The sequence below is a fragment of the Phaethon aethereus genome, assembly GCF_964289735.1.
Source record: "Phaethon aethereus genome assembly, chromosome: 1".
NCBI classification, from domain to species: Eukaryota; Metazoa; Chordata; class Aves; order Phaethontiformes; family Phaethontidae; genus Phaethon; species Phaethon aethereus.
In genome coordinates, this window is record NC_138575.1 from 42,945,067 (window position 1) to 43,017,155 (window position 72,089).

Genomic DNA, 72,089 nt, shown 5'->3' on the forward strand with positions numbered 1-72,089 from the left:
GGTACATGCTCAGCCCCATCAGAGAAAGCTATAAAAAAAAAAATTATATTTTTCTCTGTGTTTGTCCTCATGATTACCTTTACAGTGACTTTCAGCCTAGCCTTTAGGGCCAATCCTTCATGTGGATGTAGTATTTCACCTCTGGTTCAGTCCTGGACATCACCCACAATAGTCCCTTCAGGAAAGATCTGAAGCATCTATCTATATAATTATTTGTTAGGCAATCAAATGAGATTTGAATGCATTTGGGTTACAAAATTAGGGTTGCGCACTGCTGAATATATGAAGTCAACAAGACTCAAGACATTCTCCAGTATTTTCAAAAAAGCCTAGAAGAAATTATTAATTTAATATAGTGAAAAATCAGTTCACTCCTTTAAAAAAGATTTCAATTCCTATTTCAACATAACATTGTAACTTTAACTTTTTGGAGTAATACTCAGTTGTATGATTCCACTATGAAACATAAGATGTTATTTTGGTCTTTCTGATCTTTATATAGAAGATGTGAAAGAACAAAAATTGCAAAAACCTAGGGTAAACTCATTACCACCAAAACCATATTTGCTGCCCTCTGCTCATCGATGCCCTTCCCTGCAATACATTGACATTCCAAAGCTTTGACTGATTTGTTATCATATTTAAAATATAAAGTTGTTTCCCACTTTTTTCATGAACCATGTTGAAGTTTCCCTGAACCATTACACTGAGTCAAGATGTAAGAGAATAAGGTTCTATTTTGAACTAGTTATTTCTTTTATAACTTTTTTTAACTATCTGAATTTACAACCTGATATCTCATAGAACTGTAAATCTCAAATGGCACCTTTAAACTATAGTGGAAGTGATTTTCTTAGTTTCCCAATGAGACCCGTCAATCATTTTTGTCCAGCAAAGTACCAAGATGAAAGAAACTTCCCTTATTTTAGTATATAGCAAGGTCTTTTATGTTATTTTTAAGAAATCATTATGGCTGTCTTTGCAGAACTAGCCATGTGGTAATGAAGGCATTCAGCTTTACAGCTAAGGAAGAATAAAAAAATATTTCAAATAATTTTAGAAGCACATTTGCAGAACTGTGTTTCCATGGCATGTATCGTGCTGTGCATGTAAGAGGATAAGAGCTACTCCAAAGGTTTTTGAAAATCACCTGCAGGAAGTCTTCGGGACTTAAATGCTGATGATGAATGAAGGCCACCAATGGTTTAGCCGATAAAAGAGAGACCACTTGGTGTCTGCTTCTGTTACTGTAGGACAGACTGCATATGGTTATATACAGAGGTGCAGATCAAAATTTAGAGGTGTGATAGCCTTTCTCAGAAAGGTTGTATTTCGAAAGACAGACCTTTCTCGGAAATTATCAAAACATTCTAAGATAAATCACTATAAATATATATAACAAACATGACATTTTCTAACTTCACATCATTTCCTTTGAATTAAACATGAATAAATGTCAAACGAAAGTGTCTTTTTTTGAGAACCACTGGTCATTTTTTATTGATGTATAACAAGGGCGTTTATCATTTTTGTATAAAATCTTGTGAGACTTACTGATTCTGAAAACCAGAAATGTGCAGACACTTTTCCATATCCCTGTGCACTTCATGAAAATAACAACAAAAACTCAGCTTTTGTTTTTCATTACTTCTCTCCCAGGCTTGACCTACTTGACCTACTTAACCTAGACAGCTCAAAACCAACCTGCTGAAGACTGTTTTGCTCCATTACCTTTTTAACTGTAACAGACTATACGGAGAGAGGAGGCTGGAAATACATGACAGGAACAAAAACCAGTTTGTTGAATGCAAACTATATTTTCGGCTGTTCTGTGAAGAATTCTCCAAGACAGATTAATTTCAAACACATGGAAACCCTTCTAGTGATTATAGATGCTACAGGGCCCAGGAACAGCTGACTGCTGGGAAAGTGGTCACTGGTGGGGAGAGAAAAGCAAAAGGGAGAAAGAGGAGAGAGAGGGACAAGAAAAGAAGGATTCTTTTAAGTAATGGCAGCATTACTCCTCTGAGGCAAATTAGGATATTAAAGTATCAGAGAAAGAGGTACGCTGGTTTACCAAGTGCAGGGTCAGTTCGGCACAGCCACATGGGTTTGTACATGGACGAAACAGGAATCCTCCTGCTTTTACACAAAGCAACACATGCTCTTGAACTGAGGAGCAATCTAGCAGATTTTGGCAGGAATTGCACTGTTGGAAATTTATCAATGTGAAGCTTTTGAATACACTAAAGCAAGCTGAAATCTAAAGAGACCTAGCAGGACCAGAAATATTTACCAGTGTTGTGGGGGTTTATTTTTCAGTACCAAGAAACAGTTCTCATGTGTTATTGTCTTTGCCTTAAGCAGAGTTAAGCACCAAGAGTTGTCCTATTCTCAGACCATGCGTGATTCAAGTCCTTAGTTTCTTACATACTTTCCTGTGTATTTTTGTCTGGAAAGAAAACATGGGGCATAACATCTCCATAATACCCCACTTGATAAAGCTACTTGAGGTCAGTAGGAATAACTCTAATTCCAACTGCTTCCTGAGCAGGTAAGAACAGAATATGTATGGTTTTTAGAGAGTCTTTACTCAATTACTTTTTTTTTTTTCTAACTGGAAACGTAAACTGGATAGTGTATTTCTCATTTGCTGAGATTTGTAACTTAACTTTCTACTTTGCATTTTTACACGAAAATATTTCCACTGGAATTTGTTTCCTTCTGCTCTAAGTAACTAATCACAAAAGATATGCATGTACATCTTTCTAGAAAAGAAGCCGATTTCATACAAATAAGGATTTATTCATTTAGCATTGTGCTGGCTGCAATTTTTGCATTAAACGTCATCTAATTATCATGAAAATGTCAAAAGAAAAAAAGAAAAATTTTGTGCACAGATTTGCCTATTATTCATATTATCTCAGCTTCCTTTGCAGATGGGGATAATTGTTGCCTGGTTGACATGTGGATTAACTAGTTGAAATCAGAGCAGTGCATTCATGTGATTGTCTGTAAATACGTAACAGCGAACATGGGACAATGCCTCAGCAGCCAGGAGAAGCAATGAGGAAGAAGTAATATCTCTTATGAGATTCAGCCTGTACAGGGATAGGAAAGCAGATGAGATTCCAGTGTATGGACCCTTTGATATGTGTGTGACCTCAGCTCAGCTTTAACAGTCAGGATGGGAGGTAAAGACACAGCTGAACGCAGAAAGAGTAGAATTTTTGTTAGCAAACTGTTCCTCAGAGTACATCCAACATGTCGTCTCCTGCTGAAGATCTGACTAAAAGGACTTCTCATCCTGGGCCTGTCTGGGATCATTGTGCAGGATCCTGGCTCCAGTAGCAGAAAGTAGCTTCAGGAAAAGGTGTAAAAATTTGTGTAATAGAAAGTTAAACAGAAAGCTCCTCTTTTCTTTTGTCTTTCTGTACAGCCTATCCTGACTATATGAAATTCTTTTACACCTATGTGTCAGTTAATGACATTTGAGCCTAAGGGAGTCTGTGTAATTTGAACTGCTCTGTACCTCACTGAAACCTTAATCTTTAGTGATGCCTTCTCAATGCATTTGGTGCACTGTGGGTTATACATTCTGACAACCTTGTGCTTTGCCCACTGAGGAAAACTAACTTGCTTAATACAAACACAGCAGGGTCCTTCACTAGTCCTGAAAGCAGTAAGAGGCTTATCCACTTAAAGATTTCAGGAGGTACCCTTGCATTTTCCCTGTGAGGGAAGATTCACCTCACCTACCTCAAGAAGTCTTCAGGGTCGATGCCCACACCTAGGCTGCTTTAATTGACATTCTAAAAAAGGCATTCACAGCATGTGATTCATCTCATCTATCTCCAATGCCTACTTTAGCATAAGATAAATTGTGCTCTAAAACTGCCTATTTTTCTCCACTGACTGTAATGGAGACTAATAACCTAGGGAGCATCAAGTGATTAGCTCAGATGCAGGTGTCAATGTCTGGTCAAGGATGAATTCCAGTCACCGTGACCACCACTTAATGAAGACATATCCAAGATAGTTTTAAACCTGCACCAGCTAACCCCTACTTTGGCACGGTACTCTGCACAGGTAGCAAAATGAATCCAACAAGCTGGCCAAAAGGTGCTGCATCGGGCAGAGTGTTGCAGCAGGGCACAACCATCTCATAGACCAAGAGTTGATGCTCATCAGTCCTTTCCATGCACTGGTACAGCCAAAAGTAATGTGACAGTAGCCACAAAGTGCTAAGGTAGAGCTAACATACGCTCCCTTTCAATGGCCCAAAGACTGTCACAACACTCTAAAAAAAGTTTAGCAAAGTTTTCACTTCTCGATTTTATCATTTCACCTGATAGAAAATCCGATCTATAGATTTCTTTAACTATCTTCCTATTGTGACAACTTTCTTTATGAAGTGACTGACTCCTTGCAATGTCAGCTAAACTTGATTTAAAACTAGTGCTCTACATGCTGCCAAGCTGGCATATTTGGACTGATGTATCCTGCACTTCTTTACAACACTTTAATATAATCACAGATGTAAAAGAATCTGTTCACAGTTTTCCTATTCTATAAGTATGGTCTCAAACCATTTGCATGCCCTGGTGAATTTCTGCATTTCTTTACCGTGATTGCCTTTAGGAGGGGAGGTTGTATTCCATATAATGGTAGCAAAATGCCTGAAGACTTATGATTTTTTATACGTCAATGTTATGCTTTACTAATATGAAATTAGAGATCAGAAATCAACCCATAACTGGAATTAATTATTCATTCTTCAATGAAATATCTTTGCAATAAACACCAGAGAAGGTGTCTGTCAAATCAGAAACTAATCCTCTGCTGCTCAGAGTGCACAAGTTCTCCCTACTTGAGAGAAAGTACAGAGAAGCAGGGAATAAAGTACTTGATAAGGGTGCAGCGACAGACCTAATGTCAAATTACAATTACTATTCAGTTTTCTTGCTGTTTTAATGAATTTTAAAGATTCCTATTCAGTTACACATATTAAAATTTAGTTAAGCTGTATTAGGTAGTGCATTCTTATCCATAGAAGTTTTATAGATCCTAAAAATACCCTGCAGCTTCCTAAATATACTTTGAACAGCCTTAAACTATAGTCTAAAAAGCCCTGTGAAGTCTTCTGCTTACACTTAATGCCAAGAACACCAATAGCTTTACTCATATTGAAAATTAAGCAGATGCAGAATCCTTTGCCAGGTAAGAAACTTATGAAATGAAAATTAGCATGGAATAACATTTTAAAGATACCCTCTGAAAAGTGAATTTTGTCATTCTTCTATTCTGCCTTCTCTTTCTAGAATATTTTGATTTGAGGTCTGGGCTGAAATGTATCAATTCCCATATTGCAACTTTTTTTACAATCATTTCTGCTCGCTAGGCAGCTTTTCTATTGAATTAAGTATTGTGCTTTCAGTGGTATGGTTGGCTTAGGAAAGGAATTGTATTTTAACACTAATTAAAACTTGGCTTCATTTCAATCTAGGAAAATAGATGAGGATATGTAATGAAAAGTGATGGAGCTGAGGAATTTGGTAAACTGGTGCTTCAAGAAAGCCTGTCAAATAAGCTAAAAGGTCAGGTCAATGGATGTGTGAAAAGTCATGTAGAGTTACACTAGTGGAATCTGGTTGAAACCCAATCATAACAATTCGGCTATGAATTTTCACAAATAATGCTTTCTTGTATCTCTTCTAGCTACAACTTTTGCACCATCAGCATACCATATGAATAAAACCTAGATTTATGTCCCTATCAATTGAGATGTGGTAATTTACTGTATTTGCTCTATCTCATCCCTATTGCCAAATAAATCAGTAATGAACTAGGTGAACAAGTGCATGGACACTGTTAGTTAACACACAGGCTTGAGCTCCTTCTGACGTACCTCACCCTTACCTTCAGAGAGAGGAAACACACCAAAAATCCACAGGGTTCAAGGAAAGCTTACTTTGTTTAGACCAATAACCACTTTTATTAGGCCAAAAACACTGGAAGAAGAGTATGTGACCAACTTAATCAAAACATCCCCGTATTATACAGCAGTCATTAGAATTCAACACTGGTCTTACTGCAGCATAACACCTCTTTGAATAGGCCCAGGAGCAAAGAAGTGCCAGGCACTCTTGCTGTGGACTATTTTGGCTGTCATCTCAGCAGGTATCAATTAGCTAGAAGGTAAAATATTACCCCTCCACTACAACTGCAGGTAATATACTGGTAATTCATTTTGTTTTGCAGACTGTAACTGTCCTGCACACTTGCTGGGGCTGACAACAGTGAGTTCTGGAACTACTTGCACATTCCCCCTAAAGATTTATGGATTGAATTTACAGCCAACAGTACACTACGCTTCAGAATGAGGTTGAGCTGGAAAAGAGGTTAGTCAAGTAGAGTAAAGTCAGCAGTTCTTGATCTGTTTCAGTGAAAAACACATCTAGTAGGCTTCATTCCCATCCTCAGTTCTTACCTCTCCCTGAAGTCATGTTGTCCACACTTAGCTCAGCAGAAGTTTCTCCTGTTTTCCCCACCTAACCGTTAAGGTGAAAGCCTCAATTTCCCATGCATACATAAGAGAAGGTAATTTCTGCTGGTTCACCCCTCCCACCTGGTTGAAATGCATTCATTTGCCCTGGGAAGAACATTTCCATTTCAGAGAGCAGTAGAGTAGAACAAGAGGTATCTCTAAGACTATACCCAAATCAAACAGCTGGTACCTATGACTGTACTTCTGCATAAAGACAGATGATCTGTAGCCTTACAAGTCCAAACACAAGAACTGAGAGAATAATAGCCACATTGTTAAGTCATAAAGGACCACACCTTCTGTGTGAGGGCAAATAAACACAGCATTTCTCCTGCAGAAGGCAGTTGCATTTTATATATACTCACGTTATCATTTGCACAAAAGTTTGTCATAATAATAAAGAAAATTTGCACAGTAAAAGTAATATTCCATAACAGAAATGTTTGTTTACTAGAATTCAACTATACTAAAGTGTTATTTTTTCTCACCACTTTTGACATGACTGTCATGATCATTTAGGAGAGTCAAGATTATAAACATTTTAGAAGACCTTCAGAGTTTCCTTATGAAATATCAGGTATACCACATAGGCAGCAAGATCACTGTTTTTTTCATTTTCAGACTGAACCTCTGCACTAGAAAGATTAAATAGAAGATCCCTGCAGTGGTGAATTTTCACTAGTGAGTATAGCGAATAAGTGGTCCTGCATAGAGACAGGACTCCTCTGTAGATGCATGGGTTTTTTTCCTCATCTCATCCTAGGATACCTATTGCTTCAAAATATCTAAAAACATCTCTTGCACTGATGAGACTTACTTTTGGTTTTCAAACAGAAATGCAGAATACAAAGATCAGTACTGAAGAAAACTATGTATAGATGTCATCCCTCTAATCTGATATTATTCAAGTGTAGAAGAATTTGCATTTTCAAAGTTTAATTACGTTGCAATGACAGCAAAAATCTTTATGTACAAGAAACTTTAATTCCTACCCCACAGTATATAATTCATACTCTCTAAATTTAACTCATGTTTATTGCTTGTCTCCTTATATTCAACAATTGCCGTGCCTTGATGATGTTACTTGCCATCTGGCTACTATTTTTGCCCTGTACCATCAGTGAAATTGCAAAAGCAATATATCCTTCTTGGGAAAATTATCTTACTCTCTTGTCAGAAGGAATAATTAGTTGGGCTTTTATCTTTAACATTTTTTTTTTTCATTTTTCTTTAAAGCAACATCATTCAATTTTTGATCCCACAGGAAAGGGATAAGACAACCTTTGACGACTCCTGCAAAAAAATCTGCTTTCCGTGATTTTTGGACTATCTCCACACCCCAGTAGTAAAAGTTGTGACTGACTTCTTAAGGACATTTGAGTTGCGTAGGTATACATGTATATGGTTTATAAGACCCACAGAATTTCACTCAGTGCTTCTGTGAAAATATAGTTCTGTTACATAATAGAAGCCAGTAGTATTCTTTAACTAAGTCAGACTTTAAAGTAAAAAAATATGTCTCTTTTGTGCCCCCAGGAACTACAGAGAAAAATAAAATAATTTGATTTCCTAAAAGGACACCCTTCATTGGACTTTTCTATTTTAGATCTGTAACATGCAAAAAGAGTAGAACAGTTCTTAATCCAAAACCTGCTGTACAAAACGTTGATCAGGCCTGAGGTTTAATTTATTTAGTTCCCAGTCCTACTGAATCTTGTTACAGGAAATTATATCATACAGCAGCTGAGCCATGTCTTAGATCTTGCCCTTGCCTGAAGAGATACAGCCTATTCAGAATTATTGATAATTATACTGTATTTTTTCCTGCAGAGGTAGAAACAACTTTCAATTAAATACAGCATACACTGCTTATGTATCCACTGGCAAAACAAGCCCTAACAATGCTCACTGCTGCCTTTGAGATATCTGTAGAGACCCCTCAAGCATTTCATGTATTATCTCTTACATTATATTTTATAGGTGGCTTTTTCAAAATTGGTATTTTGAGTACCAGTGGTTTTGCTTCCTCACCCATGCATAAGAATGAGACTCCAGTGCCCTGATCTGGTGGCAAGAGAGCATCTCTGAATGCAATATAAATCAGAGGTGGCCTGATTAGATAGTTTATTTTGTCTTCCATTGTACTATACATTATTTCCTGAAATCCAAAATGCTGCTGTTATTCCTCAGGCTGGGAGTCAGCAACTTATTTATGTTTCCATGATGTCATTCTTTCTGTGAGCAGCTAAGCAGATTTGTATTGATGCGATGTTTTTCAACACCCTAGAGCATCAACCAGTAGAGCTAAATGCCACTTTAATCATTCCCAGCGGAGAAGTCTAAGTCAACGACCTGTATCGTTGAGCTGTATTACTTTTTGATGCTATCATTTATTCTGTAATAAGCAATCCGATGGAGCTACCCTCTACAGCATCTGCCTATTCATGCACTCTTCTGGGGAGTGTAATATATATTAATTTTGTGCTGTACACAGGTTTAAGTTTTTTTTAGGTTTCCTTTCTGTGTTAGGAAATATAGAAGTCCACAGTTTGCCCTCCCAACTGTTGAACATGCAACAACCCTATAACCAGCTGCCTGTCTTTATGAAAGTCAACTTTATACTTACTACGTATTTTAAATGTAAGAATTTGAAGTTGAAATTGCTCCCACAAAATGCAAAGTTCACTGAGGTGGGTAGGAATCTGCCCTGTGCTTTCAGCAGCTTTCTGAAGACTCTTGCAGTCCTACTTAAGGAACGGGTGCGCTTGTTGCAGCATGGGGATTAGCAGCAGAGAGGTTAGAGATGGTGCTGTGACAGTCGAGGGACAGGAGGAAGATTACGTTTGTAGGGCAGAAATAACTCGTATTAGATGACTGAAAGAGTTGTAGGGGGATGAAACATTTGGAGGAACACATGCCCTTCTTCAGGTCTCAGACAAAAAAGGCAGCTTTAAAAGCAAACACAGAGAATAATGGATCTGAGTCTGACCTCTTGAAATACACAGTGATCACTTCTCCTGTCAGAGTCAGCCTTGAATTCCCTTAAATTCAGAAATAGTTTCATATGCAGACAGGTTGCTTGGGAGACCTTCTCTTGTAATGTGCCTGTTAAAATTATGATAATTTATTTATTATTTTAGCTCCTGACATCAGTATTAAAGAACATAAATCTACTTTGCTCTTTAAACCTTACATGTGAGAGCATATTCAAAAGTATTTGTAAAGAGGAATTAAACAAACGCCCCAATATTTCCAAGTAGTCTGCAGGGAAACTTTATATTTACGTAGATATGTTAGCTTTAAAAACAAATATAATTAATTTTGCGACTTTAGCTGTATGGCAGCACTCAGAAAAAAGAGAGAGTGGACATTATATAATCCTGATACAAATTTGTTTGGTTTAAAAACACTAGATTATTCTTCTGCCAACTAATAAAAATAACCCAGTCTCAGATTTCAAAATGAATCCTTTTATTTGTGCCTTGAGTATTCACCTTAGCAATAGAAAGGCTGCCGTAGACATTAAGTCAGCAAGCTCCTGGGCAAAGCGTGATCAATAGCAAATCAAACTCACTCACAAAGCGCTGTGAGGGCAAGAGAAGCCCAACTGCCGGGAATAACAAAGAAATTGCCAAGGCAGCAAGAGGGGGGCTGCCCATGCAGGGCCAAGCTGGGAGTAGAGGTGACCCCTGCACAAGCCTGGCAGCTCATGAAAAAGCAACGGGCATTATTAAAACAGCCGACATTTCTTATGAATTAGTACATACAACTGTGTTACACCCACTAGAGTCAACTCAGATACACGCAATTTCCAGTGGAATATCTTTGAACGCAACAGCCTTTCATTCTAGTTTTATTCCTTGTCCTAATTGAGGGGGAAATACCACAGCATCTCATTCATGTACGTGTACATGGAAACTGCTGCAGGCAAGTCATTTTCTGCAGCAATCATTGTGATTTTTGTATTTACCCTCTGAGTACAAAGGACTTCCAGCACAACAAACTCGCGCAGTTCAGCTGTGGGGTCACGGCACTTCATTCCAGATCCCAGCCACTGTCCTCAAGACGAGGAGCACCGGTTTGCAAGTAGGCTTCCTGGGTGATGGTGGGCAGGGGCCTTCTAGGAGGACTGCCAGCTGATTCAAAGTGAATACAAAATAACTCAGTTTAAAGGTCCAGTTGATTTCTCTAGTTTCTTTTCCCTTTAGCTTGGATCTATCTCATTGCTCTGAGATGAGGACATTTTCTCTCCCACGTATCTCTCTGAAGAACTAATTACTTAGCTTTGGATGAGTTGTGCTCCAGGAAATTTTTAATAAAGCATATAGTATAATTCCTATGCAGGTGTTTAGTACTTAAAAATCAAAAGGTATGAACTCATCATATAGAAATCCACCACTTGTGAAATATTCACACTCACTTTGTATTTAATCAGTTCTTCTATACATGTCTTTCATCACTCAGTCATTCAGCCAACGAGCATCCTCATATTTGTAGATACAGTGTTTCCTTGGGACTGTTCATTGCTTTCATGCACAGTGGAAAGCCCTTTTATCGAGTTGAATGCATTGATGTAGTTCCCTCGATTTTTCAGTACCTGTGTGTTATGAAACCACTAAATAGACCACAATGATACCAAAATGGGATGCAATGGCTGCCCTCCTGTCCTTCATTTACACTATGAGAAGAAACAAACAGAATAGATATCAGGTACATAGCCAAATGTTTGGTTTAGTCCCTAACACCAAAACATACAAAAAAGCTCATCTTTTGTCGCAGCATCAAAATGATCGTTTACCTTTTACTGTTTTTCATTTTCTGCACTGTTTTCCTTGGAATTCAATAGAATTGCACAAGGGTACTTCACATCCAGAAGATGTCTTCAGATCCATAAAAGCTAAATTAAAACAAAAAAAAAAATTAAATTTGGGAGAACCTTTATCTGTCAGGGAGGATTTAGGTTAAGTAGGTCCAATCCGTATATTAAACCAGGAATTTGCATATCTCCTGTAGTTTCAGACTGCTCCCTAATTGAGTTTCTTATCCTGTTCAGCCATCAAATTACATTCTTCACTTAATTTCAATGCTTCATTTTTTATATCCTCCCAGCTATAATTTGAAGTATATCAAACAAAGTGCAAACTTACTAAATCAATTTTACAAGTCCATTTAACCCTACTGCCAAGGCAGGGTTTGATCACTGCCCCCCAGGTCCACCTTACCTCCTGCTCAAATTCCTGGTAAATCTGATTTTTAATGAAGTGGAGCCATCTGGTGTCTATCATAAGATGTCACATGTTCCTCCAACCTGCTTAAAAAAGACAGGTTACTTTAACACTATAACCTTCTGAAATATTTGATGATCTTTCTTTATTTCACACCCCTCCCCCCCAGTTATTTAAAATATTTTTAAATATTCTTTGCACTTTTAGCTCATATTCTTAATATATGGAATTCAACACAGCGTTTCAAGCTCCTTAAGTACTATGCTAAGTGAAACTTGGACACACAAGCACAAGCTGGGAATGGGACAAGAATGGAAAACCTTGCATTGCCTTTTCAAATGTTTGAGAAACCTTAACTTAGAATTTTCTACAAGACCCTTAAAACGTTACTTCCTGAGTGTGAAAGCATCCATTTCTAGGTAGAGCAGATTCTACTCCACAACACTACCTGCTACACTAACCAGATCCCCATCAATGTATTTATCACATCCACTTTGACTAATGACACCTGTGTCTTCACCAATAACAAAGGACACTGATTACTTCAGATGTTGACAGTACACAGTGAATTAAGAGGAAATCCAACTGTATTGACCAATGCATTGGCCCAGGCTCCTCCAAAGGACCTACTGCTGGCAGTGGAAAGCTCTCCTGTCTGCCTGCTGAGTGTGAAGTCAGACAGAGCAATGTGCCACCAAACCTCATCTCAAGACCAGGAGCAAGCTCATGTTGTCTAAGCAGGAGTTATGAACATAAATATTGGCTGATCTGGCCATTAGTAGTTCTGGGAATGATGGGAGCTGCCAGGAAATTAATTGCATCAGAAATCTGGCCTTATTGCTGTTGCAGTCGTACACAAAAACCTCCACAGGAATCAGAGACTCATTATTTACCCTTTTGCTGCACAAAGGATACCAACCTTTTCTATGGGCAGAAAAAGACCACCAAAACATTTTAGATCCCCGAAAAGATTAAAGAGACAGGTCTTCATGGCAGAGTTTACACTGTGTGTATAAACACTGGTGTTCTTCCTAGTCTGCTGGCCAGGATGAAAGTGACATGGTGCTGAAAGTGCAAACAGACCGTGCTTGTGGAGGACATATGCAACGAAAAAAACTAGGGTGTGGAGGCAACGTGCTTTAGGCTTGAGATGGGGATTGCTTCAGTGAGTCTTGATAAAACGCGTCTTGGGTATGTTCAGGAACAGGATTTTAGCAACCAGGAAAATAAATGGTCCTGTGAGTCATCACAGAAGTATTTTATGACATGCTGTTTAATCATGACAACGTTTAATCAAAATCGTGAGACACTTTCTTCGAACTAGAAAACTAAAATGGAAACATCAGTTAAATTGTTTTATTTCTGTATTATGATAAGAACCACGAGCCACGTGGAGGGGTGACAGAAATGAAAATATCAAAACTAAATAGAATTCATTGCTTGAAAAAGAAGCAATTAAAATCTTCAAACTTTTGTGACAAATATACATGATATGCAACTTTAATAAAGATAAAATGGCAAAATAAAAAGAGTTATATTCTCCTAGGAGCAGGCCAGTAAAAAACTGTTATATTTTTATACCCTTATAGTGTTTTTTTAAGTTTGTTTGGCATCCAACTAATTTTAAATTCTTTGGGAGGAACCTATATTCTTAGTTCTTGTCTTAAATAAAAGTGCAGCCTCACTGAATCATCATTAGCTGAAGTTCCTTTCTGTTGTAGTTTAATGTAAAGTCTAGTAACTAAAGCTGTAGTTTTTGCAAGGCCCACTGTGTACTCTAGGACATAATAAATTAAAAGATATGTGAGAAAAGGAAGTCTAAACATTTTTTATCACTCACCTTATCCTACAACCACAACCTTGGAGCTTTTTGTTTGCTGTTCTTCTCAACCAAGCAGGAGGAATAAGGTATCTAAAAAAAAACACCTGAAAATTACCTTGTCAAAAAAAAAAATTTTCTTTTTTTATGAAAGAGAATGAAACAAATTAGAATGTCCCTTCATGTGTAGTATTTCATCCAAACATAAATTATTTTTCTGTATTTTACTTACATTTTTGGAGGATACTAATTCAGCTATACATTCAGGTTCCACATGGTGCTTGGCTTTATAAATCAATACAGCAACCTGAAAAATTATTTGAGTTTTCAGTTTCAAGCCAGCATACTGCTCTCCAAACTGACCTGGCACAGTAAATTAATTTAGTATGAATTCAGTTTCTGGCCACTGGCCTTTACAGAATCAGACTATAAAAAATTTCTGTTCCACTTCCTTTCCTAAGGGCTTTCTCAAGATGAGCCACCACATTCAGGTCCCCAGCTGTTGGTTTGCAGGTGGCAAAGGCATGAATGTGACATGCAAGGTGCACATCGGACTCAGCCTGGTCAGAAACTCGATACGACAGGCAGAAGAGTCACGTTTCCGAGGATTCTTTTAAACCATGTTTGTGTCACTTCACTGGCTACAGCATGGTGAAGAAACACCCCACTAGCTTTCATTTAAGCATGGATGGCAGCAGCAATACAGCCAAGGGCACACAGAGGTCATGGCAGCTCAGGTCTATGACTAGTTTTAATATAGTGTTTTCCAGCCTGCACTGCCTTACTGCCACAGCTAGAGGCTTACCAATATCTGCTTTAATCATGTTTCTTGCAGTAAGCAACTCTGGGTATGTGGAACAGTGTCCATCTTCAAAGAGCAGTGATGCTGGTGCCCCATTTCACTAGGCGGCCAAAACCAAGTGGGAGGACGCATATACCCTTCCCAGCCTGCGGGACAGGGGGCAAGGAACAGAGTCGGGATGAGGAGGGGAAGAGAGAAGTTAAATGCTTAACTACATGCCTAAACTCAAGGCTTTGTGTTTAATTTAATCCTTGCCACAAGCACTTTCTTATAAGCATCAAGCAAATTGGGGCTCTAGGGTCGGTATTGTAAGATAATATATCCTACGGTCCAAGGCTGGGCAAAATGATTGTTGATGAAATGTCAGCTGTTCTCTGCATAGTTTCTGCCCTACCAGAACTTGCTGAACAGTTGTTTATTTTATCTTCATTAATAATAAACAAAAACTAAATTAACCTTTTTTCCAAATCTTTCTAAAATATTCATTTCCTTAACACCTTAAAACAGTAAACTTTTCTAACATAAGTATTTTCTTAAGTAAATGGGCATTCAAAAAGCTGTTTATCACTTTTTAACCTGTAAATTTTGAGATTGATATTTTCACACAAGAGTATTAATTGTTTTTCAGCCAATCCCCAAAATAAACGATACTTGAAAGTTTCTTGAAACACACCTTTCTCCATGAGGTCAATGGCAACCACCTATACACGTGGGGCATGTGGGGTACTTGCTTTTTTTTCTCATTCATAAGAAATTCTGAGAGTCCTCCAGTAGCTAATTGTTCATTTAAAACAAAATTGCCATGTATAGATTAAACCTAACCATGGTTGATCTTCATATGACTCGACTCCACAAGATAGGTGACTGTTACCATATCTGTTCTGATTGTTTCATTCTGTAATGAAAAGACACCTGCAAAACTAGTTAAAAATTATAGTGTTTGACAGAAATACTTTCTATTCTTCCCCCCACAAAGGACAGCAAATTCAGTTAAAAAGTCAGTCATTAAGAATAATAAAGTATTCGTTCAGCTCTTCAACTGACATGTGCCATTGCATGGTACTTGGATATCAGAAGAATCCTAAATATTAATATTAATCCTCCTGAAGAATCCTCACTCCTTCATGGTACAACAGGTCTGAATTATCATATCAAAGTCTTGAAGCAAAGGCTGTCTGGAAATTTTGAGAACTGAGTGAATAACTGGTCCTTGCTGCCACTTTTTCACCTGTCATTCTGTATAGGTTCGCATAGGAACCCCTTGGCTTTTTAATTTCTTTGCCACATTAACATTTTATGACATCAAGTGTCTGAAGATTCCTTTTACTTCTGTGGAACTGCTGAAGCTTCCTTGTCCTAAAATAGCCCAGCGGTTGGTTACAGGTGGGCTATTTTTGTCACGACTCCATGAAGAACTGAAGAACATTCTCACCGAAGTCAGCTGCTCTGGGACGTAAGAGTTCTGCAGGTGACTGAGGAAGAAACATTGGGAAAAAAGTCAGGCAAGAAAGGCACTGACCACACGAGCAAAAGGAGATGCTTGGCCCCATTTTTAGTAGTAACCCAGGTAACAACTGCTAACTGGATAAGATGTGGGAAAAAACAAAGAGACTGGGCTGGGATGACATGACAAACAGGGACATTGTTAAGCTTATGCGGCACATCTAAGTTAGAAATCAATAAATAGGGAAAGCAACAGTCCCTTTATGGGAAGACCTCCCCAGGAGTCCAACACAGTTCAGAATGAAAAAGAAAAAAATCTAGTGAATCTAATTGATTCCTCCCCAGAAGTTCATTAGGTGGAATTTTGTTGGCAAAAACATGTTTTTGTTATTTACATACGTGATTAATTTAAGGCCTCAATTTGCAAGATGAACCTGCTGCATTCTACCCCTCAGCAAGGTCCTGCCTTTAGCAGAATGAGGAAGAAGTGCAGCAGATGCTAGTAAAAGTGAGTATGAAATGAAACACTGACAAAACCTGAATGATATTTCTCTCCCTCCCTTACTGCACAGTATTTCCAAGTTTACATTGCCAATGATTTCAAAGACATAATAATGATCATAAAAACAACAACAAATTTTGTTGGCAGGAAAGGGAGGGTACATCCTGGTTGAGAATGGAGCATTTTTAATATTAACTAGATTATTCTGAAAATAATTTTTAATAGGATTTAGATGCTTACCATGAACACAGCAGGCTTTTATCAAGAAAATTTCTGACTGAAAAACTTGTAATTTTGGAAAATCTCATAAAAATACAAACATCTTAGTTAAACCTACTTATGTTTTTGCATTATAAATGGGATTTTATGCAGGATGAAATTACGGGCTTTTTTTATTATAATCTGGGGTTACCTGAGGTAGAATATTTCCTTGAAATGTTAAATAGAAAATTAACACACTCACAAATATCTCTGTAATGGAAGAACATTTACCAAAAGACCGCAGTAAGGGAATGAGAATCCTTGCTGTCATTAGAAGTCTACCTAGATTTCCCCTTCTCAGGACAAAGTTTGACTTCATATGGAGCAGCTCCATATCATTCCATTAAATGATTTAATTTCACATCATTATAACTTATAATTTTGAACATGAACTATAACAAGATCTTTTCCCCTAACTAGGAGCTCCCTTTTGTTTAATTGCTTCTACAATAGGCAATTTAACTGATAATGAAAGACTTTTCTTTGCCCTCTTTGACCTTCAGGGAAAAAATTTAAACAATAGGGACTGTGGTTATTCCTGAAAATAACTAGAAAAATCTAGGTCTTTACAGTATAGAAATGGGAACAACGGCCCATAGGAGGGCCACCGCTCACAAGTAGAGTTCCTCAGGGCTCGGTTCTGGGGCTGGTCTTGTTCAATATCTTTACTGATGATCTGGATGAGGGGATCAAGTGCTCCCTCAGTAAGTTTGCAGATGACACCAAGTTGGGTGGGAGTGTTGATCTGCTGGAGGGTAGGAGGACTCTGCAGAGGGAGCTGGACAGGCTGGATTGATGGGCCGAGATCAGCTGTATGAGGTTTAATAAGGCCAAGTTCCAGGTCCTGCACTTCAGTCACAACCACCCCATGCAATGCTACAGGCTTGGGGAGAAGTGGCTGGAGAGCTGCCTGATGGAAAAGGACCTGGGGGTGCTGGATGACAGCCAGCTGAACATGAGCCAGCAGTGTGCCCAGGTGGCCAAGAGGGCCAACAGCATCCTGGCCTGTATCAGAAATAGTGTGGCCAGCAGGAGTAGGGAAGTGATTGTGCCTCTGTACTCGGCGCTGGTGAGGCCGCACCTTGAACACTGTGTTCAGTGTTGGGCCCCTCACTACAAGAAAGATGCTGAGGTGCTGGAGCGTGTCCAGAGAAGGGCAACAAAGCTGGTGAGGGGTCTGGAGTCCAAGTCTTACAAGGAGTGGCTGAGGGAACTGGGGTTGTTCAGTCTGGAGAAGAGGAGGCTGAGGGGAGACCTTATGACTCTCTACAACTACCTGAAAGGGTGTGATGGCATGGGTGTTGGTCTCTTTTCCCAAGAAATTAGCAATAGGATGAGAGGAAATGGCCTCAAGTTGCACCAGGGGAGGTTTAGATTAGATATTAGGAAAAATTTCTTTACTGAGAGAGTGGTCAAACATTGGAACAGGCTTCCCAGGAAGGTGGTGGAGTCACCATCACTGGAAGTGTTCTAAAAAACGTGTGGATGTGGTGTTTTGGGACATGGTTTAGTGGGCATGGTGGTGTTGGGCTGATGGTTGGACTTGATGATCTTAAAGGTCTTTTCCAACCTTAATTCTGTGATTCTGTGAGGAAATGGTCTTGGAAAAAACCAAATATTTCTGAGTCACAGCACACTGGGAGAAGAAGCAGTCTGTTCTTGCAAAAGATGATCTACAGTGACAGACAGAAAGGACTGACTCATAGCCCATACGAGGGCAAAGCAGAGGAGCAACATGAGGCTGAGACTACGTATAAACTTGAGAGGTTGCTTCATCCTATATGCATATCCAAAACATTGAACTTCTTGGTAATCCAGGTAAGAAATGTGCAATGATATCTTTCAAGCTCGTGTGCCCGGTTTCCCTGATGTGAGAGGAAAGAAGGAAAATATTATGGTTTGGACTCTTCTCCCGCCACAGCCAGAACTTGGCTGGAGAACACACAAAGGCTTAGTAGACATGAAGTGCTCAAAGGTCCCAAACATTGGCCAGTTGGAGAAGACCTCTAGAATGCAGGAGCCCTGTACCCAGACTGTGCCTTTGATATTAATTTCTGCTTGATCTAAGTAACAAGGCTTCACTTGGAAGAATGCGTACATGAGAAAACACAGAGCAGCACAGTTGCTTGAGCATGAGTGCTGGACTGCATCTGGTTTATCTGTTTTTTTGCCTCTGTATACTAGTATACAGGAACTAGTATATCGCAGCACAAGCTACATCAGAGGGATTGCAAACAATTCTAAAGCATGATTCGCTTGATCACATTCCTCATTTTTTTTGCCCCCTTCTCCACCCCATTTACCCCAGGCATATGGGGTCTATTTAATTACAAAGTTGAGAACATGAGAAAAGGTCAGATTACAGCAGCTCTTGTTATGCAAAGGCACAGCAAGCCAATGATTTTAGACTGGCCCTTGCAAATTCCATGAATTCTTCAGACTGTTTTCAACTCTTTTCTACTGTTTTTAAACAGCTTTCAGCTGAAGTTAAATGATTCAGTCAGGTACTCAATGCAACCCCTGTTTGGTTTCTGCTTACACTTTTCCTCCGCACTCCTTTCTAAGAGTGAATTTTATGCCTCCAGTTAGTCAATTGGTTTTCACTCCTACAACTGCAGTTGTATTACTGTACCCAGCTGAGCTTTTATCCCAACAGAATGGCCAGTCTTATTGTACCAGGGAGGTACTGTAATATACCCAGCTCAACAGTGCAGACATAGTCTGTAAGTGAGACAATCCTAAAATAACCACCACAGCAATGATTCCCGAGGAGCAGATGGCTGTGCTGTTCACTACTTTCTTTTCAGCTATTTTAACAATAACATTTGACAGACATTTTATCTGAAGTCACAAAAATGCAGGACAGGTTCACAAAAGACCTTTCAACGGATCAAAATATGCTTAATTGCTCCTGTATGGAAGATGAATAGAAGAAGCTGCTTCCTTCTTTCAGCTATAAGTAAGACTCCTGCTGTTTTCTCCAGTCTCTCCTTCCTAATCACAGAAGATCCTAATTATATGACAGGCTGTTCTATTCTTTGTTCCTTTAATTGGCCAAATTAAAGCGGTGTGAGAAATGAAGAGGGATCTCTTCCTTCTCCACTTTTCATAGCTAATACTGACCAAAGAAAGAGAAAGTGCATAAGCCATTCTCCTGATACTGAAGCTGAGGATTAAGTAAACACTCTGTGCATACCTGTGATTTATCCTTTCTGAGTCAGGAGCTGTGACAACACACGCCTGAACAGTATTTGATCAATATTTCATCCACAAGGCCGTGGCACAACTGTTGAATGATTACAAGTCACTCATCTGCTTGGCCTCTATGACATTGGCCAATCCAGACTTCCACAGAGGTCAAGGTGTATAGACTGTGCTATGGCATCTCTTTTCCACACTTCCAAGTTTCACTCAAGATGAATCAGTATTTATTTCAAAGTCAGCATGTTAGCAGAAGCTCTAGTTCTGAAAGCTATGAAAATATGTGGGGGTTTGCACATGGCTTTTTAGAAAGCATCAGTTTCTTCTTTCAGAAGCCAGTGTATCGGTAAGAAAGACGAAATGAAATTTTGTCTTGGAAACTTTATTTATACACCCTTCTCTACTCTGTTTAAGAATAGTATAAACCTTCCACTTGGCTTTTTTCAGAATGTCTTCCTTGGTAGCAGTTTTTATTTTAAGCCCAAAAGCTGAGTGAAACTACCAGTCTCAATGTCAATCCTGTATTGTAGTTCATAAATGACCAGTCCATCAATTAAAAGACACAAAGCATTTTGTTGAAAGAGTAGTTTGTAACTTTGACCTGGTTTCTTAGTAAGACAGCTTTTACAGCTTTTGAACTGCTAGATTAGAAAAACTCAGTTTGATTTTTTTTTGCTCTGCACATCAGCTAAACAAAGATTGATGTCCTATCTCAACTAAGAGGAATGTTTAAAAAAAATCATACCCTCTTAAAAGCAAAGAAAGATGTATTTACTCCTGTCTCACAAACTCATAAGTTATGTTTTCTAACTAATACAAAGTTCTTTATAACTCTGTAAAATCTTTTGACCACAGAAGAGAGAAACTATTGTTCCTTGGTTCATGATCAAGTTAAGATGGGATAGATGGGATTCAATAGTTGTAAACCTCATCAGTTTAAGATGGGGAACACCTCACTGGAGTGTCCTCAGCTAGATGACTTTTTGCATACACTATCCTACAATATAATTCTATGACCTGAAATCTGTTAAATAATTATACGCTGTAGAGGGGAAAAAATAAATACTATAGAGACTGACCAGTTGTCTCTATGCTCTTAACGGCTCTCAGTTGCAGTCTTCTCAAGGTAAATGCTGTTCTGAAGAGTCAGTGGCCATTTTTATGGCCAATAGCAGCTGCTGGTGTTGCTTTAGTTCTCATCTCGGCACAGAAGCTGCTTCTCACTTGTGGTGCTGGCACAACACCAGTGATTCTTGTGCTTACCATCAGTTAGTTTAATTGCTATTCATAGCTGAGATCAGCAAGAATTCTTTTCCGTTAATGCTGGCAGATCTCTGTTACCACTTTCCATTGAAGTAGTTACAAAATACATATGCCCCATAAAAACTCTATTATAGTGAATGGTAGTGGATAAAACTGGAGAAAAACCACCCTTGCTATTTAACCCTACCCAATTTAGAGTTGGACTGGAATGCCATAGCAATAAGGAAAATTACATTTTCATCTTTCTATATGCACCAGTCTCTAGCAAGCAATGCACGTGAAAAAGAGAAGCCAGAGTAGAGCCACAGGACTGTTTCATCATGGTGGAAACAAGATGTAGCAAGGCAAGAGGGAAGGTACCTGGATCTTGCTCCCTATTCTACTAGTCACTCACTGCAGCGTCAAATTATGCTTGTGCCTTAAATTCTCCATGCCTGTAGCAAAAAGCAGGCCTATGTGTTCTAATTCTGCTTCCAAGGAGAAGAAAACATACAAATCTAATTATACCACCAACACTGCTCCAGCAGAGCCACACGCTCTTGAAAATTCATCCTTTCAATTTTGAGGGACATGCTCTTAAACACAATAAAGTGCACTTTTTACAATCCTTCCCAAACACTGCTGTAACTCCAGACTTCGACAGCACTCAAGTGTGTAAAAAGCTCAGGTTATTTCCTTTTCTAAGAGGAATATATCTCACACATTTAAGGTTGAGGGTTACATCTTAAGAAACCTGAGAACTTCTCCTCCATTTTTTCCTTTTACTCAGTCTCCTTGTACACATATACCTTTAGATTTTGGTTATTTCTATCAACAGTGTTTGAACAGAGGTATGTAAACACTATTTATTCTTCATAAGTAAAGGAATGATTCCCATCATCACAGCCAGAGACTGTCAAGAATACTAATCATAAAGATTTGCCTGTCTGAAAGAAAAGATTGAGAGGGAGGAAACACAGTTTCAGACATAGTTTGTAAAATTCAGCTACCCCAAAAAAGATATTTAAGTGTAGCCAGTTCTGGACAGAGTAGAAGAATGCTACTCCAATTTGTAAAAATCAAAAGGTTTGAACTCTGAGGAGCCTAGACAAAAGGGTCACAACCACAGGGACAGGTCTTCTCAGATCTCCCCAACAGAGTGGTATCAGAACCAACATATGGTATGTGATTACAGAATCACAGAATCACAGAATCACTAAGGTTGGAAAGGACCTTCAAGATCATCAAGTCCAACCATTAATCCAGCGCCACCGTGTTCCCTAAACCACGTCTTGAAGCGCCACATCCAAACGGTTTTTGAACACTTCCAGAGATGGCGACTCCACCACCTCCCCGGGCAGCCTGTTCCAATGCCTGACCACCCTCTCGGGGAAGAAATTTTTCCTAATATCCAATCTAAATCTCCCCTGGCGCAACTTGAGGCCATTTCCTCTCATCCTATCGCTAGTTACTTGGGAGAAGAGATCAACACCCACCTCACCACAACCCCTGTTCAGGTAGTTGTAGAGAGCGATAAGGTCTCCCCTCAGCCTCCTCTTCTCCAGACTGAACAACCCAGTTCCCTCAGCCACTCCTTGTAAGACTTGGACTCCAGACCCCTCACCAGCTTCATTGCCCTTCTCTGGACACGCTCCAGCACCTCAGCATCTTTCTTGTAGTGAGGGGCCCAAAACTGAACACAGTGTTCAAGGTGCGGCCTCACCAGTGCCGAGTACAGAGGCACAATCACTTCCCTACTCCTGCTGGCCACACCATTTCTGATACAGGCCAGGACGCTGTTGGCTTTCTTGGCCACCTGGGCACACTGCTGGCTCATGTTCAGCCGGCTGTCAACCAGCACCCCCAGGTCCCTTTCTGCCAGGCAGCTCTTCAGCCACTCCTCCCCAAGCCTGTAGTGTTGCATGGAGTTGTTGTGGCCGAAGTGCAGGACCCGGCACTTGGCCTTATTAAACCTCATACAGTTGACCTCTGCCCATCGATCCAGCCTGTCCAGATCCCTCTGCAGAGCCCTCCTACCCTCCAGCAGATCAACACTCCCACCCAACTTGGTGTTATCTGCAAACTTACTGAGGGAGCACTTGATCCCCTCATCCAGATCATCAATAAAGATATTGAACGAGACCAGCCCCAGAACTGAGCCCTGGGGAACACCACTTGTGACCGGCCGCCAGCCGGATTTAACGCCGTTCACCACAACTCTCTGGGCTTGGCCATCCAGCCAGTTCCTCACCCAGCGAAGAGTAAACCTGTCTAAGCCACGAGCCGCCAGTTTCTCCAGGAGAATGCTGTGGGAGACACTGTCAAAGGCTTTACTAAAGTCCAGGTAGACAACATCCACAGTCTTTCCCTCATCCACTGGGCGGGTCACCTGGTCATAGAAGATTGGTCAAGCAGGACCTGCCTTTCATGAACCCGTGCTGGCTGGGCCTGATCCCTTGGCTGTCCTGCACATGCCCTGTGAGCACTCTCAAGACGAACTGCTCCATGATCTTCCCCAGTACAGAGGTCAGGCTGACAGGCCTGTAGTTCCCAGGATCCTCCTTCTGGCCTTTCTTGTAGATGGGTGTCACATTGGCAAGCCTCCAGTCTTCTGGGACCTCTCCTGTTAACCAGGACTGCTGATAATGATGGAGAGTGGCTTGGCAAGCTCCTCCACCAGCTCTCTCAGTACTCTCGGGTGGATCCCATGAGGACCCACAGACTTGTGGCTGTCCAGGTGGTTTAACATGTCCTTAACTGCTTCCTCCTGGATTATGGGTGGGTTATTGTGCTCTCCATCCCCATCTTCCAGCTCAGGGGGCTGACTACCCTGCAGATACCTGGACTGGCTATTAAAGACTGAGGTAAAGAAGGCATTAAGTACCTCAGCCTTGTCCTCGCCCTTGGAGACAATGTTCCCCGCCATATCCAGTAGGGGATGGAGATTCTCCTTGCCTCTCTTTTTGTTGTTAATATATTTGTAGAGACATTTTCTGTTATCCTTTACAACTGTGGCCAGATTGAGTTCTAGCTGCGCTTTTGCCTTTCTAATTTTGTCCCTGCTTGACTTAACGAGATCCTCATACTCTTTGTGAGTTGCCTGTGACACGTTGTCATAATGTCAAACACGTTGTCATAATGTCCAATGCCATTATGACACATTGTCATAATGTGTGTTTCTAATAAATGTTTCTTCCCCATTATTGTAAATAATTAATTTGCCTGATGTGCTCACTTTGTTTGGAGGATTCAGGTTTGCAATACAAGACAGAGTTTGAAAACTCAAGTTTGTATACTTTTCATCTGCGCTCTAACACCCTCAACCCTCCTCCCCGGTCATCCTGCAGTTCTTTTCTCACTTCATCAGATATTTCACTTCAGACTAAAAGCACAGGATATGCAAATATGTGGTGGAGGGAACATCTCTATTAGCCAGTTGCATGCTTTCGGTAGTTCCCAAGAGGCAACAAGGGAAATCTGAGAGCCATCTGAGTTTGCATCTTATATTAATATTGTAAAAGTTGCTGGGCTGATGCTTACAAAGCATTTTGAGAACACCACAGTTATATGACATGCTCACATAAGAGTACAAAGGAAATACAATCGTGCTACTCATTCCATCAGATCACAAAATCCTGCCAAAAATTAACATGCTTTCCAAAAGAGTTTTTGTTTCATACTAGGGAACTCCAGAAAAGGATTTCCACTAAATACAGGAGTTAATATTTATTTTTCTATTATCAGTTGTATTTTTCAAGTAACAGAGCTAGAGGATATGTAGAACTCTCATCCAATAAAACCTGTAAATGAGACAGTAAGAAACTGTTCTAGTGGTATCAAATAATAGAAATGCTCAAAATGAAGAAAGCTGTGTTGTTAAAACCCAAAATTAAGCTAGAGAACACTTTACACTTCATGCCTTTGTCAGTACAGTAGATACTCAAAGATCAGTCATTTTTCCATATGATTTCCATAAAAGATAAACCTAAATCTGACTTCAGCACATACTGGCCTTCTGAAGAAATATTTGTTTGTACGGTTGTAACAGATAGCCTAATATCTCCATTTCTTTCACATTGTTTGCTGTGGCTGAATGAGATATTTCAGGTATTTTACAAGGTTAGACCTTGCTCTTCCTAGTTGGTAACAAATCATCAACAGAAACAGACATTTTAAGCACAGTGCCTGCCATCCCCAGGAATGATTTCACAATTAGTGTGCAACCTCAACCTATTGGTGTTGCACATCCACCAGGACACAGCAAGGACCATTATAACACTTTAAACATCTGCTTTCTTCCCTCTGTCTTTCATCTTCATCTTAAATGAACTTCTCCTCCTTTGTCACCAGGCTTTTCATGGCAAATGCAATCTAGTGGGAGTCTAGCTTCAACACAACTCAATACAAAGCCATTTGCACCTTTCAGAGGAGGATGAACCTCCTCTCAAAGGATACAGTACTCCCCATGAGTAAAAGGGTAGTGTTCTCCACCATAAATATTTTGTGATCTTATTAAATTACTTGAGGTTACCAAAAGGGCTCTTAAGCATCTCATTATCTAATTAATTTTGATCTAGACAGGGCATAGATCTGAATCCACTCCACTAGCTGACCACAAAGGCCTCCATACATGCGGACAAATAAGTACTTCAAAGAAGGATGCAGAATTGTCCAAACACTGATTAAGGAACAACTTAAGCCAGATAAAAGGTGAAGTAAACACCTAAGTCCTATATTTTTGCAACATTTGGAGATCCACCTCCAAGTTGCAGGAAGCAACTATTTACAGTTAAAACTCACAGTCTGAAATGCTCTTCTGGACTTACATACCTGTGCTCTGTCCAACTTGCAGCTTTTTTCCCATAATGACCAGGCAGTTAGTACACTCATGCAGGATGTGGTGTGCCCCAGGGCAATCTTCTCCCTGGTTTGACAGGACTCTGCCAGTGTCCTAATCACTGAGAGAAAGGCCACAACAAGATGAAGCATTTTCCACCCATTCAGTTGAAACTGTTCTGTCTTGTGGTAAAAGCCTGAAGCCTCCTTAGGCCTGAAGGAATGAAGTTGACATGGCGTTGGTCAATGTATTATCATGTTATAAAGAAAAGCCCAGCACATAGCTGCATTTCACTGAGCTGTGAGATGTGACCATAAAATTCCATACGGAGGGTAAAGGGTAAATCTACGAATACATGAGGGCTGAAGATAACAGTAGACTTGTAAAAATAACAGTAGACTTGTAAAAATAACATTGGCCAAGTACAACTTCTGGTAGCCTAACCAAAAATATAAAAACAGAAGCAGCCTAAAGAACACAAACCATCATTAGCTTTACTGGTCCAGAAGAAGGTGACTGAATCACAGAATCTCAGCAAGGATCATTTTGCATGAGATGTCTAAGTGGGTCATTATGCATATTTATCCAAAGAGAGTAATGCAAAGATAATGCAAAGAATATATGTTATGAGATACCAAACATTAAAAAAACATAGCACTACAGTATTTTACTTGTTTAGAGACATTCTCAAATATGACCACCAGGCAAACAGGAGTGTTTTCAGAGATATTTCTGCTTGAATGGCTTAACCAGACGTGGCCAATTAACACTGAAATTTTAAGGTCTGGGACAAAAATATTTTTTCTTTGTTTTAACAATTTGAACCTGGCATCTCTTATAGAAGACTAAAGAAGATCTTAAGGGTCCATGTTTTATTAAGTAAAGAAAGAAATCAGAACACAGACGGCTATTCACTGCCACTCACAAGCTGACACAACTGTGTGCTTTTGTCAGTACATTCAGCAAAGACTCAGATGCAAAATTCCTTTGCCAGCATTCCACATCACCCCTAGTCAGAGTAGACCATAGCAATGAGCTTATTTGTTCTGCTCTTATATTTGGACAGCTACTGAAGAAGGCTGATCCTCTGGTTAAAATGTTCTCTATTAGAGAAACCACTCCTGGCAACTGAGAGGAGGAAAACAAAGTAAGATGCTTGCAAAACACTTCTTTCTTTCTTCTCATCTGATTGAGCAAAATTTCCCCATAAATATTTCAGTGCTCCACATTTAAGAGTAGACTTCTTCAGTCCTGATTTGCAATAATAAAGTCACTCTCCTGCATAATATCTGTTCTGTTATTTGAGAAACCCTATGTGATCCTTGCAATATAAGACTTCTGTATGGTAGTGCATTAAGCACAAGTGATTGCACTTTTACATCTATACCTGACAAAGGTCAATAATCACACCAAAGAAAAAAGTACAAGTCTTAATAACGAAACATGCTGATACAGTTTGCTAAAAAAGATTCTTCCTAACCTCTTATAGTGTGAAGAACTCCAGGGAAGAACTGAGGTCATTTTTGACACCTCAACTTTGGCCTTTAACTGCTTTTTTAAACACTTATGCCATTTATATCTTCTTAATGTAATTTTCCATTATGTGATATGTCCCCTTTAACTGGCAAAAAAACCCTGCTGTGATGCACAAACTTCTTTTGTTCTTCCTTACTAAGGTCTACCTTCTGATCTTTTGGCACACCAGGGGGGACTGTGTCTAGTGAGTGCTGGTTGCTACAGGATGCTGTGATCAAAAAACTTATAAGGCCCTTGAATCCATGCTACACGGGTCTTGGGAAGAACTGAGGAGGAAAAGCTTAACACAGAGCAACTAGTGTGCCTCAGCCTCATATGCCCTCTGTACTATGGCAGGGCTGGTTTCTAAATAACCTTGTCTGTCCTCTTGCTCCTTCAGACGTCTGTTAGCCTCTTCCAAGACCGAATCCCACAGTAAAGCATTTTTTCCAATTTCCTCCACATGGCATAGCTCTCTCTGGAGCATTTGGCCTCCCTTTCTGCATAGTGTGTTGCTCCCAGGCTCCTTTCCAGGAACTCAAGGCCCCCAAAAGGTGTGGTGCTCTGCAGGGAAGGAGCAACACCTAACAGCATTGTGCTGAGGGCACTGTTCAAGCATGTACAGAGCTGGACAGCCGCCACATCTCAGCATTTCTAATTTGGGGCTAAAGTAATAGCAAGACATTGTGTAAATCAGCAGGCAGTCCAGCTATCTATATATAACTTCTGTATTTTTGTTAGTAGCTTTAAAGACAGCCAAAGTAGCATTGATTTGTTGCACGCACCCAAAAACGGACTAAAAATAGGCAGCTTACGCAACAGTGCCTCAAATCAATTACTGGCATCCTTTCAGGCTGCATTTAATTATGCTTACCTGAGGTGTCAAACGGAAAAAGACATACAGTGTCACAGCTAATGAAGGGCAGGTTCTTGCCATGACTGAGACTGGTTAAGTCCTCAACCTTAGGCTCTTCCATTCCCATTCCCTCACCCTTAATAGAGGGTACCCAGGTTGGGTACCTGCTTTTGATCTCTGGCTCTGAAGGGCAACCTAAGACTTGATCAATACTTGCCTTTGGTCCTCCCTGAGCAGAGAAAACATCCAGCATTCCTGCAGAGAATCCATCCAGCTCTTCTTCTACCTGCCCTGATGCTTATAGTCCTGAAATCCCCCGACAGACTTTTCTGACTTCTTTCCAGAAAAGCAACCATTGTAAGCATGTTCAGATATCTCCATCCAAAAGCTTAAGAGACTCTTTGTCAGCTTTGCAGTGTTAGAAGGGTTATTTGAATGTTTGAACTATGTCCTTATAAACCTGAGTTTATTTGTTTATTTACTATTTTTTCATGAACCAGTGAGGGTGGAAAAACAGCCTCATGTAATACTAGCATGATTTTGGAACACCTTTTCCTTGAAGAATTGATACCACTAAAAGAACTAATTCTACCACACTTACTCATGATGAAGGTATCTATTACAGGTGAGGAAAAAGTGAAGAGGAATGTCAGAGTGCAGCCTTTAATGTACATGTTTACAGGTGAATTTAGTCTGCAAGAGTTTGGAGATTTTGTTTTATTTTTAGAACACTGAAGATTTCTGTGGAAGCTTTATCCAGAACTAACTTTTATTTCTTCAGGCATACAATTCTCTTCTTTGCTTCTGAGAATTTGGAGAAGTTCAGCACAAAAAATGTTATCTTTCCTTTACTTGTTTTATCTCTAAACTCCATTGAGCTTTTCATCCTGTGTGATTTAATTTTATCTAAACCTTGATCCTACCAACAAAGTTCACACTAAGTACAACTTACTTGTTAGGAAAAAAAAAAAAATCAGCTCTGCTTTATTTGTGTGAAAATCATAAAAAATTATTCACGGTAGAACAGAAGCAGCACATTGATATAAAATAAAAAATATTATGAAAAAGGAAGGAGAAGAGCACCAACAATCGTTTGGTGACTAATAAATGTCAATAGTTCTGTTAGCATGAGATCATTAAAAGCATTCTGTAGTCTCTTTTCCCTCTTTTGAAATGTTTTTTTTAGAGAAGAGGAGGACAAACTCCTCAAAACTACAGCATTCATGAATATTACAGACCAAAGGAAGCAATAAGCTGGGCATAGCATAACACAGGAAAATAGCTCACAATTGCAGAAAAAACCCCAATCTTCATTTCTGACCAGAATTTCTTTTGCAATTTCAATGGGCCTTTGCAATAGCAGAAATTGATAAATATTGAATTACTTAGGGGGTTGTGGGTTTCGGGTTTTTCGGTTTTTTTTTTTTTATGTGAGCAAAAGTCAAGTTTGAGGGTGAAATTACCAAGTTCATTTTATTTTTTCAGTTTTGAAATTCTGAAAGACTGAAAAGCTCATTACATTTCCACTGAGTATGGAGATATTTCTTTTCTGCTAGGGACGTTCCAAAGTAACTCTGGCATATAGGAAAAATAAAGTGAGATGGAGGAAGCTTTATTCTTGCTCTTACCGATTTCTTACCAATTTTAGGGACTAGGGGTTTTTTTTGTCGTTTTTTTCTCCTCTTACATTTGAAAGCAAGTGATTTTCTTTCCACTTCCTCCTTGCTTTCTTTTATCATATACTAGTCTCAGAATAATCATGACATCATATATGCTGAAAAAGCTTCTAAGGAAAATGGCAAAACCAGTAAATATTATAAGGTTTCCCTTGTGAAATATCCTTTGTTTCCTTCTACAGTCAAGGGGAAGAAGGAGAATAAGTTGCTCAATCTGTAAAATGAACAAATCTGAAATCAATTTGGTGATTATTTCTGGTGTTTGCAAACATAGGGTTGGATTACTCAGTGAATCAGGCTATCCTCAACCTTTTGTGCAAATCAGGATGCCCTGCACCTTCACAGATCATCAGATGAATTAATATTTTGACTCTATAGTCAAAACAAAAATCTTGTCAGATGAAGTAAAGTGAAGTTTTCCAGCAGTCTGTCAATGGACTACCAAACAGACCAGCAAGCACTATCTTCCCAGAGCCTCCGAGGTTCCTTTTTGATGTTTTTGCTGGTATTTTTCACTGTCTCCCACTGATCACACTCTGGAGAACAAGCTGCCTCTGGTAGTACTGAACACATGGTATGAATTGGATGACCCAGAGAAGCTATGCATATCTTAGGGCACTGACTGACTGCAAAGGGACTGTAGAGCAGCCCAGTGGACAGGCATTTGCAACATAGGAGGATCAATCTGGGCTTGAGTCTTCACTGTTTACCTGAAGTCACCACCTCTAAAATGTTTCACTCTCACTTAGCTATCTCATTGTCATCAGACCCCTTTCCTCAATTTCATCCAGTTAGTTTCAGTGATGTTTTTTACACTTTGTTTTCTCCTTATCATGAGGTGTGTTGATGGAGGTTTGATAGCTAACCCATAGACCCAGAAGCTGTGAAGTCTAAAACCAAGTTTATAATAGGAAGGAAGAAACTGTGAGCGTTAGCAGGTCTAGTTTTGCTTGTTATAATGTTTATGACTACAAACAAACTGAAGCAGTCCCCACAAACAGCTTAAGTAAAATGTTACCTTCTGACTTTCTTCTTAAATAAGACTGAACTCGAAGGATACCCAAGATAAAGGTGCAACAAGCATGGTGTGCAGAAATTAATATCATCATTCTAGAGAAAGGTTAATTGACTACTTTAAAATAGTAATACACACAGCCCACAAATTTCACAATGATTTGATCACATGAAGTCTGGACAAACATCATGTTTAATTAATGAGTGCAGTGTTTTATATTGCCAGGGGATAGGTCTTCATTCACTGGACTGAAAGATCTATGCAATTTTAAAGATAGCAGAATAATGACTTAAACTGTAGAGTTTAAGACAGGCTGGGGTATAAAATATTCCTGAAAAATCATCAGGATTTTCTCTAAAATATGTTCACTCTTAAATGAATCCAGTTGCAATCTGCAAATTATTTTCTAGACTAACCTATTGCCAAATCCCAAGTGCAGATTGTATTCCTGATTTCATTTTTCACTTCATGATTTTACTTGAATGTAGTGACTAATACATGTTGATAAAAAGAAGGAAAAGATGAAATACAGGTTTTCACTTCACAAACGCAGATCTATCCCTGTTATTTTCACCTTTCTTTCTTTCACTGTAGTGCTATAGCACAAAAATGCTCTGAGACTGCTCCATTATGCCCTTGCTCTTAGACAGCTAGAGCTGTATTCTGACAAAACAGATATACCAAATGGGAAGAAGAAAGAAAGGTGAAAGCCATGCTTCCATGGTTAACACAAGGAGCTGTCAGGATTAGAACACAGTTCTTCCAAGTCTCACGCAGCCCACAGGCTTTATAAGTTTGTATATAGACACATAAAGTCTCGCTGTATTGACTAAGGCTAACAAATTATTTCAAACTTCCATTTGGTTCTGATACAATAACAATTTTAATTTTCCAGCTGCTGGCAGCACAGGACAGAATGTGGCCTCCTTCCCATCATTTCTGAAATACGTTAAATGTAAAAGTAGCTGGATAAAAAATGTTGACACTTCCCAGTATTTCAAAATAAGGCACCTGAGAAGGTCTAAACCTGGCCTTGAACATATGCAAATATCTATGCTACATGTGAAGCAGGTAGCAATGTTCATTTTGTGAAAGGCTGTCTAATAGTTGAGCATGAAATGCGATAAGGACTAAAATGTGTGTTTTTCCAGTGAGGTAGAAAATGCCATCTAAGGATTCCCCAAGTACAAAAAGTGCTCCTAGGGAAATAAGCAAAGAAGAAATAAACAGCACTTCATGCACTTTGCAGAGAGGCCTGGATTTTCTCATGACGTGCTCTAAAAAGGTATGTAAGAGTCTTATAGCTCTCCCAGGGAAACTCATGTAGCTCAGAAGAAGAAGAACTGCTGCAAAAAGCAATGGGAGCAGGTCCTTCTGTGCCTGGGACCTTCCTTTGAACCTGAGTGTCACAACCTGTTTTGAAGAGCTAATGGCTAATAATGTCAGAGTAAGAAAGGAAATTTGCTAGTGGACTTTCAACATGATATTTGAGCAAGTGCTGGGAGTACAGAAATGCCCTCAGTGCCTCGCAGCAGGCCAGCAACAACAGCATGAACCCCAGACAGAAGAGTCTCTGCTTTCCAACTTGTAAGCAGTGGATTAAAGGCATAAACTCCTGTTTTAGAATTTATACCTTATCAAATTAGGACAATAGAACACATGTTTTACCACCCTTTCTACAACTTCAAAATTATTAGAATACAGAAATGAGCAAGAGGGCCTTCAGGACTAGTCCGACCTGGTAGTGCCCTCAGAACCTCAACAGGCACTAACCAAGCAAGACAGCAACTTGTCTTCACCCTGTAGCTCGTTGCTTGTATAATTGACCTTCTTGTTGCTTTCTTTTGTAACTGTTCTTGTGATACGTGAATTATAGATAGGTCTTTCATTCACATAAGAATAAATATTGTTAACTGCACATTCTGTTCTATAAGGTTACCTAAAACAATTTACTAGGTATTTGGGAGCACACTGCTATTTACAGGAAATTATAATGCACTGTGATTCCGAATGGTGGGAAAGTCCTTTCTTAAAACCAAGCGAAGACATTTCAGTTGTTATGAGATCAAAGACGCACCTCTCAGTGTAACATATTCTGTCCTCAGCTCCAGAGACTTTGCTCAGCAGTCTGCTTTTGATAGACTTCAGACACATACATCTTCCTATACACTGTCTGTAGCTTATCTACACACTTTTTTTAGCTGCAGACAGAAATACACTTCTGAAGTATCTATCCCTGTGGCTCCACTTACTGTGCTTCTGTTCTCATTACCAGGAAATATTTGGAGTGTGTGAACTGAATTGCTTTTGGAAAAAAACAAAGAGGAAGAAAATCTTCAGGAGTTCACGTAGTACACTCCAGCTGTAAACAGGCAGTTAGACCAAAGGACCAGATTAGAACTAATCCAGAATAAACATAAATAACAAAAAATGAAAATTTTAGCTGACATTCAAAAGAAGAGAACAAAAAGGCTTCAACATTTTAATGGGGATCCTTAGAAGAGGACACTAGCAGGTAAGCATTGTAGTCAGTTAGATGATATGCACTGATTTCAGCTGAGGTTTTCTTATACATGTCTCTGTCTAGCGGGCATTAGTTTCTTACAGGTTAATCACAACTGGACTGTGAGGAACAAAATGAGTCCATTGCAAGGATGTGTCAACTGAAATGATTAAAAAGTACTGCAGCTCTGTATCATTTGTCCTTTATATGTAATTGATGAGGCTGGGTTATCAGTTTCACATTTATGAAAGTGTGAGGGCACCTGTCAGAAAACTAGATTTCAGAGAACTGTTCTTCCCTCACTTGTCATCTTCTGTTTCCCTTTATCCTTTTCTTTAATTTTCACTAAAATTATAAAATGTTGCTTCTGTTATGTAGTCAAAATGACTGGTCATTCATCTTGCTGCATTTCTTTAATTTTCTTTTGAGAAGTATGCTTTTAGTGAAGCTCCTATTTCTGGCTCAGACCTCATTTCTTAAGAGTGGCTGATGTGAACCATAATATATTGCAACATAATTTAGACTTACAGGCTTGTCATACTTTCTGTCCCATATTTACTTCTGCTTCAAAAACTTATAAAAACACAACTATCACTGACTTTGCAATGTTTTCAGGAGTACAGCCCTCTGGGGCAGATCCAGCTTCCTTGCAGCACTGTAGGTAGAAGTTCCGAATATGAAAGCTCAACATTACAAAAACATTACAGCATCTTTGTTCACTGTGCTAGGGAGCATTTTCTCTTTCCTTTAGCCACTACTGGAGCATATGCAGAGCCATTGCTGATGGCCTAATCGCATATGTTAATTAACAATCCACACTTCACAGCTATGAGAACAAACTAATTCGGTGATTCCAGTTCCATTTCCATTTGTGATTGTGCTGAGCGGATCACTCTGTTCTTGCTTTCTGTCACACTGTGAACATAAAAGACAAGCCTGGCTAAAGTGACTAATGCACACATAATCTGCAATGTGGCTTTGTAATCTATCAATATGAGAGCTGCTACAAATCTGTGACGTAGTACGATCCATTCCTTCCTGATCTGGGAGACTGCTTGGTTTTCAGGTCAGTCTGGTTTTGACTTGTCCATAAACATGCCAAGTGGATAACACAATTGAGGTATAAATCACTCTGTGATTTCTGGAGTAATGCAGAGTGGAGAGAGTTTTTTCCCTAGCTCCGCTGCCAATATCAACACTGATTCTGTGGAGTTCTGATAACCATTTCTGCCCTCTGCCTGTGAGACTTCTGCTGCGTGATAGTTTCTCTCTCTCAGATGTTTTAATGATGTCTATACTATTTCTTTTTACATGTCTTTTATCTAGACAACATAAGTTTTACTAAAAATTAAATTTTGGCATTCTATTTTGATTTTTTAACTCAAATATTTAATTTAATTTGTACTGCTGTGTTAATGTCATACACATTTATCTGCTGTCACATATAGACAGCAGTACTCAAGGTCCAACAGAAAGTGTGATTTTTAAGGAACCTAAGCTCTGATCAGAGTGTTATTGATTTGACCAGGATGCATGATTTTGAATACCTAGATTTTGGGGTACACATCACAGTGTGCCTTAGAGATGCTTATTTTCAAAATGTGGACATTTTGTGCCTTCTAAAAATGTGGTTCTTTGCTTTTAGGAACAGGTTTTCATTGTGTGGTCCTCTGGACTTGCTAGTGATTTATGAATGAACAGTAACTTGTACACAGACATAGAACATCTGCTTTTACCTGTTGGCTGCTATTTTTCAGTTAATACTAATTATATTAAAATACAGCAGTGGATGGGGAAGAGTCAGGTGAGAACTTCTGGTAGGAAAAGAGCATGACACACAGAGGTTCAGTGCTCATTGGCATTGCCATGAGTTGAATGTCAATGACCAGCCCCCAAAATTCTTGTGGTCCTGATGATGGGACATCTCTAGAACTGGCTTTTTCAGAGCACTTACAGGTAAGCTAGGACACGAAGTCTTCATCATGCAAACTACTCATCTGACATCTCACTGGAGACCTACCAACACCTCAGATCTGAAGGGAACAAACCTAGTGAGGGTAACTCTTAATTCGTGAAAAATGGTAGCAAAGTGACCTACTCACAAAAGCAGAAAACCTAGTGGTAGGGAAAATAGGGAGAACTTTAATACTTGAAGTGGTTTCTCATCCTACACTTACACTACCAAAGTGGCAGTCGTTATTTCCTTGTGGTTTTTTTGTTTCATTTTTTCCCCTTCCTCCTCCCTGGGGAAGAGTACCACCTTTTCAATAGCTCTGTGTAAAGATCACTGGAACTAGACAGTGCAAGAAAACAAGACCCTTGCTGAATGAAAAATGTGAGGGATTTATATTTTTTTCCTGGCTTCCCAGAAGAATGAAATTTCATGTTGGAAAGATAGTTTTTGATAACCCCATACAAGTGTTAATTGCCTTACTATTAGACTCTTTATATTGCCAGTCAGTCCCAGTCCAAGAACCTTACTCTACTGGTTTGGATCTCTTCTAAATATTGAGGATTCTTCATAAACCAGAATGAATTATATACTCATCACAAAAGTATGTTTTACATCATGGAACAGAAATCTGAGGAAATTCTTGTCAAAAATAAGCTTTTTCCACAAAATGTCTTTTTACTCCCCAATATACTAGCAGTCCTGAAGAAAAGTAACTTCCTTAATAATGTCCTAACTAGTTAAGAAAACATATTTTTTTCTTTTAAAACTGGTTGCATACCAAAGAATTTCATGTGATATTCTCCCTGAGAAGTATGAACTACTACCTGGACAGTAAAGACATCTCATACTGGGGAAGGGATGGTGAGGTACTCCAAGAGGCTATTAAAAAAAAAGAAAAAAAAAAAGAATTTTTTTCCTGATATTTTGTAAAAAAAATGCTATACTTCACCAAAAAGAAAATAAATGCAAAAACATATGAAATGCTGAATATGTATTCCTCTAGACTCTAACAATTTTAAGGCAAGTTAAATTTTAGTCCTCAGCTGCTTAGGGTGTTAATTTCATTATCTAATTATTAATTTAGAGAAAAGGAGATAGATCATGTTTGCCTGGGTATATCAAAATCATTCTGGCATCCAGGTTTGTCTCCTTTGTGCTTAAGTGTGTCCCCACATTAGTAATGATTAGTCACTTTTGTAAATTCTTGCCAGCACTCCAAATGCATCATATACAGTAGGGAGAACATTTCCAATGATTAGGAAAACTGAAGCATCAAAAAAGAGATTCATGCAGTGCAGCTGCAGAGTCAAGGTTGTGCAGACAGAGTGATGCTTCTCCTTTCATTGAAGGGAGCAGATGGTGAAACTGTTGCAACTCTTCTGCCTCTTTTCTGGGCACTTTACACATGCAGCTCTTGTAAGTTTTCTAAGAAAAGTGCCTGCTATACCCCCAACATTCAGCAGCACATATATAATTTGATTTAAATGCTTTTGAACTAGTAGTATGTGACATCTATAATGATAATCTTCAGTAATATGCAAGGCTATAATAGACAAAAAACCCACTATGGCTTCAGAGTTCATTATTGTTCACTGCTCAACATAATTCAACTTCAATAAAACTGCATCTTCATGTATTGCATGCATATATGACAGCATTGACAGTAATTAAAAACAGATATTCCTGGAAAGAAGGAAAGAAAGGTCAACACAAATGATGTTAAAGCACTGTATAAAATGCTTGAGAAAGCACCTAAAAAATAGGAAACAGATACGGGTATGTGACCCATAGGAATTCCTAATACATGAAAACACTCCCAAGTCAGAGACTGAAAGCATGAGATGAAGGGGGAAAAAAGGTGTGCAAGGTAGTACACAGGGATAAATGAATCAATAAGGCAAAATTCAGGCTCACAGATGAAAGAAAGGCACTTTTTAAATGCATTTGAGTTTGTCTGTGTTCGTTTATTATGTTTTATATCTATGCACTGTCTTTTGCAGAGAGGCTTCCTCTCCAAGACAATTCTGCTCCAAGGGGCTGAACACCAGCCAGCCCTGCGTTGCTGGAGCTGTGCTCTCTCTCTAGGACTCACAATATCAGCTACAAGACAGCAGCTACACCTCGGGGCTTGGTCATAGCCCTGCAGCTGGAAACAGAGGTCCAACAACCATAAGACAGGGTGAAAACCTTGCATGGTTTGTAATGCTCTATTTGGAGGAACCATCGATATTGCAGCACATCCATTATTTTCACAAATATTCTTCACAATTGCTTAATACCATCTTCACAACTATGTTTAGGCTACAACAGACAGAAAGACTACACCATGGTTGATATATACACACATATATATTTATATGTGGGGTGGAGGAGGTGCAAATAAGTATACATACAGTTCTTTTTTCCTATGGTCAGGTGACCAATAGTTTTCCCTTTCAAAGGACTGTTTTGAAGCATAATATTTGTCTGTGAATGCTAGTAAACATGGCTGGTCAAGAGGATATGTTGACATAGGACTTAATTTTAATGAGTGAGAATCATGGGTTCAGCCTCCATTTAAAAGGCACAGATCAGAGATGTAGGGAGCAGTGTAATCATGAGGGTTATCTCCTGTCCAGTATCCCTCACCAGCAAAGAAGTAAAAATACTATAGTATAAATACAACTGCCAAATTTTAAAATTCCTGCCCTCCACAGATTGCAAATCCATATACTTCTAGGTATATCTCTACCTACCACATGCTCGTTTGATTTTCGGTTGGTTAGTAAAGAGGGCTTAATTAGAGAGATGAATCTGTAAAGAGATTGCGTCTGTAAAAGGTGAGGTGTTCCATTTGTAATGGACAACATGGCAAAAATGCTACTATATTTACCATAGAAAATAAGACCATTTCTTACAGATTTACAAACAAATTCTCAGTCTTAGTTTTATGTCAAAAGCTCCGTTTGGGCCACTTTACAATGTAAAAAAAAGTTTCTACCCTGACTGTCTTCATGTGGATCTCTAGACAAAAGTCCTCATACTGGTAACTGCTGTTGACTTACAACAGACTGTAGGCATAGGATAGCTACATGTCCCAGGAAGGGGCTTAGCCATTAATAACAGGTTGTATTTCTCTTGCAAATGGAAGTCTGCTGGATTCTGCAAGAGATAGCTAAAATGGCAGTCATCTGCAGAATAATGAACAAAAATTAAACAAAAAAACAGAGAGGAAGTTTTCCTTTCTTAGATGCATTTCATAATTACCCATTTCCGTCTTTGGAGCACTTAGAAAGAAGCTGACATGTCTATCAAGCATGAGCAGGACACTGTTACTGTAGTTACCAATTCCTCTCCATAGAGCACTCACTGTTTTTTCAAGGTGTCACCTGAGAAATGGAGGGTAGGGATGTAAGAGCATGAGCTTTATTACTCAGAAATACCTGGGAGTCCTGTTTCCAATGAGGCACACAGAAGTCTCCATGCACTGGTGCCACCAAACCTCAGGGTCACTTACAGAAGAGCCTTTGTTTGGTGAATCGTGCAGCGAGTGAAGCGACAGCCTGTCTGAAACCATGAACGTCTCATGACACTACCTCCCTTGTCCTCAGCGTCTCCTGTTGAGCGCATCTACCGGCAGAGTCTTGCTGAATAATCTGTACAAGGAGCGATGCTGCTTTTGTTTCCAGGCAGGGCTTAGGGATGGTCGCTTGGCAATCTAACAGTTTCAGTGAGTCAGATGAACTTTCTGTGAAAGGCAAGTGAAGCCTGGGAGAACACATAAGGGATGTGCTCCTTATCAGCTGTCTCCTTTCAAGACTTTTGATGACCTCTTGTGTTTAAGCTTCTTACCCTCCCAACAAATGCTGCGTTTTGTCCTATTTTGATTCCAGATAGCAACTTCCTCAGTTAAAAATCACTGACTTATTTGTAACACAGTTCCAATGTTTTAGCAGTGAACCATACAGGACAGCATTTGTACAGTTCTTAGTACTGAGGTTCATTAATTTGACATAATTTAGAAGTTTAGCATTTGAAAAATGAGAAAAATATATTTTTGTAGAAGGAAGAATTACCACAGAAATTACAACGGAAAAAGATATTAATGAGGGACAGAGGAAAAGAGGGAGAAGAAGATGAGCTGACTACATTCCTTGAGCTACGAGTATTGCAGATACCTGAAAGAAAAATGTTTTAATCGAAGATGTTACAGCCCAATGAAAAATTAGAAGGAAAAATAGTAATAACAGAAATCACCACAGCTATAATGTTCAAGCAAGAATCAATATTTTGTCAGAAAGCTTTTGATGAAGACAGGGCAGGCTTTTTTAACTTCACAGCCCTCACCACCAATAGTAGATTTCCAAAATGGCAAGTACATCCTCCTAGCACAGCTCCTCTGGCCACAACAGCTCTCTGCATCTTTCAGTGTCCTATGAGGAGTGGCTAAGGACTTTGGGTATGTCTAGTTTGGAGAACAGAAGGCTGAAGGGTGACCTCATTGTTCTCTACATCTTCCTGAGGAGGGGAAGTGGAAAGGGAGGTGCTGGTCTCTTCTCCCTGGGATCCAGTGATAGAACGCATGGGAATGGTTCAAAGCTGCGCCAGGGGAGGTTTAGACTGGACATTAGGAAGCATTGCTTTACTGAGAGGATGGTCAAACACTGGAACAGGCTTCTCAGAGAGGTGGTCGATGCCCAAAGCCTGTCAGTGTTTAAGAGGCATTTGAACAATGCCCTTAATAATACACTTTAACTTTTGTTCAGCCCTGAATTGGTCAGGCAGTTGTACTAGATGATCACTGTAGGTCCCTTCCAACTGAAATATTCCATTCCATTCCATTCCATTCCATTCCATTCCATTCCGTTCCGTTCCGTTCTGTTCCTTTCCATTCTGTTCTGTTCTGCTCTATTCAAAGCCCAGTTGCTTCTACTAACACCTGGACTAAAAAATGCATTAACCTGAAAGTAGTTCTAAATACAATGCATTAAATTATATATCACCTGATACAGACAGGGACACAGTAAGGGCCCCATGCCCTTTGGCTTCTGCCACAGCACCTCAGGCTCATTCACCCCACAGGTCTCATGTAAGCCCTTGTAGGTGGTGCGCACTTCTCCAGGGAAAGGCAGGAGGGTCCACTTTGCAGGCAGAAATACCCAGCATAAAGAATGTCCCTTTCTAATACATTTAGCTTTTTAAAGTGAGTTAAGCTACTTTGTTTTTACCAGATCAAGGCTTCCATCTCTAAAAATTTACAACCTCACAGTAAAACTTGTAATTTTCCAAATTTCATGATAAAATGCTTAGGGTTGTTTCATTTGATTGTATTGTGCAGTTGTCAGAAATCACTTTGCAAGCTCCTTCACTACTTAGGATAAAGAACAGGATAGTGGGACAGAGTTGACCAGCCAGAACTGAACAATGCAGCTGAACAGGTCAAATAGCCTCAACAGCCCCGTTAAAGAAAAGTTCCTCCAGCTGATTCCCTCTTTCCTGACACTGTCTTATCTTGACACAGGGGGTGTAGGTATATGTGTTCGATACGAAAAATAAAATAAAATAAAATAAAATAAAATAAAATAAAATAAAATAAAATAAAATAAAATAAAATAATCTACAAATTGTTAAAAGTGTTAAGCCAAATGACAGTGCACATAGAAACATATTTTCCCAAAATATTTATAGGAGCCATGAGTTCTACACATAATCTGCTTGCTTATTTCTATTCTGTTCCATTGGAATGACGATAAATAACCTTTTGATACTTGAAAAAATTGCATAGAGTGTTCATAGTTGTGCTCAACAAACAGGAAATAAAATAACTAGTAAATTATTTACTTTATGTGTTCGGTGTGGTGAACCAGTTGTTCAGCCCAACACCAAATGCAGTTTGGTACCCATACATACTTATAATCTATCTCCTTACCTCTTCCTGCAAATTATTTCTTTTACCACTATCATATTTTAGAAGCCACAGCTACATTTCCCAGAGCTACCTGTAACAGGAAATTAGAGTATTTTTTGTTCTTTTCTGCTCTTTGACTTCCTGTCCATAGCTCAGGATATCCCTTCAGTGGATGAAAATATGTTATGAATCATGTAACACTTGAACTAGGTAAAGCCAGATAGTATGAAGAATCAGTCTTTGTGTTCTGCCTGACATCTCATTTTTCCGGTTGCAGCATCACGGCTATGATATACAGGCAACTGACAGCCTGACAAATGTCCTGAATGTCTGACCAAAAGCCTGGGGCAAAGATCTTCACCTCACACCCAGGGAGGGATAAATAGTCCATCTGCACATAGGCTCATGGGCACCTTACTGGCGTATTTATGGAGATAAGTAAATCATGGTTAGTGTAAGACAGACTGCTGGCTACTTTCCACCCCCTGAGCCAAGGGGCCAGTGTCAGATGTCTCAGAGTTGTTAACCCTCATACTACTTGTGCTGTTTCAGAACCCTCCCTCTTCTTATTAAATGCAGAGTAAAGTCTCCACATTGAGACTGTCTAGACAGAGGAAAAAGTATAAAGCATTGAAGGCTTTAAATCAGAAGACAGAGCTTTCCTTCCCTCAAAATATTTAGCTGTCGTAGTTTTTCAGTCAATCTCATACATCTAGGGTGCTTGAACATTGTTATATCTGAAAAGGTGTGTGGATGGCAGAGCAAATGACCACCCCATCCCTACCTGTGAGTGACTGCTGGCGATCCCTTACCAATCGCTTCCGAAACCATGGTGTATAGAAAGCAGCAGAAACCATAAGACTGACTGAAATGGTGAGGAGGATGCCTGGTGAGCAAAGGGAAGGAAGGGAAATGGGTGCCAGTACTCAGGAGTTCACCGTATACCCAGGGAGTTTGATTGGGAAAGTCCAGCTTTCAGCGTTTTTTAGTAGTAGCTGGGCATTGAGCATGGATAGAGAGACTGCAGGAGAAGCAAATGGCATGAAGGAGACACGAGCAGCTTAATGATTACCCTTCCCTAGAAATCAAATAGGGGAGGCAGCCAAATGCAGCACTGCAGGCTCCTGGCACAGCCCTCTTCTGTCTCAACTCTCCTCTGAGGAGCTGGGGAAAGGAGAGGTGGTGGGAGGAAGTAACACATATCATATTTAGGAGTGAAGAGGAACAAAAAGACTGAAAACTCAACAGAGTTTTTTTCCCTCCCCCTGCTTCTCTCTCTAGCGAAAAGGACTCCGCTCCTTTCTCCGACCTGCTGTCCTCTCCACTCCTGGAATCCCACTAGCAAAAGTGGTGGAGATGGCAAAAGACTGGAGATGTCAAATAAGACCTGTTGGTCCCTGCTATGACCAAGAGGCTGGTGCTCTAAACCTCAAAAAACAGGCAGGACTGTTCCCCTTGCTGTCTGAATCTCTCTCAGACACAGACTAAAACACACTTATTCACACACAAGTGTACTCTCAATATCCAAAGATTATCTGGACTGAACACTAGTGTTGCAATTTGCTTGCATCCTAGCAAAATCAGTTTTGCAAACAAGAGAGCACTAACTAACGTAGTCATTCCACATAATGTTAGCAAAGTTGTCTGGAAGTAACTTGTGTTTTGGTTGATTAGCACTCTAGGAAACAGGAAAAGAAATATTAATGTCAGTTGCTGATCTTTACTCAACTCAGGAGATACCTCTGTGCTTGCCTGTTTCTGTGTGTGTGCTTCCCTCAGTTAATTAGACTTCTGTCGAGCAAGAAATAAGGGGGAAAAATGTGATCTTATGGATAACTCCCACTGAAGTATTTTGTGCAAAGAGTTTATCACATTTCACTAGGATAAACTGTGCAACATCTGCTTTGATTTCCTTAGCAAACTTCCTACAGTCCAGCTTGGAATTACCCACCTCTTCCAGTTTCCAGCAGCTTCATGGGAGGCACTCCGCACCTCTACAGCTCAGCCCTCTTCTGTTACTTGGACATGGAGAAACAGTCCGTGAGCAGGACACCCACAGCCTGTCAACCATCTTTGAGCTTCAATGTGAAAAGCAATGTCAGTGCCAAGGGGTGACAACCAGAGCAGTGACTGTAACAATTTATACTTTTTTGCCTTCAACCTAAATCTTACCAAGTGGCAAACCATAACAGTGCCCTGATGAACGATTTCCCTCTTGGGTCAAAGGTAAGCTCTGTAACTTTGAGACTAACAGTATGATGAAATAATATTTATCTCATCAAAACATAGCACTTCACACTTTACATACATAACTTTTAAATTCTAATTAATGTCTCATCTACTGATCGGTTACTAGAAAATCTCTCCAGGTTATTCTGAACTTTTCCATTTTCAGCTTAAATAAGGAGAGCATCGAAGTGAAATGCTACACGGAGAGAAACTTAGCAGCTGGTACTGATGAACCGTTAATCATTAGAGAGGATGCTGGGATGGATTTGGAATTGCTTATGGGCTCTATATGAATTAATGCAGCTCATAGCAGGGTGAAGCGTGGTTTAGAGAGGGTGCTATAAGGGCGTTTTGGAACAAACAAACAAGTAAAAGCTTTCAAGGTAAATGAGATAAGGAAGGACAAGCACGTTAGTGGAGAGTGCTAATCCTAAAGGCTAAGACAAGGTAAATCATCCTTTCTCTGGGAAGCTTTGGTTCCCATCTTGAAACTTAGGCACATCCTTAGGAGACACTTTTTGCCCTGTTTGAAAAAATACAAGCAGTGAGTTAGGCTAAATGTGTCAGCTATTCCGCATCTTGGAAGGTTCCTGCCGATACGAAGAGAGCAGGGCAGAAGTGGCTCATCTCCAGTCGGAGCACAGCCTTGCATCCCGGGTCGAGTGCTAAACCTACGCTTACTGCCAAATCAGCACAAGGTGGCAGCATTTTAGCACACTTCTGCTGAGCCTGGGCAGGCTGTGACTTGGTAGCTCCAAACTCTCCTAAGGACTTTGGATGAAGCAGCCTAGAGGAGACATGATCCGGGGGAATCACAGAACTAAGGAGCTATAAGAACACTGCCTCTACCTTAATAGACTTTTTACACTGTGGGGAGCATGTGGAGAGCTGACCACAAAATATGCTGAACTACTACATAAAAACAGACCAAGAAAATCCTTATTTGTCTTAGAATGCCAACGTGTGAACGTTGAAAGAAGAAAGTAGTCCTTTGCAATACATGGTTCCAACATGTGATCCCTGATAGGTCTCTACTTTCCAACTGGTGCTTCCCTGTGAAAAGTGTGGTTACACTGCCCAGTGTAGTGTTACTGGCAAAAAATCAATGATGAGCTGGTTATCCCTCTGTTTTGCACAAGGTGGTGTGGTGCAGAGTGGCGCTCCTTTAGAGATTCCCTGTTGGGCAGAGTGAGTGCTTAAGTGTCTGAGATAACCACAAGAAGGGGCTGGTGGTGGATAACCTAAGCTACCTCTGAGTTGAGTCCAATGGCATACTTATGGGGGAATATCCTATATGGGTCAGGAAACACAAAAAGACGGTAAATCCAACATCTTTCCTGATAACCTTTGCCAGTGGTTAAAGCTTTGTTGTTATTAAAAATCATGCATGAGCTTTTCTAATTACAAGTAGTTCTAAACACTGAGTCTTATTATATGTTTCACTACTGAATTGAGAAACTCTTCAAGACACAGTAAAAGTACTTTCATGAAGATGAAGTTATTAATTCTTTTTTTTAATTAAAAGAATCAGGCTGAGCATTTTAATCTGTCACAAAAAAGACTTTTTTTTTCTGTGCTTTTAGTTATTTTGCAGCTATTTTCTGTGTCCTTTCCAGTTTCTCAACATGTTGTTAGATCGGTGGCCACCCAGAGTGAATGAGTTGTTCTGTTATTGATCTCAGCAGCATCACACAGAGGTAAAATGTCACCTCCCTGCTGCTCCTCATTAATCCCAGCTTTGTACAGTCAAAGAACTCTGCCCCGTAAGCCCCTGATACAGACATCTCACACCTCAGCACAACCTAACAACACTAAATTGAGTGTCTACATTCCTTCATGAGACAAGTGTCATTTCTCTTTCTAGGCTGCCTTTTTTTGTTCATTATTCTGGTAACGTAGAAAAGCTATGTTTGCTGCAGGGAGTTCTTCATGGGGACACTTTGATAATCCTGCAGGATTTGAAAGGAAACCAATGTGTGAAAGAAAACTATCTCTAAAACTCTCTACATTTTTGGTATCAAGTTAGGCTTCCATAGTAACAATATCAACTGTCTGTTGTGGTTTAACTCCAGCCAGCAACTAAGCACCATGCAGCTATTCGCTCACTCCTCCCCGCCCCCGTTGCGGTGGGATGGGGAAAAGACTCAGAAAGAAAGGTAAAACTTGTGGGTTGAAATAAAGACAGTTTAATAGGACAACAGGGGAAGAGAGAATAGTAATCATAACAATAACAAAAATAATGATAAAAGAATAAACAAAGTAAGTGATGCACAATACAACTGCTCACTGCCCACTGACTGATACCCAGACAATTCCTCCCATAGCATATATTGAGCATGATGTCATATGGTATGGAATACCCCTTTGGCCAGTTTGGGTCAGCTGTCCTGGCTGTGTCCCCTCCCAGCTTCTCACTGGCAGGGCATGAGAAGCTGAAAAGTCCTTGACTAGTGTAAGCACTACTTAGCAACAAGTAAAACATCAGTGTGTTATCAACATTATTCTTGTACTAAATCTAAAACACAGCAGTATACCGGCTCCTGAAAGAAAATTAACTCTATTCCAGCCAAACCAGGACACTGTCTTTGCTTTCTCTTTAAGCAGGACAGAGGTTTTAGGGACAAATCCACTACTTTTAAATCTTTCATGCCATATTACAGATAACAATAACTTTTTTAATTTACATAGAAGTCATGATAGTCCATGTGCTTCGATCAATTCCAGTTCTTTTTACCTTCGGTACCATAAGCAAACCCAGAAGGGAATGAGACAGCTGCAAACAGAGTTAGGAAAGTGTCAGCTCTGCTCCTGACCTGTTTTTGCAATTCCTGTACTGGGGGAGCACTCAGCCAGTTGCTCTATCAGCTACTCTGAGACCTGACAAAAATGTGCAAGCCTCAGGCTGAGCAGCGCACTCCTCATCTGCCTCATTTACAAGCTCATAGAGGTGTTACAGAGGGGGCAGATACGTTGAGTAGCCTCTCTAACCTTGAGTCTTGCTTTAAGCAGAAAGCAGAAGGAAAAAGAATAATCAAAGAGATTAGTGAGTGACGAGGAGGAAGGGCAGAGGGATCAAAAGCCTTCTATCCCGGATGTTCAGGATTTAGCCAGAAAGAAGGGGATGGAAGAGTGACCTAATCCCTCTCCCTGGGCTTGCCTACTTTGCACTATTTGGATCTGGTGGTGACACCAAGAGTGTCTTGGTGGATCTAGGATTCAAACGGGACATTATCCATGATTATAATCTCACATCGGTCATCAGGCCTGACTTTTGGGGAGTGAGTATCCAAATAGCAGTAGCAGACTTGTTCTATGAGTACTAACCAGCCAAAAACCAATAGTAAAGACAATAATAGTTTAACAGTTTCTTCCCATTCTTAGTTCATTGCAGTTGATCTGAACCATGAGCACTGCATCACAATGTTGTTAGTTAAACACCTCATTCAGAGTAATATACCACCTTCAGTTTGTCTGAGGTTTTTACATCTTATACAAAAGGTTTAGCTGACCTCTCTTTCTTCTGGAGATCTTTCGGTACAAGTTTATGGAAAATTGAAAGGCTAAGTTTCTCAAGATCAGATCAGAAGTTTCCTGAGAAAGTCAACAATTACTTTATAAACTATTCCTTGGCTAATATGCCAGTGCTGATTTATACTGTCATTCCCAGTTTGTCAATAGAAAGGCTGGAAAATTTCTAGATGCATTTTCCCTCTAAGGAAGGCATCTGTAATTGAAATTTGTATTACAGTTGATTAGATGCCTCAGCTAATACTAGAATCCTATGAGGTGTCCAGTAAAAAACAATCTGTTTTGAAAGAAATTATCTGTCTTAAAGGCATTACCTTCAAAAGAGGAGAAGAGACCTGGCAGAAAGCAAAGTGACTTGTCCAAAATCATACAGGAAGTCCATGGTAGAGCTAGGACTATACTATACATCTCAGGTGCTCTGCAGTTTTACCACACTTCATTGTCCTTGGAGAGCTGTTCAGACTTGAGAAACTCTTTGTCCTGTTGTGATATCTTTTCTTGCCCAAACTCTGTGGCAGTAATAGACCAGAAGTGCTGAGCTCTGTGACATCCTCATGACTACAGCAGCAGGAAAACAATAACCAGAAGAAAAAAAAAGCAACAGCTGCTATACCCATGCTTTTGCTTCATATCAATTCATGACATAGCATTGCAGGAATAACCTTAATATACGGTTGTTTGCATTCTACATCTGTAAAATGGGCTACATGGGCTTCCTAGCTTTATGCAGATAGCAGACTGACAATAGTGGAGAACAGGTTTTGAAGAGAGAATGGTGTCTGACCTGATGACAACAGAAACCCTCCATATACCTTGACAGGGAATTAAATTGGTGCACAGTAAAATTCTCTGCAGAGGTAACATGCTTAGAAATGATATTTGTGCTCACTGCTCTCCTTAAAAGAACTTAGAAACTTCGTGTGATGGAGAAGCTGATTCCCTTCCAGATTCTGAAAACTAGCTGCAGCTATTAATTCTTTACATGCTGCATAATTTTGAACCAATTAAGTCAGCCCAGGACTTTATTATTCAAACCTTGTGAATTTTTACAAATATCAGGTCCATCAGCAGTGTGGATTTAAAAGCATGTTTGAGCACTGATAAATATGTTCCTATAGTGCTACAGTCATAAAAATGGATCTGAAATAGGAGACAAAGTCCTCTACAAAGACCTCTCCCTTATTCACAAGAGTGAAGACGGGGGTGATGTGAGGCACAGAAGATAAGTATCAGTGAAAGCAAGTTTAATTGGAAATGGCAGATGTTTTTGTGTAGTAGTGAACACCTTCATTTTGAAGACAATTTTGGCCTTCTCACACTCTGAAAATGAAAACAGAAAGCAGAAGAAGAAAGTTGAAAGAAAATGTCCACAACTTTCCAGTCTTGCTTTCCAGGATAAATGCCCTGAGATAAATTTTTGAAGATGAGCTTCATGTGTACCAAAGACTACTGCCCTTTTTTGGAAAAGTTTTCCCGTCTCATCCAAGGACCAGATGATGTTATCTGATGAGCCTTCTTAGTACCTGATAGTCCCCTGATTCTCTGACAATATTGTGTTCATTTGTCCAGCTCTGAATAGGGTGGTTGGATTTGTCCTGGTGGTGGAAGGGTCCACATTCATCCACATTCATCTGGAACTGATAATGAACTTTCTTCCCTTGCTAAATATATAAAGTAGTCCACATCAAGAGGTATAACTGGGCACATTTACTTCCAGCGAATGTTCAGATAAAGGAAATCACAGACTCTAGAGATGGGCTGAGACATCTTTTCCTGCAAGGTCTCTTTTACCTCCCTAGGTAAACTGACCTTTCTAGCCTATAGTTTTCCTTTCTGTGTAACTCACCAGCTCATGCAAATGGAGATCCTGGTCCTGCTTTGTGATAACCAATATGGCCCTAATGGGGCAGTAGGAGAAAGCCCACACCAAGGAGAGTAGCTTAGAGTAACTTCAGTGCCTGAATCTAAGATATATGTCCTAGGAGAAAAAGGAAGAGAGGACACTAGAAAACCACTTGTCAGTTTAAGTGGTGCCACATTGCACTCAAAATCACTTAGCTATCCCACACCAGCTTCTTCCACACAAGGAGGGATGTCACTTGTAAGATACAGTACAAAACCAAATAGAACATCTCTGTCTCATTCCATTTTCCTAATGCCTTGTGTTTTCATTACAAGACTGGTAGCACAAAAATGACAATTCCTGCTGTTTGCATATGTTAAAGCCAAACTAACCCACACAGTTTATTTATACCATTTACTAACATTCCTGTGAATAATAACTTTGCTTTCTCAAGGTTCAGCTAGGAAGTGATAATCAAAGAGCAACAACTTTTTATGGATCCTTACCACAAGGAACATATACACTAATAACGCAGGTTGGCTTTTTTTCTTCAGTTATTGTTCCTTCATACAGAAATTTCCCTAACCAAAGCACAGCACACATTAAACATTGCAGAATTTGCTTAGTGAAAAAGATACAGCATTTTGGAGAGCTCCATCACGAAAACATTTGTGATCTTCCCTTTTATCATAAACAGCTTGAATACCGCAGGAAACCTGTGGCACTCTGTTTCTTGTTTAAAAATGTATGAGTAGTTTGATTAATGGATTCATCTACCAGATGAACTGAAAAGAGGATTTTCCTGGGATTGTACCAAGTGCAGAAGACTGCTGAAATGCTTCAGGAGAGGACTGTGTTGCTCCACGTATATTTTCTTAATTAAAAGATCACTGCAATGGCTGACATTAAAGCAAATTGTGTTGAATTCCTGTTTTGTTTCAGAGGATGGATAGATGGGTTTTATTCCTGCTGTCTCACAGCTTCAGATTTTCCCAGGGCTTTCTAATGGTTCCAGTGAGCATTCCTAAATTGTCCCTTTGAGGCATTTCTCAAGATCAGCTTTTTTTTCCAAACAGACAGCAAATCTGGAAACAAGTCCCAAGTGGGGAACTTCAGGGCATCATCTGGAAGAGAAGGGTCCCTGAGTGCACAAGTGTTTAATGGGGTGTTTATATATCACTAGACATATCTGGACCAGTCATGGGCTCCCAAGGCTCTCCTTGGGCTGCCTGCAGCACCTCTGTGAATCCCAATCTGGGTAACGGGTTGGTGGATGCAGGAGCAAGCTGTTCCTGACACCATTTCATAGAACCAGTGTTGGCAGAGGTAAGACTTACCCACCTGCCCAGTTCATGATGTAGTAAGAGTTGCCTCCAGTTGGGCTGGATTCATGACTTCACTCATGTCTGAGCAGAGACTGCAGATGTGGCTGTGACCCCTTCCCAGGCCTATCCTGGCCAGTCTGGAGGGTGCTCATTTGTGGCTGGTATGAACCTTTAAAAATCAGCAGGTACCTGGAGCAAAGGACAAGTTTTTGTTTGTGTAAGGCGAGGCAAAGGTGCTCAGTAACCAACACACCATGGGTTGCTGAAAAATGTGAGGCTCTAGCTCGAGTGAATATGCAATGCTGACTGAAACTATTACAAGTCAAAAAAATGCTTTCCTCATTTAAATTTTGCTAGGTTGAAAGACATCCAACAAACTGGGCAGATCTCACTTTTGTAGGAGGTAAACTAGTCACTCCAAAAATGCACTGATCAAGGCGAGACTGATACCGATATCAGCTTCCTCTGTAATTAATTAATTGCTTTATATCTTGATCAAAAGTATGATGGGTACATTACACTGTAAATGCATTTCATATCATTCCTCTCCTAAAGAACACGCAATGTAATTATAATCCTGATTAGATCATCAAAGTAGACAATCATGCTGTATCTGAAAAAAATCATCTTTGTCCATATTGTACTCATAGCTCTACTTCACCTTATTCTTGGGGAAGGTTTTTGTAAATGGGGAAGCTGAGTATCTATGCAAAAGTAGCTGGGAATTTTAGCTCTCCAAGAGCTAAAATTGCTAACTCAAATATTCTGACTGCAAATATTAACAATAATTCCCCAGTGAATTCTCTGATTTTCTCAGCTGCAGAAAACAGATGTATGAACAGATACTGTACCCAGATAAACCTTTTATTAAGGTGTAGAGAATATTTTACTTTTTATTTTAGATTTTTTTGTCTCATTACCAAAACTTCTGCCCCATAAGAACCTTATTTAACATCTCCAAATACAATTTGCTTTTTGCTATATTTAATCCCATAATATGCATTTCACATAGGATTTAACTAATTTGATAACAATTAATCAATTTAACTTAAAAATCAGAACCACTTGACATGTCTTGCTGTGGTATATTTGTTTGGAGTCCTTTCAAATATATAAGTCACTGAACTTTTACTAGAGCCTTAGAGAATTAAATATGTTTCTCAAGCATTTTTATTTCCCTGTGTTTGCCACATACACACACACACAAACACACACTCACATAATGCACATTCTTATTCTTTCTCTTTACAACTACCTTTTTATGTTCTGTTCCCTTCTTTCATGATTACTAGTGACTCTCATTGTGTATATCAGTCAACACACTACCTGACATCATTTATATCTACAGCGTGCTGTTGGAGAGCAGAAACCTTCACAACAGTACTCTAAAACAAAAACTGTGACATTTTTGTGAGTTACACACATGAGGAAACAGGCAGCTGAATGGTCCTATCAGCAAATTGGAAAGAGATTGAGTCATAAGTCACAGTCTGCCTGCAGGTTTCTCTCACAGTCATCACATGTGGATGCAACACGTATTCCCGGTTACCAGCCAACACTTTGTAGAAAAAAAAGATTGCCTGGGATAACCGATTACTCCGATCCTGGACCCCCTGCACAAAGGACAGTATGGGTGTATTGGAGTTTTACCTTTAGCCAATTGCTCATGGCTATGAGCTATAAGATACTAGTGCCCTTCAAGGGCACCCAGAATCTCTCTCTCAGGTTTCCCTTCGTAAAAACTAAGTATTCACTTTGTTGTCTTTAGCAAATATATCCTCCTGTGCACAAAGCTATGTGTCAGGGACTGCTGTTCAGGAAGAGACGGAACTTACATTTATAATTTATGAAGTGCTTTTGGCACAGAGATTATAAATATTTAGTGTTTTGTGTGCACATTGTATGTTATGTGACCTGCATCCACATGAGACAAAGCAGCCCAGACTTTGGACTTCAGGAGCTTAAAGTCTCAGTGCCTTCTGGGCTGAACTACTGTCAGAAAGACTTTAGTCAGGGTACGTGCCTTTCTCAACTTGACTCCCTAACCTATAATTTAATTTTTTAAAATTTATTTATTAAGCACTTTGAGAGCCAAGGATGAGAAGATTCACTAACCAGTAGATAATACCATCCCTGTGAGATAAAGAATCCAGGGTTGAAGAGTACACTTATGTGTTATTTATTTATTTGTCTGTTTGTTTGTACTCTGTAGAGCTGAATCTGTCTGTTCGAGTTAATTACTGCACTCTCCTCTGTGACAGCTTCCTCATCTGTGTCTTGCCAGTCTGATGCGGATGAGCTCAGAAATCCAAGCAATGACCTGAAATACTCTGACCAAAAAGCTGCTGGTGCTAAAATATGGAAATGTGTTCTGGCACACATTCAGGCTATTGCAACAAACAGGACAATGGCCACTGCTGCAGAAGACAGGGCTGGAAACCAGCTTTCCAAAAGATGCAACCCTTTGAAATCTCCCGTTTATACCACGAGTTCAAACACCTTGAGGAACATCACATGCTGCAGCAGGAATGAATGCCCTGGTGGGTGTCGGGGCACCTTGCCGTAAAAGCACCCTGCGTCTGCCTTCCCCACATCAGCACACGGAGAAACAGAAAGAGGCCAGCTGGTTCTTTGTCATGGTGGTGCTTCCAGATGACCTGCTGACGTCGAAGAAAAGCAAGAATAGCACAGGCAATCCCATGGAAGGGCGATCAAAGCTTTCCAGGGCTGTGACCGGCTTCCTGTTGCTGGCCTTCTGAGTAGCGGTTTGAACCTTCCACACTTCCACCTGCCCAGAAGGCCTCAGCAAATGCATTCGTTACAACTTTGTGTAACTCGCAGGAGGATCACGCAAGTTCTATACATGCATAAATTTTATATACCCTGATAGCTCTTATCAGGATATATAACTTATCATTCCCAGTGGAAAACTGTGGCATCTGGTAACACTCTTAAGTAAAAAATCAACTATTTGTTGACAAAATACCGACACACGCTATGCAGTATTTCACACTCCAAAGGGAACTCAGTCTTCAGGAGAAAGTCATTGATGGTTTTCAAAGCTGGGGGTGCCAGGGCGGGCTGTTGTTTTTTAAGCATAAAGCAGGTGTAACAGTGCATTCATAATTCACACTCCCACTGCAGCAGCCACACCAAAACAACAGCATCCTTCTTTCACCATCAGCACAAGTGAAGGAAGATGTTTGACAACTTGTTTGGCAACCATTTGGACAGTAGGGCTGCTCAAAACTAGTGACAGACCTGAATCATTTTTTTCTATGCTTTGCCAATTTGCTTCTTTTTCAAAAGATAACAAAAGCAACAAACGCAATAAATAAATTGTTCCTTGCGGTGCTTTGCTGAAATATTCTTTTCAAAGTCTGTGCCACCCCCAGGAAATATTATGTGGGCTCCCCTGTGCCAAGAAGGCAGATGTCTCATAAAGGACATCAGGACTAAAATTTCAGTGCAGCAGTTCATTTACATATGTAAATTTTCAGTCCCTGAAATATTAATACAGGAGCTCTTCTGCTGAACTGCTCCCCGGCGGCATTGTGAAACTCATTCATTAAGACCACCTTCTCTGTCACAGTGAGGTGTTGTAGTCACGATGGTTTTCCATCATGTAGTCACTTGTTTCCCTCCTAAACAGGAGTATCAGCTGAGAGTATTGATCAGCAGTACTGTAAGGTGAGGGCAGAAACACTGCTGTTTTCTTCTTACCAACAAAGGAAGGACTGAAGGCAAAGGCTCAACTTTGAGGAGGATGCTAGTGGTAGAAAATAATAATGATCTGATGAGGGCTTCTTCTTGGATGATTTTGATACATAATTTTTCTGCAAGTCATCCTTGCATACTTCTTGGGCATTTAGTTTTGAAAGACATGGTCACCTGCTTTTTTAGATTCTGATCCATTTCCCATGAAAATTAAACTAAAGTCTTGCTTTCAGACTATGGTTGTAGGCTCATTAGATATTGAAATTGGAATGTATAATCTTCATTTTACAGACAGTATCAGTTAGTTAAAAATGCTAGGGTCCTTTAGCTTGTATAGGCACTTAAGGTTTTTTAACATTTAAAATTACTCTGAGATAATGTTAAAAAGTATCACTTTATGAACTATTTGTTTATATAAATGCCATTTTAAATAAGTGTGAAATGTTCATATATTTCATTTATAATAATAATCCTTTACAGATTATTTTGATTGAAATTTGATTTATGTCATACAACAACAATATACAAGTGTTTCATTCATATGGCTATTCTAATAATAATACAAAACAGGGGGAAACAACATACGGTAGAGGACATAGAAGTATGCATTTGGTTTATAAATGCATTTGAAAGGTGAAATAAAAAGTTGAATATTGAAATTTATATATTAAAAAATTTTAAAATTATTCATAAAAGTAAAAATTTTTTAATTTTTGGTTTTTTGGTAAAACCAACCTGCCACCACGATGAATCTAAATTAAGCTGTGTGTCAATGCGCGTTTCTTGTTTGTTCCTCCTTATTTTTCTCCTCTTGTTGATACCTTTAAATATACTGGGGCACATTTGGAGTACTTAGTGCTTCTTTGCCGAAGCAACCACACAACACTAGCAAAAGGAATAGCAGAGGAGTGCTATTAACCGTCAGGAACCGAATCACAGGAAAAAAGCAAGGAGGGCAAGACTTTGTCTCATCTTTCCCCCGATTTATTTTTTTCCCCCCCAGAGAGTATAATAATTGTCAACTTTCCATGACCCAGTACCAGGAAGCTTTTCCAAACATGTATCTGTTGTGGTTATTTTAATTTGATGTCTCTGTCAGAGAGGTGATGTCACTGATTTAATTTTATGAAACTACAAGGAATCTGTAACTGGTCTCCTCAAAAGTGACCGACAGTGCATGACCTTGGCATGAAGCAAGGTTTATGTTGTTGATTTACTGTAATGAGTTCCCTCTGGGTTTGGTAATTAATATCTCCTGAGTTAAGTGCCTCATGTCATTGCATTAATAAATCTCATCCTGTATAGAAAGAGGTTAAATTTTCTGAGGTGAGCGTGCTACTGAATTTGTATGTACAAAAAGCAATACCCCTCTATTCCCTTTCAGGGAATTAAATCAATACAGTGACATATTCTGCCTTTTCTAAGGATTATATGACAGCTCTCTTTAGATTGCCAGAACCTGGGTTAAAGTCCATAGGGCAAAAACCTGTATGTTATCATGGAAATATATTTTTTTCTGTCACTTAAATCCAAATGTGAAATGCTTTACTGACATTACAAGCATTTGGACTCTTAATATCAGTCTTGTTTGAAATACAGTCCGTTTTCAAGCATCACCTGACAATAAATTACCTGAGAACACAGACCGCTGCTGTGTATATATAACCACTACAAATTAGCAAGTAATTTCTAAAGGGAAACTGCTAATTCTGCCCTCTCACTCCAGGTAACCTCCATGGCTGTAGAATTATATTGTTATCATTGATTACCACATCAAAAACATGGCAATTCGCAGTAGATCAAATGGCTGCTAAAAATAGCTTCCTGCTGCTTTTTGTGGGAAGGAATTGGAAATTCTGCAGCAGCATTGCTCTTGCTTTTCCTCCAGCAGGATGAGGATGACAGTCTTTTCTCTTTCCCACTGGTGGTTTTCCACTCTGCTCTTTTAGCTCGGTGAATTTTTAAGCAAGTAGAGGCAGCAGTGCTGCAAGACACCATTGGTTTGGATTGCTCTGAAAAAGCATAATTGGCTGGCGGGTAACCTAAAGCCTTCTGAAACTTTTTCATACTTTCTTTTCCTTTGTATGTTCGTCAGTCTTTTACTGAAAGACGTATCTCTTAATTTATTTTCTTTAGAGAATCTACATTTTGTTATTTACTTGCTGATATTTTATACCATACTCTTTGACTATTTAAAAAGTTGTCCCATAAATATCCATTATTTGTTCATAGCAAAGTAGCTAGATATAAATAGAGTAAACATAAAAATCAGGGTAAATATATAAATCAAGGTAAATGTAATTATGATCTATATAAGGGGCAGAAGGATCTTGCAGGACCCAGTGGCACTGCAGCTGCTATATATGCAGTAGGGCATATGTGCCTCCATATGTGAAGTAGGGTTTATGTGACACCAGAAGGTGTTAATGGGTGCAAAGGGCCAGGGAGTTTTGCTCAGTGCCCTTAACTGTCTCATCCACAGCCCCACTTCAATAAATCTGCTCTATGTATGATCCAAATATTAGATGAGACCCTTCACTGTTTCAGCTTTGTGTTCTCCAGACCTTCCCACCTACCACAACGCTGTGTCCTGGGGAAGCAAAGCCCATGTGTGGAAGCATCAGGAGGATTTCATAGGTGTGTTTGGTCTGGTTTGCTCTCTTAGAGAAAAGAGCACTTAGTTATTCTCCTGAAGCCATAAGTAGCATGTAGTATTTGTATTAAATAGAAGCATGTAGTATTTCTATCAAAAGTTATTATTTAATATCTTCTAGTTTAGAAATCAAGCTATCTTTCTTTTGCACGTGTGTCTAAAAGCTAGAATCCAAACAAAGCGAGCTCTCCTAATCTTAAGAAAACAACATTCAAATCTTTGTCCTTAATCTGCTTTTAAAAACTTAGTTCATTCAATCAAAATTTGCCAACCAAGCTTTTCCATTCAAAAGCATTTGACCAGTTCTACCTGCTATAAAATATTGAAAAGAAACTGGATTACCATGTGGAATTTTAGCTAAAAACACGAGAGGCTGAAAGTTTTTTTTTTTTGCCAGTGCTGAAATGCCCTTGATATGTCTAAGAATCTTTTGACAATTTTCTGATCTAAGTTGAGGGATTCCCATGTTACATCTCATTTCACTAGCTAAAGAGGACTTGATCACAGAATGAAACTATTCTTTCTGAGCTAAGTGATCATGACTTTATTACACTTGTCATCTGCAAGCAGAATGAACCCTCAGTGGGAAATTTTTGCGCTTCAGAGGACTCAGTTTCACCAAACAGAAAGTAATCATAAGCTAAGTCAGTTGGGAAAGATAATTTTAATAGGAAAACCAAAAGAGTGATAATTGAAATGAGGTTAACTATGCTTAATAAATTTATGAAATCTCACATGGAGAGAAGGCTACAGCATTTAACAATTCAACCTCATCTAGCAGGAGAGTAAAAATAGTGAAGGTTAAGAAGTGCCTTGGATGGTGAGAATAACTAATAGAAGTTATGTGGAATCATAAAAAACAGATAGAGGAAGAAAAGAGCAGGTCAAAGCCCACAGAATGTGTAGAAACAAGAAGGGGTCTAGGAGCCAGGAGCAGAAGGAGCCCTAACACCAGCTGTGGTCAGCTGTTGGGCAGAAACGATAGAAGGTCAATAATTCAGGACTGTATTTAACAAATGTTCTTGATTTGCAGTTGAGGGAAATCATATGATACAGCCCCCAACAACAACAACAACCAAGGATGTAAAACAGAAGGCTATAATGTTAAACATTTTAAAATTAAACATGCATGAATAACTTTTGTTTATGAGTCTCAAAAGAATAAGCTGAGGAGATGTCAACATTAATGCTGAGGTTTAATACTGTTGGATAACAGGAAATTTCGGACTGATATAAAAAAAGCTGCTGTTAATATTTTTAAAAGTATTTCTAGTTTAATCATGTTGGTATTAGCCCAGACAAATGATGAAGAGCTGACATAGCAATCTGTTAATACAAAATTAAAGAAAGGAACAAATCAAATTAGCTTTGATTTAAGGAAAAAATTGCTCAAAGTATATTAATGTGGGGTTTTTTTCTGAGAATCTAAGGCTTATCTGAGGATGAAGTTGTTAATTTAATACAGTTAATGTCTTCTTAATGCTGTTCAGAAAGGTTTTGGCTTTGTTTGTATGATGTTTTCACTGAAATGAAAAGATAAAAAAATCAACATTGCATACTTTCGAAGGATTCAAAGCTAGTTAACGGAATTGGTGCCAGCATAATTGTAAACAGTTTTCGCCATCATTGAACAGATGTGTTTCTAATAAGGACCCTCGGGGATCATTTGTATTGAACATTTTTTCCCAGCAACCTTGAAGAAAATGTAAAATGTAAAAAGGAAAAGGCTAGAAGCTGAAGCCAGCTGAATTCATACTGATTCCCTGGCCTGAAACATGAATGCACATTTAAGCTTTAATGAGCCAAATTGGAATTGTAAAACATTGAAAGCATCCACTATAAGCAGGGAGTGCTAATTTTAATCAGTTTATCCTGCCTTTAATCAGATAAAGAAACAAGATCATATGTAGCTTTTACTTGGATCAAAAGGATTAGAACTACCTTAGTTTGTCCGTTGCAAATGCTGTGTTAGACCAGCTTCTGCTTAGCTCTGCCCCTTGTGTGTCCTAGTCACAGTGTCTAAACAAGAGGAACTACTACGTTGAACTGATCATTTCCGCATATCAGAAATGGGCATGATTTTGCATTGATGTTTGCACTTTATAGTGATGTTTCTGCTTTCTGAGCAAGATTTAATGCTGGTCACACTTTAGAGAACTGAGTGAAGTTGACCACACTCCTCCACCCCAACAGTTGTTCATGGTGATCAAAAGCTGAAGAAGGGAGACTTCAAGTTCTCTCCTGAACCTAATCCAATGTTTATGGCAAGGCAAGGCAGAATTTTTAAAAATCATACCTGTTTTGTGACAGATTTCAGATAGTCATACTGAAAACCATCTATGATATGAAATTTTCACACTTTTCTTTATTTGCATTAGGCAGGATACTTCTATTAAATTGAGAGTCCTCAAAATGTCATTATGGCTCATAGGTACTAGCAAAAGCAGAAGAATGAGTCAAAATAACACAGAGGTGTTAATTCCTGTTTTATCGTGAAAAGCAAACAGTCAGCTCTCAACTTACCAGGAAAAATCTAGGTGAATTTATTCTATCTCTTAAATCTATCTTCACCCTTCATGAATGTCATTTCTTCTTCTGTTCTAGCCTTTGGCCTACAACCATCTGCAGGGGGTACAGCGATGCTATTAGACAGCTCAGCAGGAATTGGTCACACCTTCTGTGGGGGCATCTCCTGCGAAGTATCAATTCGTTCCACCAACAAAATGGTTCATTTCTTGCTGTGTCCTATTTTACCTTGTTTTGTCTTTCTCCATTGTCATTTATCTCCCAATGGGTTTAGAGCTTTTAGAAAGCCACTGACTCTCAGTAAAGCGTAATATAGAACATACATATGCTAATGATGTTTGCATCAGCACAGTATATCTCCAGATGCATTCAATGTATTTACCCCTTCCATTTGAGGATGGAAGCTCGAACAGTCATTTTTATGCCTCTGGGAAGTTCAGTATGTCTTCTTCTTCTAACAACAACAGATTATTCAGGTGCAATGCATACATATTACTTATTTAGCAATCATCTATAATTCCATGTGAGACAGGTAAGGTTTTGGATAAATAGGCCAGTCATAAAAGTAAACAGCTGAGATTTTCTTTTCTCCCACTTATTGTCAGCAATAACAAATTTACAACAACAATATTCGTGCTGTGCCATGCAACATATTCATTTGGAATATTTTAATGCTGAGTGCTGTCATACTCCCTTTGCTTCTTCTTCCTCAATAAAAACAACTTCATAAAAGACCTGGCCCAAATCCAGGGCACCTCAGATCCAGCTTTGAGTGTGCCTCATTTTTAGGCTCCTATGGGAAGAGAAGAGGACTGAATGAGTTTTTCTAAACTAAATTTCCCATTGCCCCTTAAAGCAGAAAGAGGTGGGTACTTCTAAAGGAGTCTGGGAAGTCCAATCTATTTGTGGAGCCTGCTGGTACTCTACTGCTTTACTAAACTATCCCATCGATAAGAGAAAAAATAACCGGTAGAAGTAACCATGCATTCACAGTATCCAAGTAGTCAGAGCACTGTTGTTCTGAAGTTGTTTCTCCTTGTTTTTATACAATGTTAAAAAAATACAGAAAATACAGTGAATATAGTTCTGGGGTGTAACCACTTCTGTCAAGATTACACCGGGTGGTGTGAAAGTGAAAGTAAAGTTAGCTCCTGTCCTAGCAAGAGTACAGGCCTAACTATTGCTCTGTCAATTTAAGTTTAGCCTTTCCAGAAAGCACCTTTTAGAAGAGGTCTAGCACAAAACCAGACCTCTAAGAGGAGTCAGATAAATAATTACATTTCATCTAATAGAGCTGGAGCAGGGACCCCTTTGAAATTGGAAAGAAGTTTTGGATGGTACACTGACATTGTGCTTACGTTACATGAATAACTACCACCATCTTCAAAATTATACAAATTTGATCTCTTTAGCCTCAACTTTGTGTATAGAAATCTTTACCTTCTAAGGCACAAATCATAAGTCCCTGGCATGCCACATACATACAGTTTTTAAATAACCCTTCCAAAGTTGTCCACAGATGAAATATAAAATATCGAAAAAATAACTTCAAGTAAAACTGGAGAAAAGAAGAGATAAAAAATGAATTTACATATGTAAGTTATTCTCACAGTGAACAATTTATTGCCTCTGAAGAATGCAAACGTATCCTCAGGTTATTTATAAATCATACCAACCCAGAGGGCTCTGTCTGATCTAGATATATCAATCTGTCTTTTCTTTAGCCACTAGGATAACCATTTCTAGATTAGTTAAAACATGTGTTGCTGGAGATTTTTATGACCGTTAGCGATTAGTCAGCATAATGAAAATTCTCAGCAGGGTCTATGATTCTCACAGAGGACCAGACACAATGACTCAGACAATGTGCTTCTCCATCAGTAGCCATAAAGACATGCTTACAGAAGAGTAAAAGAACAGGGCAAGCATATATGCTGCTTCTCCCTATCACTCTTCCAGCCTCCAAACATTGTCAGCCTGGTTTTTTTCTGTATTTAGTGTTTTTTAATGGATTACTCTTCTAGAAACTTCTGTCTTCTCAAACTTGCATCCCCTTTTAGCAACCACAGCATCCTTCAAGAGGGATCCCTTTGCTTGCAAAGAACCTGTTCATTCTTCTGAGGACTGTGTCACTGAAATTATACCTCTCCTTATCCATTTTCAAGCCAGCAATTATTTTCTCAGAAGGCACACATCCATGTATGGCAATATTGTCTTTAAGCAGAGAGTAAGTTGTTTCTGTTCATTCTGCACTTATTTATCACCTTAATATATAACTGTATTGTCTGCCTTCCATTTTTTAAGTCAGGGTGTTGCCTGTCAGTTGTCAGTGTGACCTCAGTAAAGAGGCTTTTAGCACCTGGTTGTGTCTGACAGTGACTTCACTTAGCTGGAGGCACTCTATTCTGGAGCAGTAAACGCACATTTTCTGCAAAGGGAATTTTTAAAGCTGCCTCCAAATTATTAATATAAGAAAAGCAACACCACTACTTATGAAACCAGTGAGGAATTTCATGCATGGAAATCTATATGAAGAAGAATTGAGAAAAATAGAGTCCTGGAACCCTAACATCTTGGCTATAATACAGCCATATTGTCCAATTCGAGAAAGGCCGGTCCTGTGTATAATTGTGAAAGGGAGGGGCCTCAAGAGAAAGCCAATGTGGTACACAAACTGTCCTTGATCCATCCCTGTATCTGTATTTCCCAATAAATCTTTCCAGGAATGCTGCTGGGCATTGAACAGGTACTTAATGCCAGTCAGGACACAGCAGGACAAATTATTTACCTATCTAAAGTGTGATAAAGAAGTATTCCCTAGTAGGTTAAGCTATTTAAATTCAAAGAACTATGCAGGACCTAAATCCAAAACAGACTCAGTTTTCGGTAAGTCTTACTTTAATTGCTTATGTCCAAAATTATGCTCCTGAAAACTTCAGCTCATTCCTGAAGAGGTTTAATTTTTAAGCATTCTCTGAGCAGGCTCAGTGCCGCCTGAGTGGATTACGCCTCTCAGCAAAGGTCACCGCCGCCCCTGCTGCTCATATCCCTGCCTGGTAATAACAGCCAGCTCAGTCACGACTTGAGAAAGCTAGGTTCATTTTCCTCCTCTGCCTGAGAATTTTCAAACCCACATCCCCTGCATCCCAGAAGAGTACCCTAACCCTCCACTCCACCTCACCAAGAGCTGGGTGTTTAACCGCGTCTGTGCCACCGCTAATCAGAGTACAAGAGGAAATGTGTCTCCTGTGCCCATTTTTTAGGTTATTCCCCTGGGTGGGAAGAGTCCTTAGGTGTGATCTCTCCTGCAAGAACTGTTTATGCACTACAGCTTAGGACTGGTGCATTTGAAAAGCATAAACAGACCATGGAAGAACGTCAAGAACCTTGGTCTTTGCGTGTCCCCGGGGAGTGCTCCAACTGCATAATCATCCTCACCGGTAAACTCTTTCCAGGATTTTCATGCTTTCGTGCACAAAACAGCAGTCACCATGGGGAATGTCCCCTAGGAGCCAGGTGTTTTATCAGAGCAGGTATGAAGGCTGCTGCAGAGCTGCCTCTCTGCCCTAGCAGTCCTGAGGACACAGGGTCAGGCTGGAGACACTCCTGGTCTTCCTCCCTCTTCTCAACAGCAGCTCCCAACCCTGCTGTCCTGGCACAGCATCCCACTTATCAGGGCAGGACCCTGGGGATCAACCTGCACTGGACCCAGAAGCCATCCTACAAGCCAGGTGCTGCAGACAGCTGAAAAGCCACCCATGGCTGCAACATCACGGACATGGGATCCATGTAGCAGGCTGGCTTACATCACTGCTCCGAAGAGCACTTCTACAAAGTGGATCAGACATGGAATTTGGCAGGGTTTTTCCCACAGAAGTCAGTGCCTTTAATGAAGGTCATTTCTGATGGTATGGCTGGATGTCCCAGAAGAGTCTAGCATGCTATATTACAAAATGTAACATGTCATTTGTTCTTTTTTTCTTTCTAAGAAATAAAAGTCATTCTAAATGCAAAGGGACAGTATGTAGCTGCTCTCAAAAAAAAGTTTTAAGACTTATGGGCCTTCCTTCATGGTAGTAGAATCTGTAATTTATAAAGGTATGGGTGAAATTAAAGGATACCCATATTAAAATAATATGCTGTCATTGTTCTTAAAACTGATCAGGATGACAGGACTATTAAATGGTATATAATGTATGTCACTGACAAAAGTGTTGCATGACACAGGTCGACTACTACTTTGTCATTATGTAAGGTCCTGAATTTTTAATTTCTTTCAGCATCTTCAATTGTGGTGCAGTCCTTGATGAACCCCTCAAAGCAAAAGTTACTACTAACCAGAAAAGACGCAAAAGCTTTTAAAGAAGAATTGTTCAAATGTGTTGGAATTCGTGCAACAAACAAGGATAAAATTACAGAAATTTCCTGTAGTATTATTAAGCTGATATTGTACTTATCTAAAATACCACACAGATTTTAGTAAGTGGCAGCAGTAGAGTTCTTGCGTGTATGGTAGGCAGACGGAAATGATCAACTGTAACATCTCCAAAGAGGCTTTTGTGGTGCATCAGACCATTGAGTCATGAAATGAGAAATGTTTACGTGACAGAACCTAGGAGCTCCATACTAGATGGAAGCAAACACCATCAAGTGAGTATTTTCCAGCCTAACACAGAGTGAGAGTCACACTGTAGTCACTTGACTAATACTTTTTTAAAAGATAGTTCCAAAGTGTTTGGTAGTTCATTTATCCACAGTTCACAATTTTCTGTGCAAAACTGTGTTCAAACAGTTTCAGTTACTGCAGGGGTAATATTAGGTAAGTGAAAAGACTGAAATGTTATGGCTGTTATTACATACAATATAAAAAAAGTCCTGCAGGATTTTTGTCATTTGCCTATGAGCTGCAAAAGATTCTATATAATAGGCTCAAAGTGAATTTTAGGCTGAAAACCATCATGCTTATATATTCTATTTTATGAACCAAACAGGGCCTGAAACTTGCATTGTGTTTTGTTCTTAAAAGTAAGTCTTTTCTGCAGATTTATTTTATACTTAAAAAGTTACTGATTTTGTATTTTAGATCCAGATATCTAAGTATCTCTCTCTAGAAGCATTTAATATCTCCCAAGGTCTTCAGCTTCCTCCTTTACTTAGAAGGCACTTTGCTGAGGTACTGGTATTACCATAAACATTGAAAACCTACCTGCAGTTTTGTCAGCTCCCCAGGGGCAGAATAAACACAAGGTCTCAGAATTGCTTTCCCTTTCTGTCACCTAGTGGCCACAAACATTTCCGTTTGAGTGAATTTTTTCAAATTGTTACAATATTATCTTTGTTCTCCAAGCAGAGGTGACCAACTCATGGCGGACATAAGGAATTTTTACATTTCAGGCCAAACTCTATCTATGACTGGGATGAGTTGTGCATGCTTGCTTGGTTATGCTCATGGGAAGCAACAGCTGTGCTGGCACTGGGGTTGGGCCCGTTTTTGACTGTCTAGAGGAAGCTCTCCTGAGCCACACTGAGCTGATTTGGCTTATCCATAGCAAAGTGTTCTTGATTCATTGGGTTGAAATGGGCAGAAACTAACACTGGGATGCACACACATGGGATGCACGCACATGGGATGCACGCACTCACTGCGTGGATGGTTTTGACATCTGTTGTCTTGTCTCCTGAGGTAATGTGCATTGGGCCAATGAAGTAATGCAACTTTAGTAGTTAGACCTTGTGCTTGACATGCTTCATTACAGGTGGGACAATTCTGAATAAATCTGTAGAGCAACTGGTCCCCAGTGATGTTTCTTCTGTTGAAGGAAACTTACAGTTCAGTGGTCATGAACGCACCCTCTCAACTAAGCATTTGTAAGATCTAAATGGTAAGCAGAGAGGAACTGTGCTTCACTCCACATCCTTTAATGACGGTCATTTAGCAACAGAAATACATGAAATGATCACCTGGGTATCACTCTAAGCTTACAGATTAGGGGATTTTTCCATTATGAAGGGTTACTATTTTCATGTTCTGCCTATACAGAGACTCAAAACCGCAACTTTTAGGAATGCTAAGGGAGAGAGAAAGACCGTGAATGAATGTTTCTTTTCTTCAAAGCCATGAAAGACAGGAAGCCATGAATATGTTTTACCTCTGCTGTCATTATGATTGTTAATTTCTTGTACTTACTCTCAAGTAAACGCTAAAGTGGTAATGGTACTTTGTTATAGGTCTAAAAACCCTGTTATGGGCCAAAGGAACATACCTTCTATGCAAAGCCAAGAATTTCTTGTTAATGTCATTCAAATTTTGTCTATCAACTATTCATATAACTTATATAATTATTACCCAAAGAGAGAAAGAATACTATTACAGAAAAAGTCTCTACAACAGTACAATGACAATAGTTACACACACTTCCTAATATCTATACTTTTCTCTGCTTTTATACCAGGTTTTTGGCTTGGGGCAGAGGTACTATGGTGAGGCATCAGTGTCCCCAGTCCTTTGCCATGAGTATGATGTTTCTTCCTCTTCATTCCTGAGGCTACTTGGTGCTTCTTTTATATGCTTGCTAACACAATATGCACCTTGCTTTTTCTTCATTGCTCTGTAATTCCACATTACATCTGCATTTACGATATACGCTATGTTTTACATATGTTAGCTGCCTGGCTCTGGGTGTTAGCTCTGAAACTGCTTTTGACAGTGTCATGCTGTGCCCCTGCTGTTGTCATCCCATGCTTCTCTGCTCCTCTACACAGCATCTTGTGCCCCCACTTTCAAGGCCTCGGCTACTACCCCATGCTTGTACTCCTCTATACTACAAATGGATGTTGTAATGGATGTAATGGATGTAATGGATGTTCCCTGGGAACTACAGGCCTGTCAGCCTGACCTCTGTACTGGGGAAGATCATGGAGCGGTTGGTCTTGAGAGTGCTCACAGGGCATCTGCAGGACAGCCAAAGGATCAGGCCCAGCCAGCATGGGTTCATGAAAGGCAGGTCCTGCTTGACCAACCTGATCTCATTCTATGACCAGGTGACCCGCCTAGTGGATGAGGGAAAGGCAGTGGACGTTGTCTACCTGGACTTTAGTAAAGCCTTTGACAGCGTCTCCCACAGCATTCAGGACATGGTTTAGGGGACATGGTGGTTCTGGATTAATGGTTGGACTTGATGATCTTAAAGGTCCTTTCCAACCTAGTGATTCTGTGATTCTGTGATTCTCCTGGAGAAACTGGCGGCTCGTGGCTTAGGCAGATTTACTCTTCGCTGGGTGAGGAACTGGCTGGATGGCCGAGCCCAGAGAGCTGTGGTGAACGGCGTTAAATCCGGCTGGCGGCTGGTCACGAGTGGTGTTCCCCAGGGCTCGGTTCTGGGGCCGGTCTTGTTCAATATCTTTATTGATGATCTGGATGAGGGAATTGAGTGCTCCCTCAGGAAGTTTGCAGATGACACCAAGCTGGGTAGGAGTGTTGATCTGCTGGAGGGTAGGAGGGCTCTGCAGAGGGATCTGGACAGGCTGGATCGATGGGCAGAGGCCAATTGTATGAGGTTTACTAAGGCCAAGTGCCGGGTCCTGCACTTTGGCCACAACAACCCCATGCAACGCTACAGGCTTGGGGAGGAGTGGCTGGAGAGCAGCCCGGCGGAAAGGGACCTGGGGGTGCTGGTTGACAGCCAGCTGAACATGAGCCGGCAGTGTGCCCAGGTGGCCAAGAAGGCCAACAGCGTCCTGGCCTGTATCAGAAACAGTGTGGCCAGCAGGAGTAGGGAAGTGATTGTGTCCCTGTACTCAGCACTGGTGAGGCCGCACCTTGAATCCTGTGTTCAGTTTTGGGCCCCTCACTACAAGAAGGATGTTGAGGTGCTGGAGCGTGTCCAGAGAAGGGCAACGAAGCTGGTGAGGGGTCTGGAGAACAAGTCTTCTGAGGAGCGGCTGAGGGAACTGGGGTTGTTTAGTCTGAAGAAGAGGAGGCTGAGGGGAGACCTTATCGCTCTCTACAACTACCTGAAAGGGGGTTGTGGCGATGAGGGTGTTGGTCTCTTCTCCCAAGTAACTAGTGATAGGACAAGAGGAAATGGCCTCAAGTTGCGCCAGGGGAGGTTTAGATTGGATATTAGGAAAAATTTCTTCACTGAGAGGGTGGTCAGGCATTGGAACAGGCTGCCCAGGGAGGTGGTGGAGTCGCCATCCCTGGAAGTGTTCAAAAAACGTGTGGATGTGGCGCTTCAGGACATGGTTTAGGGGACATGGTGGTTCTGGATTAATGGTTGGACTTGATGATCTTAAAGGTCCTTTCCAACCTTAGTGATTCTGTGATTCTGTGATTATGCTGGAGTCATAAATATTTCATTCTATAAGGCACAATTACTTATCACTAATTCTATATTAAGAACAATGTTTATGCCACATAATTGCACAAGGCTACCTAAAAGTAAAGCAAACCAGAAATAGTCAGTTGGTTATTAGAAAATTGTTTGTTTAGTTAAAATAAAGTTCAAGGCAAGTCATAGCAAGTTCAGAAAAAGTCAGTCTGATAAAGTAAGCCTCAGTCCTGAGTACCTTCAGGGTTAGTACAAAGTCCGTGACTGTTACTAGAAAAGTCAATATTATGTATACTGGGCTACCGGTCTGCAGTAGCCTGAACAGAATAGAAAACCCTCCACACGATAGGATGAAAGATATAGGTTAAATATTGAAGAGGCTTTAGAAAGCTATCTGACATTTCTGTAATGACCTTATGGAAAAGTACTGATTTATTAAACTTACATGCCAAAACAGGATAATCCTTTCTGCAGGGCTCTGTAACATCGGAAGCAGATACGCTAAGGCCTGGGGCAGTGCATCATCCCACATGTCAGGCTGAGTATCAGACCTCCACCCACAGTGCTAGTTAGGAGGTCAGAGAATAGAGACTTGGCTGACTGCACATACCTACAGCCTCAGAGCAAACTAAGCCTCCAGGACTTGCTATGAATTTAAAGGAGAGTTTTCTGCTTTATACCACTCATAATTTATTCTTGTTAACACTTTAGGTTAAGTTTACCTTAATGTCATAGACCTTAAAGGTTTTTTCCAACCTTAACGATTCTGTGTGATTCTGTGATACTATGCCCCTTTGTCACAAATCAAGATAATGCTTGTTCAAGAAGCTTGTGGTAATTCAGTCATTTCAATATTCTTTAATATCTTTTTCTCTGCTTAGGAATTTTTTGTTTAATTTCAATTTAAAAAAAAAAAGAAACAATGAAATTCCTTACAAAATTGTAAACTGTACTTTTCGGTCTCAACTGATAGCAGAAGAAGAGTAAAACAAAGGCTCACCAGCTGCTTCTGTCAATGATGATGGCCAGACTACTCTCAGGAATAAGACACATTCATATAAAATAAGAAAATTAAAACCATGGTATGAGAGAGAAGAATTTTTTCTCTTGCCAGAGATAATTCTTGCATTTCACTTTAATTTTTGTGCAACACATAGAGAGTTTCTTTTTGGTCCAGCAGTGACTTGTAGTGTTCTATAGACAGAAGAAATCCATGTCAGACTCAAGCACCTTCCCAGAGGCGAGAGAGAACAATTTGTCATAAATTGATAGCACTGGAAGAAACTGCTAAATTTTGGATGACAAAATTTTATCTGAAAAACAGATCAAAGTTTTGTACAAAATCAAGTGCAGTTGGCAAGATCTACTTCTTTAGTTATGCAAGAAATTTATAGAGCATAAAATTTTCTTCTGTAATCTAGTTCTTTGTATACTTTCACAAGCTTTATTTCTCCTCTTGCTTTTTCCTCCATTTTTCAGGGAGTAGACAGGAGTAATCTGCTTCCCTTCTTTCCTCTGGTTGTTTCCACCAGATAGTTAATGTTCATGCCACCTAATCCACATTTCTGATATCCAGAGAACTCTCTCCCAGTGGAAAAGAAAGATGCAATCTTCCCATCTGCAGCAATGCAACTGGGAGAGGCTCTACTGAAGTCACTACATTTTTACAGATGAGCACTTTCAAACTTTAAATTACCCTGCGTTTCCTTGATGTCAAAAAGTTCAGGATTTACAGCAGAGCTTGATATAAGATCAGCTTTATTATGCTGCTTAGATTCATGGTAATAGATGAGCTGATTTTTTATTTTACAAAACTACCATTTTGTAGTTGTCCGAAATATTTCCTAACTTCTCATTTCTAATCTTGGTACTTCAGAAGTATAACTGAGAAAGTCACTGTACCGGGGGAAGAAGATTCAAATTACCCAGTGCAAAAAGCATATCAGCACCATCTGCAGTTAATTCCTGTCCATTCAGCAGTGCAGCTTCTGCACTATGACTGGATGCCCTTACTTGAGCCCTCCAGAAGATGTAACTCACTGTCTTGCTTATTTGAAAACTAATTAATCATAATAGTTTTGGGGCAGTTGCCAGTCAGTTGATGATTGTGTGAGTTTGATTTTTTTCCTGTGAATTTGAAAAAACAAAACCTTTCAGATCACTTATTCTTCAGTACCTCAAGGAGCAACCACAGGCACAGTAAAATCCATTTCCTTTAATCCAGCTGGTTGCTTCTTTTTGCTAGAGAAAGGCTTTTTGTGAGCACTCATCGTTTTCTGTTGCTGTAATACCCATTTTTCTTGTTTCAGTGTCATTGGAAGCAAGATACCACAAGCCTTTGGGTTATGGGCGTTCAAGGCTGACCCTTTTTACCTCCAGAAAAATGTAGGGTCATTTCTCCATTTGATGTAAGCACATAACTCCTACTATGCTAATGGATGGTTCTAAGTATGCATATTATTAACCCCTACATTTTGTGTGTCAGCTAATATTCTTTAAGTGCAAAGTGTTCCATTTCTTGAAATACCAAAACTATTCTTCACCTATTGTCACATTTGCAGATTCCATTTGCCTGTTCATCACTCTTCACAGAGTATTATATCTAATTTGTTCCAATACTACTCTTAACAAGAAAAGTGATGCCAAAGTTATTTAAGTTGATACAATAAAAGGTTTTGCTAAAGGCCAACTGCTTCATGAACAAATCCTTTTGCAGTAAGAAGAAAAATAAAGTCAACAGCTTACATCAAGCTTCTTGGATTATCATATTTGGAACTTGTCAGCCTATATTTTTGTACAAGCATCTTTGAAAATCTCCTGTCACGGTGATCTAAAGATAGACACATTAGTAATAAAACCTTATTTGATTAAATAATTAGGTTCTTGTCAGCAGTAATTAAACACTAGCTCTTAACAGAACTCTAATTATTTCTGCTTAGATTTCTCAGGTCATATAAACTACTCTTGCTTCTAAAAAATGCAGGGACTATGAATCTAATTTAGTCTTGTGTTTTGTTTACTCCATTTGTTCTAAACTGATTCTTCATAGTCAGTGGAGCTGATGATCATAAATGCCAAGTGTCCCATTCCTGCATCATTTTGGGGCCCTTCCCTCCCGCCACAGAAATCTCATTGAACAATAGAACATTTTCAACAGATGTTCCCCTGCTTTTTAACAGGTGCAGTCTCCATGACAGAAGATAAGTTTGACCTTCCAGTACCTTCCCAACACTATGTCCTATTTGATTCCTTCCTTTATTTTCGTGCAGATATTTTACAGTAAACATTCATTAGATTCTGAGCTCAATTAAGTCTGAAAACTTTAAATAACATTTTGTTTATGATAATGCAGAATACCAGTCCAATCAACAGAACCTGTATAAAAGAGTAGAAAAATGGTGCAATCTGTATTTCAGTTCAGCTAAGCAGAAAATATTTAAAACAAAATTTAACTTACAAGAAAGTTTCAATATGAAATCAGATTGGCTGAGAATTTATCTTTACAGCTCTGGGTTCTCCATGCCTACAAACTTTTGTAATGTTTGGTGACAAAACAGAATTATAGAAATAACCCAACAAATGCAATGGGTAGGATTCACTGTTGCAATGCAGGTCTAGGCTTAGGCAAGCCAACTTCTGCCCTGTCCCCCTAAACGTGCTCGGAAAGCTGGACAGAGTTACATTTTGTGCAGCACTTTCAGATAGAGCCTTTAGCCAGAAGTCAGGAGATGAGCTCAAATTTTCCATATAAGTTTTGCTACTTGCAATGGGATCTCATGGGTGAGGACATCTTTCCAAGGGAAGCCTAGCAGCTGCAAAGCTGCCCATGAGAGGGGGTCATGGGCTGATAAGAGGGAGACTGCTTCTTGTCTTGTGGATTTGACTTTCAGATGAGCTGAGCAGAATGAAGTGCCCATACCCAGTCATATAGGATATATAGCTACCAGTGGATAAGAACAGAGACCAGGCTTTCTCTCCTCACACTCTTGAGACTTTTGAGTAGTATGTTATGTTTAAATTAGATGTTTTTACATTCACACATGTAATTAATAGATCCTTTTCAGCTTTAATCAAACTTCCCTTTCAAGCAAACCTGTTTTCAGACTGTCTGGTAGTGTCAGACATAGATGTAAGCCTGAAAAAAATAAGGAAAATACTAACCTTTCATCTACCGTTTGAAAAAAGACCATTTTTTTTTCCACAGAGACTAATAGTTTGGCATATAATCTCTGAAGAAATTGAAGACCATCTCCAAAATGAAACCAAGGTCCTGTTTCATCCTAGCCTGGAAATTACTCACCTCCAAAATTATGCCAAAAGTAGTCATTGGTCACTGAAAGAAAATTTGTCTACAGTAAAAATTATCTCTTAATTAATGAACATTATATAGCCTGTACAATGTCCTACAGCCTACAAAGTGAATCTAATATATTTATGCCACCTCTGTGGCCTCCTCATGTATCCCAACAAAAAGGACCATCACAAGATAGAAAGCGGTTTATGTTATTCATTTGGATAGACTTCATGTCTCAAAGGAGGACTTCAGGGACTTGCAAGATCATACAACATCAAAGCAATGCAATGTTACTTATGACTGCATGGCCTTTTATTCAAAAAATTACACAGCAATGGCTTACTTCATCAGATTTCTCC